This window comes from Myotis lucifugus, unplaced genomic scaffold (assembly GCF_000147115.1).
Source record: "Myotis lucifugus unplaced genomic scaffold, Myoluc2.0 scaffold_31, whole genome shotgun sequence".
NCBI classification, from domain to species: Eukaryota; Metazoa; Chordata; class Mammalia; order Chiroptera; family Vespertilionidae; genus Myotis; species Myotis lucifugus.
The window spans coordinates 9,492,108-9,558,604 of record NW_005871079.1 but is presented as its reverse complement, the minus strand read 5'-3'; the positions used below and the strand labels follow the sequence as shown (position 1 = coordinate 9,558,604).

At 41.4% G+C, this 66,497-nt stretch overlaps 1 protein-coding gene across 4 annotated transcripts; it reads left to right on the top strand.

Annotated features, from left to right (window-relative positions):
• The first annotated feature begins 7,042 nt into the window (after positions 1-7,042).
• RASEF (RAS and EF-hand domain containing) lies at positions 7,043-62,237 on the top strand. Of its 4 annotated transcripts, none has more exons than XM_023752411.1 (17): positions 7,046-7,748; positions 30,171-30,317; positions 33,530-33,620; positions 34,142-34,237; positions 35,361-35,438; positions 37,754-37,869; positions 39,658-39,726; positions 41,328-41,412; positions 42,331-42,419; positions 47,046-47,280; positions 47,578-47,709; positions 47,809-47,953; positions 49,184-49,265; positions 50,467-50,581; positions 54,291-54,410; positions 56,826-56,902; positions 57,517-57,610. In XM_023752411.1, the coding sequence occupies exons 1-17, from the start codon at positions 7,312-7,314 to the stop codon at positions 57,539-57,541; spliced, it is 2,139 nt and encodes a 712-aa protein (XP_023608179.1). In that variant the 5' UTR covers positions 7,046-7,311; the 3' UTR covers positions 57,542-57,610. The 4 variants fall into 4 exon arrangements, with proteins under 4 accessions (XP_023608180.1, XP_023608179.1, XP_006086908.1 ...); XM_006086846.3 differs by lacking the exon at positions 57,517-57,610 and adding an exon at positions 60,489-62,237 and having other exon boundaries at positions 7,048-7,748; XM_014454139.2 differs by lacking the exons at positions 39,658-39,726; positions 57,517-57,610 and adding an exon at positions 60,489-62,237 and having other exon boundaries at positions 7,048-7,748.
• The last annotated feature ends 4,260 nt before the right edge of the window (positions 62,238-66,497 follow it).

Here is a 66,497-nt window from a genome sequence, read left to right as displayed (position 1 = left end):
GCTGGTATCTCAAAAAACTCGTTAGTCGGGACACTCGTAAGTCAAAGCCCCACTGTAGCAGCTTTATTCATAATAGCCCAAACCTGGAAATACTCCAAACGTCAATCAACCAAGTTATGGATAAACACATTGAAATATGTACAATGTAATCCTACTCATTATTAGAAAGTAATGAATTACTGAAATATACAACAATATGAATTAACTGAAAAAGCAAAAGGAGGCAGGCATGGAAAAGGACATCCTGTATGATTCTCCTTAAATGAAACTGTAAAAGAAACAATCACTTAAGTCTGTACTCTTAGGTCGTAGCCATGGGAATCACTCTCAATATGCTAGCTACTTCAGGGCCAGTAGGAGTATCTCACTCCAATCTGGTGGGGCAGAGTCTTATATAGGATAATGGCATCACAAGAGTGAATGTCCCAGCATATTCACAGGTCCTGCTCACTTGGAAAAGGGAGAGGGATCATACAGAGCATGTACACCAAGGGGCTGGAATTTGGGGGCCACTGTAAGGTCATTCAGCTAACTGGAGTTGGCTGTTTTTAATTGTCCAGAAGTTAAACTGGGATCAATCTATTTTCACTGGACTCGATTTCTGTCTCCACTTCCTGCATATGTAATAAAACTAGAGGCCCGATGCACGAAATTCATGCAAGGAGCTCCGCCCCCGCAGCTGTGGCGGCTTGTCTCGGCCTTTGCAGCCCTGGAAGGTCGTCCAGAAGGACGTCCCGAAGGGCATGCGGCTGTCCAGTCCAATTAGCATATTATGCTTTTATTATTATAGATGCATAGTTTTTTCTTAACTGAGAGGAGTAAGGTGTAAGACACAGCTTGCTAATGTGGGAAAATGATATATGAGCTTTGCTTACGTAATGGGATCAGAGGTTTGAAACAACACTTCGCACTCATTGCTAGTACTGAATGCCTCCTGTGCTCTGGTTTGCAAATTGGTGTTTGCTACTGTTTGGAGCATTATAGAGATATATAAGTTTTTACAATAAAAGATTTACCAGAGTCTGATAGCTGCCAACATGGAGACACAACAATGCTATATATTGATTACAAATGCAATATGCAATCAAAAAGGAAGTTCAACTGGGTCTATAACATTGTATTTTAAAAATAAACAGATAAAATTATGATAAAATGTTCACATTTGCTAACTCTGGGTATGGGTACACGGGTGCCATATTATTCTTTTCTCTCTTATCATAGCTACATAAAGAGTAAGTAAATCACTATGATGTAAATTTGCCAACATATTCTTCTCTGTAAAATCTTCAAGTTTTTTTCCTATAATTTCCTTAGGGGCAGTAAGCCATGAGTAGATATCATGAGTAAACTGAGACTCAAGCTGTTGTAGGGGTGCATATGTTTGAGAGAGTTCCTGAACCTACTAATTGGTCCCTCAGTGATAATGCCATTACTTGGATATATCTAGTTTCACCCTAACAGGCTTATCGGATCTTTCTGAGACAGAGTAACTAAAATGTTAAGTCAGGCTCTGAGGATGGCTGTGGTACCAAAGGAAATCCTATAGGGTAGATTACAACAGGCTTCCATTAAAAGCCTCTCCCACCGGGTGAAGAGGAGGTTAAGGGGTGGTGTTCATTCCCTGTGATAGGAAATTGGCCCAATTTATGATGTAGTAGAAAGGGATAATTTCTCATGACTCATCACTCTAGTCAGTGTCTAACATGTGGTTTCCCAAAGAATGTTCTCAAGAGCACTTACTCTGTGGAAAGCCCACAGAAGTAGAAACAAAAACAAAACTAAACTAAAAAACTAAAAGCTTCCATGTAAAAAACATTTAGGGACGGTTAGATTAAAATAGCTTTCTTTATCTCATTTAAGAAGGAATACAGTAGGATTCTTTTCCAGATGTATCTGTGTTTTGGAAATGTACTTGATCATAAAACTCTTTTCAATATTGTTTCACTATTTTGAGAAACATGCTCTAAAAAATTATCTCTGATTTTTAAAATTCTGGAGCAGCCACAGAGAAGCTGATCTTTCTAAAAGTCATGCTGATAAATGTAGGCAAGCTCTCCTTACTTACCAAATGATTGGCTCTCAAAGGCTGCTCTGTTATCTCTGATTCCTTGCTAGCTGTTTCTGGATGCTGAAATAGAAAAGAAATGCCTGTTATGTCTTTCTTCTCCTCTTTTTCTTGAAAAAATTAGAGACAGATTATATAACATTGGCCTTCCCCTGGGTATATTGGTGGGTACATTCAAAAGCTTTCCTTAGTACCTTGTGAATGGCTTTGTAGAGGCACCTCATGCTTTAGTTAAACAGGGAGTTCCTTACTCTTTCTAAAAATCAACTCCTATTTTCTCATTGATTTACATGAAAACTTCAGATGGACAGTCAATATGCATTTGTGCCTAACAAATGTCTTAAGTCTCTTCCCTACATTCCCCCAATCTTGTCTGCAATTGCTTAATGATATAGAAACAAACATTTAAAAATACAAAATGCAAACCAATATTTATAGGACTCCTTTGGGAATCTTTTTATAAGCTGAAGATCCCTTTCAAAATGTGAGTGATTCCTCAATAGAACAGACTAGAAAGTCCATAAATAAACTCAAACACATACAGGAATTTAGTACATGCTAAATGGTATTAAAATCCACGAGGAGGACAGTGTTGAATAAATGGTGTTGACACAAACTAGGTAGAAATTCAGAAACAAAGTGAAGTTGAATCTACAATTCACACCTGACTCAAAATAAATTCTAGGTGGATCAGAGTTTTAACTGGAAAAATAAAACCATGGAAAAAACTTGAAAAATAAAAACATTCCTTTGGCCTGTTATTGAGCTGACATACACACTAAGTAACATTCTTGTAAGTGATAAGTCACAATGAAATAGTAGAAACTTTGATAGGAAAAGCAGTATCCAACTCTTCTACTGAGGCTGGGAAATGATTTAGGTAGAAGAGAGAAAAGCTAAGAGATGTTTTATATTTATATTTTGTCATGACAGTAAGGAGCTATAAAGTGAATTAGGTGATCAATTATGTCATCCTTGGGGGACAGTAGCAGCTCTGATGGAGACTAAAGGGAGAGATGTTTGATATATAAGGTGGGATTAGGTTGTAGAGGACTTTGATGAAGAGCTTACCCTTGGTTCTCTTTTAGTGGGACACCTCTGGGGGCTTATGAGAAGCGGATCTTTCTAAAAATCACACTAATAAATGTAGGCGATCTCTCCTTACTTACCAAATGATTGGTAAGGTTCTCAATCTCCACACTACTTACATTTTTGGCTGGATAGTTCTCTGTTATGACAGGCTGGCCCTGTGCACCATAGGATGTTTAGCAGCATCCCTAGCCTCTGCCTACTAGATGCTTGTACCATCTCCCTCCTTTCAACTTGTGATAACCAAACTGTTCCCAGATGTTGCCAAATGTATCATGGGGAACAGGATGACCACAGAACGAGAACCATTGATCTCTAGAATGACAGAATAATCAGTATTTAAGAAGGACTGTCTAGCTGTGGTTGTGTAGAATGAATAGGAAGTCAGCAGGACAGAAACCTGAGAGAATGTATTAGAGGCTGATCCATACCCTAGGTGTGGTATATTGTTATAGTAAGGGCCTCCAATAAAGTACACCTCCCTGTATCCATGACCTTGTAGTCAGTCCCTTCCCACTTTGATGTAGGAACTGGCATGTGACTTGCTTTGATCAGTGGAATATCAGCAAACAGGACACAGGCTGAGGCTTGAAAAGCATCTGTGCATTCGGACTTTATCAGCACACTGCTGCCACATGACAAGACCCGTGCTAGCCTTGTGAAGACCTGTTCTCGTGGAGACCCTATCAGGTAGTGTTGCCATAGACATCGTTGCCTTAAACATCATTGCCAAAATAATTTCTGCTACAAACTCTTTCACTGCAGAAATAATTGTCAGTGAGGCAATTTCATCATTAGCGAGAAAGTAAGTGGTTCACAGTTTGGTTTCATTTCTCCATTGACAAATTCTCAGAGTGCTCCCAATTTTATGTTATATAAATCTTAGCCAGATTGCATACTGTACTGGAAAATAATAACATATCAGTTTTTGCAAGCCCTTTGGTGAACACAGTCATCTCTCCCACCCATAAAAACAGAAAGTTTACCAAGCAATGGCAAATATAAAAGAGAGACCTGCTCATTTACAACAGACTTAGCATTACTGATTCTTTAGTTGGAAACTGATACCTCTCTTAATGAGGAAAGACATTTTAGGGAAAAAGAGAAAAAGTTTGATGCCTGACAAGGAGACAAATCAACAAGCACCCCACACCCCCAAAGAAAGTGTAATACTATGAACAAAAGACTTCAATGATAATGTATTTTCACTTTTGCAATAGTCTTATGAATTTTGTTAATTTTTCATGCTTCATTATGTCTTTTTTAATGTCTCTCTTTTGTTTCTGTTCTTTTATCTTTTTTATAGCCAAATTGCTTTAGAGCCACTTAATTATGTGGCTAAAATGCTTACAGCAAAGATGATACTACCTAGAACCCCTGAAGACACATGGTCCAGCTAACAATGAGCACCAACTTCTAGACCAGCCTGGGCAAACTACGGCCCGCGGGCCGGATCCGGCCAGTTTGAAATGAATAAAACTAAAAAAAAAAAAAGACCATACCCTTTTATGTAATGATGTTTACTTTGAATTTATATTAGTTCACACAAACACTCCATCCATGCTTTTGTTCTGGCCCTCCGGTCCAGTTTAAGAACCCATTGTGGCCCTCGAGTCAAAAAGTTTGCCCACCCCTGTTCTAGACACATGATCCGGGTCCTCTAAGACCATGCAGCCACAATTAAGCCACCATGGCTACATGATCCCAGGCAAGCCAGCAGAAAAGCCACCTCCCTGAGCCCTGCCCCAGTTCATGACAATGAAATGATGAACAAATGTGGTGGTGGTTGTTTTAAATCACTGTTTGTTATGCAGTGATAGATAACTGTTACATTAGGTTTGGAGTAGATTATTATCTGTGGAAATGAGATGTGTACACAAGATGTTTGGAATAATCCATGTTTATTGATGACTCTTCAATGAAGGGGCTTGGGGAAAGGGCAAAACGGGTCAAAGAATATAATAATTTAGAAATTAGTGCAAATTCAAAGTGAGTTCAGGAATGGAGTTGCATGAACAGTCACTAAGAAAGCACTTCTGCCTCAGCACTTAAAATATTAACTTGTTTATTTTGAAAAGCATATATTTATTCATTGCTAACAGTATAATGATAGTAATATTTCAAAGATTCAGTTTAATAAGTATATTTGTAAAGCTTTAAAGGCATTACAAGCTATCCACTTTTTACTTTATATGGAAAATCAATCTTTAGAATAAACAGGAAAGCACATACACTCAAAATCAATAACAATTTATATTGCACTAATGGTGAAATTCATTTCAATGTATTAAGCTGTCCACTTGTATAGAACTATATCCACTTAGCGATTAGATTGCTAAGACCGGGGCTTCTCATAATGGACCAGTTAAATTTACAGATGGAGATTACCAGTGGTATTTACAACTTGACAGGTGCTTGCGAGTGTTGACTGTGTTTATTGTATTGTTCAAGAAGAAACAGTTCCTCAGATGTTTAGCACTTAGCTCTATGTTTAAGAACACTAGCCTGCAGAAATGTGTCAGTCAAATCCCCTACTTTATTTTATTATATTTTTAAAAATCAAAGTAATCAGCAATAAAGAGAATCCAGAATGAGGTAAAATGAAAATACAGCCATAATTAAAAGAAATGATAGTAAAGAAAGTCTAAAAAGTGGAGGGAACATATAATGTGAACAAAGTGAAAACCCAAATGCATTTTCTCAGACTGTAGGAATCACGGAAAGGAACATATGCTACAGAAGTCATATGACAGAGTGAATGTATCTTGTAAATGGAAAGACAAGATTTATTTGTATTTTTTTGTTAATCCTCACCCAAGGCTATATTTTTCATTGATTTTTAGATAGAGTGGAAGGGAGGGGGAGAGACAGAGAAACCTAGATATGAGAGAGACACATCAATTGGTTGCCTCCCGCACAGGCCCCACTGGGAAGCCTGGCTCAAGCCTGCAACGGAGGCACATGCCCTTGACCGGAATCGAACCCACGGCCCTTCAGGCTATGGGCCAGCAAAACTGACTAGGGCAAGAAGAACAAGATTTTTAAAAAGGGTCAAAATGAAGTAGGGGATTTGTACCTATAAAAACCTTGTACCTATAAAACAGTATAAAGAAACAATAGCCTTGTTGAAATAAGTGTTTCAGATCAAAGGGGAACATACATTTGGATATATCATTTCCATAGATTTTTTTTTTTAAAAGCTACCCCAGTCTGGTAAACATTGCTGCCTACCAAGGAGTTAGGCTATTAATTTTCACTCAGGTTGAGACAAGGAGTGAGAAAAATTATTTGGATGTGGGAACCTGGAAGATCTATATGATTTCTATTGCGTATTAACTAGTTGGACTTTAATGTTGGACGGACATACGTTAAGGAGAGCCAGGAAAATCAGAGAATGGGGTCTTCTGGTCAATCTCACACCTTGGTTGTAAGAAAATATGCATATACAGAATTTTACCAATTTTCCAGAATTAGAAGAGAAGAAAATACACATAACAACCATCTGGAACCCTAACCCTACCTTCCTTTTCCCCTTCTGTCCAGTTAGTTCGCTTCCCAAGGTCATGCCAGCAACATATCTGTGGGGGAGCTTAGTTTTTGGTTTTACTCCAGCAAGAGTTTACCTCGAAGGGCCTGGCAACGCTCCTGCCACACCCCCAGTTCCAGCGGGGTCCCCAATTCCAAGAGCCCCAAATCCATGCTCTTGCCAGATCCGCACACGGAAAGCACCGCCAGGATCCCGGAGGCATGGGAACCAGCGCCCGGCGCTCCTCCTCTCGGGCTGGGCTGGGCGGGGCCGGTCCCGCCAGGAAAGTGGCAGGTGCCTCGCGCCTGGATCTCAGTCTCTGGCGGGCTCCCCGCGCGGTGCGCGCAGCCAGGAGCGCACTTGCCGGGCTCCCGGGCCGGCAGCGGGCCAGCAGGGCTCCGTGCGCGAGACCTGGGCCCGTGTGGGAGTGCGCCGACATCTCCCGCCTAGCGCCTCGCGCCGCCCGGACGTTCCGCAGGTGGCAGAACCCGCCGGACCAGCCCAGCTCGGCACGACTCCCGGCGGCGGCGGGTGGCCCCGGACTTCCCGCTTTCGCCGCAACCAGGGCGCGCAGGACGCCCGTCGCGTCCCGTCCCGTCCCGGAGCTCCCGAGGCCGCCCCGTCGGGCGGGATGGAGGCGGAAGGGGACCCGGAGGAGCTGGCCCGCCTGCGCGCAATCTTCGCTGCCTGCGACGCGAACCGCTCGGGGCGCCTGGAGCGCGACGAGTTCAGCGCGCTGTGCGCGGAGCTGCGCGTGCGGCCGGCCGACGCCGAGGCCGTGTTCCAGCGGCTGGACTCGGACCGCGACGGCGCCATCACATTCCAGGAGTTCGCGCGCGGCTTCCGCGGGGCCCGCCGCGGGGGCCGGCGCCGGGGCTGCGGGCTGCTGGCGGGGCCCGATCCGCCCGAGTCCCAGGCTGGGTCCGACGCCGGGGACAGTGAGGAGGACGAGGACCACCAGGACACGGCCGCGGAGGTGCTGGCGGCCCTAAGGGGCTCGGCTGGCCCTGGCCCCGCCTGGCGGGACTTCCAGGCGCGACTCGGGGAGGAGGCCAAGTTCATCCCCAGGTGCGTGTCTGGGTTGGAAGGCGGGCGTTACAAATAGTGTTTACTGTGCAGACTCACTGAACCCTCTCTTCTTGGTGAGTTGCTTTTCTCCATTCACTAACTTTTCCGAGACCGCGGTCCCCTGAGAGTTCAGGAAAGGGCATGCATTCAGAATAAGGGCGTGGAGGAGCAAGTTTCAAATGCCCACTTCTGAGCCCTGCAAAAGGTGCTTGGTTAGTTACAGGGGCCATGGTGAACTCCTGTGTCCAGAGATTCTTCCAGGACATGGGCGAGGAGCGCAGGCTCCTCGGTGCCACCTGGTTATGTCATCTGCTGGAGGACTTCCGGGAGCTGGGGCGGTGGTGACCCGGGCCTGTGGCCAATTTGGTCTTCGCTATAGCAGTTTTTGCCTGTGTTGTTTTCCTACTACTAAATAGAAAAAGAGACCTTATTGGGCATCTATATTGCTGGACACATATAGGTATTTTATAGAGTTCCTCTGTTTAAATTTCAGAATAACCTTGGGGACGGGGCAGACTTTCTTTTTTCCCACGGATGAAGAAACTTAGACCCAGAAATGTATGCCTATAAAATGTCAGGGGACTTGCACAGTTAATAAAAGAGCAGGGATTTGATCCCAAATGCTGTGAATTGAAAAACTGTCTTTATATACAACAGAATAAAATGATAAGATTATATAATAAATTCTCTACTCCTATGACTGATTCCAACAGAAATAACATAATATAGAGTTACTAACTTAATTCTTAGCAGGAAAGGGGATGCCTGCTGGTTCAGGGCAGGGAGGGAACGCCGTAGGTGTTTTTTGGTTTGGGATTCATTTGCTCTGGCAGCTGCTATCCTATCACGTCTTCCTCAGGCACTACAAACATGTGAATGTTGTAACACGGTTTTTTGCTTTCTGCTTAGATTTCAGTTGAAATTTTATGGAGCTCCGGCTACCATTATTAAGAAAATCTGAAATACCTCGTGTTGATTGGCGGTTCACATATCTGAGACATAAGACTCAGAAAGGGAAAGTTCCCTGAGAGACAGGCAGCAGTGAGATGGGCTCACCTGTTCATAGATTAGACTTTTGGGGCAAGGAGTCCTCACTTCCGCCTTCTCCCAAATTCTCTCTGCAGTTTGGAAAGTACAGGGAACACGGGATGGAGAGTGACTCACTGCAGGATAAGAGGGATTGTGTGGAGAAAGAGGGTGTGATACTCATCTTTTCTAGTATTTACAAATGAATTAAAATGCAGTGTCTCCACCAGGGAAGTAGAAAATTTAAACATTGCTATACACTCTGGTCTTTGAATCATCTTTCACTTTGTCACTTGGTTTGGGACCAGCAAATTAAAACGGTAACAATTTTAGGAATAAGGAAGAGTGAGTTCACATCATATTATTTTAATGTATATATGTACACGCACATATGAATCTACTTTTCACAGTTGTCAGGTCTCAGCAGCAGATGTTTGACACTTCACCCTTAAGTAATTAAAACGAGTTTCCTAGGATCAGTGTACAAACTGGAACTTATTATTATTGATGATACTATTATTATGATATGTTTCAAACTCTTCAAAGGTTATTAAATTTAATGGCTACCAGCGTCACCTGGTAGACTCGTGTCCTAAGCCCCACCCCCTTCTATGGGAGATAAACAAGTACAATATTTACCTTCCTGTACTTGTTTAAGTGGAAAAGAACTGAACAGAGCTGCTTCATCTGATTGTTACCATGGCAGCCATAACTGTTTTGGTAAATTGGATTGCTTCTATTCCACTTCCTCATACAGCTGTTCTCCTTCCCTTCCTCTCATCCAAATGTGATAAAAATCTTTTGTTATTGATAATGCCATTACCATTATTTCAGCCAAATAAATTCTGCAAACATTAATGAGTGTCTGTTTTGGGCTACTCTCTTAGGTCCTGTCCTAGGTCCCCGCAGACAAAGAGAAGGACAAGATGTAGTTCATACCCTCAAGAAGTTCATAGTGTGGGTGAAACATTTTTCAAAAATTTTCTCAAAGACCATTTAAAGGCAAGATAATTATTTGCAGGAAACTCCATCTATTGTAGACATAGCTTGACAGACTTCTGCAAGCAGGAACTTTCTTTGAAGTCTTGAGTTCTCTTTTTTAAAAAATTATGTATTTGGTCATTTTACTCCATAATGTAGTAGAGCTGCTTTTAGTATAAAACATTATGTTTTCTTCTAAGGGCAAATTGTTTTTCTGGAAGGGTGCGCTAGTTCATCTGGGGGCTTTGTTTCCCTCCTGGTACTCTCATCTTCCCCTTGGTACGCTGTTCCATGCCTGTGGGGTGGTAGAGGATGTATTCATATACAGTTTGAGGAGAACAATACCAGATATAAGAATGGTTGGGTAGGCCAGTGTGGCTCAATGGTTGAGCGTCAAACTATGAACCAGGAGGTCACGGTTTGATTCCTGGTCTGGGCACATGCCAGGGTTTTGGGTTCTATCCCCAGTGGGGGGTATGCAGGAGGCAGCCAGTCGATGGTTCTCTCATCTTTGATGTTTCTAACTCTCCCTCTCCCTTCCTATCTGAAATAAATAAAAATATATTCAAAAAGAAAAAGCATGTTTGGTTCCTATAGAGGCAAAACATGGCAATGATTTCCATTTCAAAGTTTATTGAAGCTCTTAGATCAAAATATTAAGCAAATTTGGGTTAAACTCTCCAGTCATCAGTTACTATGATATTAGAGAGAAAATAATACTGCATTTTGAAAGGATGAAAATGGTGTCTGGGATGTGTCAACACATTCTTAAGTTCTTTTCCTCTTAGAAAACTGAGGAATGGGGAGGGAGGTTTCCAAGCAGTCACATGGCCTGGCTATGTATACATGGTGGACAGGGTCAGGACGGATCGTTACCACTTCATAGTAAGCTGGAACTAGGTCAGCCAGCAGATGAAACCGGAATGGGCAAGGTGATGTGGTTATGTAAGAGAATTCTGGAAGGAAGATTGTTCCAGGTCAAGAGAAGCCCTCGAAGTGGGCAGAGAACTTCTGGGGAGAGACAGAGAGCAGACTTGTAACTAACAGCCTAGTTGACTTCCAGTGCCAGGGCCATTATCTTGGTGAAAGGGCCATTATCTTGGTGAAAGGGAGATTTGTACTCAGTAGATACTCAATAAATAGACTTAATTAATATTTGCTGGATGGATTGGATAAGACTTTGTCTTCAGTTCCTTGGTTTATATACTGAGAAAGCAGTTAGTTCATTCTGGATGCCTTTTTTTTCAGTTCTCGATTTTTATCAAGTTCTCAGTAAGAGCTGGTCATGGGGTTCAGAGATTGGCAGGGAGAGAAGGAAATTGTTTGTGTGTGTGTTCATTGAGCATTTGCCCTGGGGCAGGGGGATGGCGGAAGTCATCTCTCAGAGCTGAAACTTTCAGAGTTTTCTCATTTCCATTTGAAGCAATTTTGATAGTCATTTGTGAAATGGTTCAGCTTGATAAATTATCTTAGAACCCCACATTCTCAGAACAGAACCATGAGGGTCTAGCTGACACTGGGACCACCATGCTTTTATGAATTGGCACAGGTTCTGCCACAATAGCCAGATCAGGGATAGACCCAGGGCTGGTGCCTGGAGTGTAACAGGAGGTAGCGTGATTGGCGACCTGCCAGACAGGGCTCGGGTGGGATTTGGTCAGTCACCAAAAGTGGTTCTGTGTAGTGAGATGGTCCCTTCTGGTTCTGATATTTGAATTTCATCTCAAGCTAATACTTTCTTTTTGGCTTCCTAGCCCCAGATATGTATTCTGGCCTCCCCAATCTTATAGAACTGCCAGTTTTGGATGCACACACAGTGGGCAGCTTTTCTCTCAGGTTTTGGTGAGAGATTATTTATTCTGCCCTGATGGGTGGGCAAAAAGAAAATGGCTTAAATGGGATGTCATTGGAAGACTACGCTCCAAGAACCACAGACTCTTCTTTAGCTTGTCTTTTAACATGCAATGTTGATTTACTACTCATCCAAATCACTGTTCAAAATCAGGGTCCTACTGCTCCTGTCACTTCGAGTGTGTGACAACCTTGACCTCTTTCTTGATTTCTTTGTGGTTGCATAGTCTTATTTCATTTGTGAAGTGGAAATAGCTACTACATGTTAAACTGCCTTGAATGGAGGTGTGGAAGCTGACAGCTGAACCTTTAGATGATGGAAGAAGTCAGAATTCCATAGTGATTCAAATGTCTGTTGTTTCTTTTCCTCCTAAGATGGTATATACAATATACATTCTTGCTATATCTATATCTTGCCAGGGCTTAGGGAGCCCTTGACTGCAGTATGTAGTTGGAAGGAAGAAGTGGGAAATGGTTATCATGGGTATTCAGGCTGTTTCTGTCTGACTATATTAATCTCATGTCAGGTTGTAAAATGCAAAGTAAACACTAATTCTCAGAGAGAAGCTTTAAAGGTGGAATGAATGTATGACACATATGGTTTCCTTGGAATTATACCTCCCACCCTCCCCCCCAAAAAACAAACAAACAAAATTTCATTGCTTCAATTTGTAAATATTTGGGGTCTTCCAAATTATAATTATGAATTTTAACCCTTGAGGCCTTAGCCTGTGCATCTTATAAAAACAAGATATACAGCCCAGAGTTGTGTGGCTCAGTAGTTTGATTGTAGTTCCATGCACCAAAAGGTAACCAGTTTGGTTCCTGGTCAGGGCACATATCCAGGTTTCGGGTTCGATCCCTGGTCAGGATGTGTGTGTGAGGCACCTGTTCAATGTTCTCTCTCACATTGATGTTTCTCTCACTTTCTTTCTCCCTCTCCCTTCCTCTCTCGCGAATAAATTTAAAAAACATTAAAAACACACACCAAGATACACAGACTCTAACTTTTTAATTCTTTCTCTGGTTCACTCAGTATTGATGTGCCTGCCAGTGTTCTAGGAACTAGTGAGACTTTGTAAACCTGACTCTCACTTTCAAGGAGCTTATTGTCTCACCTTCTTAATTATCTAGAAGTTTTTGATGCCTGAAGGACCTGGGATGCAGTACGGTGAATGGAAAAACACTTTCTGGCACATACCCCGGACTATGGACATTTCATGTCAAGGGTGTTTCTCAAATCAGGGCTATAAACCCTCTGGGGTCTTTACATGTATGCTTGGGAGTCTTAGGAGACTAAACATTTTGGTTTTCATTTAATGAAAGATAAAACAGTTAATTTGAGCACATTTGGAGTTGCCTGGATGACTCATCCATTATAAATTTGGCTACACAACTTCATAACCTGCCTTGTGATTAAGATTGTACAGAATCCCACAGCACTACAGTCATTGCTGGGGGTGGAAGAGGAAGGCAGAGCAGTGAGCTTACTGTATGAATGATGTGTTCATGTGGAATGGAGTGACCGAGAACACAGCATTGGGTCATCTGTAGTCTCAATAGAAAGTGATGGGAGAATGGGGTTTGTTCATGTAACCCTGCTCAAAAGAGCCCCATGCCAGCTCCTGGTACCGTATGGACATCGGCTTTGGTGATTTAGTTTCTGTTCAAGTGCACCCTCCTGTCAGATCAGGTGAATGTTGCTGATTCTGATTTCAATGACTTAGTAAATGTGTGTTGGTCTTATAAATTTTTGGAGGTGTAAGTATAAGGAGCTTATATCTGGTTTATATTTGTTCATAGTTAGATATGATATAAACAATATTTATGTCAACTCTGGAATCCATAGGAAGTATCTTCTTTACTAAGGTTGCATATTTATCAAGTGTGAGAAATATTCTAAAAGGCCTTGAAATCCTCAAGAACTACATAGGATCGAGAACATTTGTTTCTCTATTTTTCATTGCGAATCTACATTGTCTGTCATTTAAATTGAGGGCATAATGCTGTGGAGAAAAATTCATCTTAAATTGTTCTCAGTCTTGTCATTTTTCCACAGAAGAAACTCTTTTCTTGCCTTTTTCTCTCTCCCTCCTGCACTTCCAAATGTTTTCTTTTTTTGTAGCCACATGTGCCCAGGACTGCACTGGGCACTAGCTTTCAAATAGTATCCTATCAAAAATCAAAGTTTCTTGGCCAGTTTCTCTCTATCCAGAGGTGATAGCATCAGTGAGGGTACAGAGTGGAAGAATCATGAGGGGGATGGTCTGGATTCAGCTCTCACCAGTGGCCGGAAATCAAGCAGACCAATTAAATTCAGGGAGTTTCCTCCTGTCTTCAGTAGAGAAGTTATCTTCAGTCATCTACTGTGGGGGTGTCACAGCTCCAGCAAGAGAGACTCTAGGCCCCTGTCAGATGATCTCTGGGTTCCCTTTTCTTACCTGTGGGTGACTGATGTGATGGATGGGCTCACACTCAGAGGCCTCCGGGGCCAGGCGGGTAACATTGATTCAGTGGACTGGAGTGGAGTCTGGACCAGGAGGAGGCTCTGCTTCTTCTGTTAGGGGGATGGACAGTTGCTGCCATGCTGGATGTAGGCCCAGTCTTGCCAGGGATGCCAACTTATAAAGATGGTGAAAAATGCAGATGTTAAATGAAAATTTCCAATTTTGCATAATCTGTGAAGGTCAAAACATGGAGATGAAAACAATACTGTGTCCAGTTTGCAACCTCTATTTCCTACCTGTGAATGGTAAATTCACCTGTCAGGTGTGATCTTGCTTTGAAGATCTGTGCTGATGCTAGTGCAGGGGTGGGCAAACTTTTTGACTTGAGGGCCACAATGGGTTCTTAAACTGGACCGGAGGGCCGGAACAAAAGCATGGATGGAGTGTTTGTGTGAACTAATATAAATTCAAAGTAAACATCATTACATAAAAGGGTACGGTCTTTTTTTTTTTTTTAGTTTTATTCATTTCAAACGGGCGGATCCGGCCCGCGGGCCGTAGTTTGCCCATGGCTGTGCTAGGGTGTGGTTCCATGGCATTCTAATTCAGAACTGTTATTGTGCTTCTTCTTCCCCTTTCAAGTTGGTGGAATAGTATCTTGACCCAGAAATACTCTGTTTTTATTCTCGCTCTTGGACAAGAATAATTGGCTTTACTCAAACTCTACTGTGTTGTTAGTTATCTCATGCACAAAATGTCTTCACAGCAGCCTCCAGACATGCATGACCAAATGTTTGAGTACTGCCCCCTAGCCAAGTTGACAAGTAAAATTAACCATCACAGTCACGAAGGAACTTTCTCAGAGTCTCAGTTTTTGAGATTTCCTATGTTAGGGGAATCAGTTTCGAAAAGATCAGAGAGCATTTTTTAATGCCTTCAGCTTATAAAATATGTACTAGAAAACTTTCAAATATTTATTCGAATCTGGAAAAAAATCCCTGTACATATGTTATATTCCTCCTGTACCCCTTCCAAATGCCTCAACACTTCAAAACAACGTACTGAATTTCTAGGGCAACTTTAGAGTTATTAACATTTTTCTATCTGCCAAGAAAAGCTTTGCCCTACATGTCCTTATGGCTCTCAGATGCTCCCTGGGAGAAGAGGGCTTATTATTCACACTTGTCTCTACCCTTCCATTCTCACCCTTCAGTCTCATTCTTCATCTAAATATCTGTAACTCCAGACTGAGCACGTCCGATGAGACAGCTTGGATGTAAGCAGCCTTAGCCGTCTGGCAAGCCAACCCAACCTTTACATGGCTGCACTTTCCCAGGCAAACGAAGTGCTTGCTTGCTCACTTCCTTTCTTCCTTCCCTTCCTTCTCCCTCCTTCGCTCTCTCCCTCCCTTCTGCAAATGCGTTCTGGAAAGGCATTAAGCTAAGAAATCCAAAGGCTGAAGATTTAATGAGAGACAGTAACAAATTCCTTTCAGTTGGAACAAGTTCTTATTCTGCTGTCCCCAACTGCTAGTTTTTGTCCCTGAGTTGGTTGTTGCTAACAGGGATGCAATTTGAGAGGCATAGGGAAGGCCAGATACAAAAGCTCAGCCATCAGAAAGAGGCTAGTTCCAGGCTCCTATTTCCAGGATGAGGCATCATTCAGTTCCCAGGAACTCAGCAGACACTAGTTTTAAATCTTTTTCTCAGGCTTTGATCCTCAAGGGCCTCAGATCAGCAGCATTGGCCATACCTGAGAGCTCTTCTAGAAGTGGGTAAATAAATTATAGTATTTGTAGATCTGTTATCTTCATTGCTGTGGAGTATTCCACTGTGCAGAGTATCACAATTTATCCATTTTACCTTTAATGAATGTTTGGGTAATTTCTACTTTGTGGCTATTACATGTAGTACTGCAGTGAGCAGTTTTATCATGTGTCATTTGGTAAGCATGTGGACACATACAATGCATTGCTTTTAATAACTGCAAAATAATTTAAGCTTTCCTTGCTAACTCAGGTAGTCTAGCCTTACCCTCGGCAGTAGTGGAGTGATATTCCTAGGATTTGTGGAAATGGTAGTTCAGCTTGACTTTTTCAGTTCCTATAGACGTTTTCTGTTCTTGCTGTCAGTTACAATTTACTATTGTCAGTACTTCCTTCTTTCTTGGGGACCTTTATTTTCTGAAGATTCAGAAAGTAAATGATCAGATGTATTAGAATTGTGTTTTAAAACCACTGTTGGAGTGCAGGCTATTCCTGAACTAAGCAGGGGTGTCTCAGAGACTGTTCTTCATTCTTTCCTGACTCTCACCCTTCTGGATGGACTCTTCATGGTGCCAAGTTACCTGAGTTTCAGATGGCTGGAGTGCCATAATGTTGAGATTTTTTTTTTTGCAGTTTTATTTTCCATTTGTATCCAAATTTTAACTCCTTTTCCTATTTTGTTCATATTGAAAGTTCTCCAAAGTCGACATTGTAGTTCTAAATGATCTTTTTAAAAATAATGCCATTAAGAAAGGTAAGCACAAAACATGGATGTATAATATATATATATAGAATAGGCACCAAGCCAAGAATGGCTGTGGGTTTATGCTGAAATGAACCCTTGGGAGTCTGGCAAAATAGTGACTTACAGCTCTCTCTTAGGCTCCCAGTTGATCATTGAAGTTATTTTTAATACTCTCTCTCTCTCTCTCTTTTTTTTTTGAGTTAGGGAAAAGCTACAGAAACTATACATGAAGGTAAACATACTACTGCTTTGTGTTTTTTTTCTTGTCCATTCATGTGAATTTTTGTAATAACTTCATTATAGCTTCTTCTTTAGTACTTGGATTTAAAGCGACTGTTCAACATATATTTCCATTTTGTTTAGTAGCTTTTGGGCCAGTTGTACTGCCCAGAGGGCTTGTTATCCATGCAGATGAGAGAGGAGGGCAGCTTATACCACAGGGAGCCAGGGAAGAGTAAAGGTTTGGGGTGGAAACATAAACGGAGATAAATTAAATACACAGGTCACTTATCTGATGAACCAGTGCTTTGAGATGATGACTCAACTGAGAGAAGACTGGGTTTTTCTTTTCTTGGCTCTCCTGCAGGGCTGGGGTCAGATTCCTTCAGGAGATAGTGTTTGCAAATCTGAGGCTTATTTGCTCTTTTAGTGGGGCTGGGGCTCTGGGAGCTCAAAGAGGGCTAGTTTTCAGGACAATTGATACTTGTATAATATGAAAAAGTCAGATTTTAATAGGATTTTTAGCTACTTTCTTTTTTTAATAACATCCCAGAAAATCACCTTTCGGTTCTTCAGAAAATCAAATGAAAAAATAATTAAATTCCTGCAGGTTGCTGGGAAAGCAATGAAGTAGACAGGTGATGAGCAGTGGAGTGTATCGGGGAAGCGTCTGCCTTGTGGAAAATACCCCCCAGGCATGAGTCTCTCAAAGGGTCTGCACTGTTGAAATGTGGGATTTAAGATGTAAGGGACATTTTATTTTAAACGGGATATGTGTTCAAGAAATTTATAAGAAAATCTCTAAGAACTAATTTTGCTTCAGTTTGATATTTTTGGCCCATCCTTTTGCATAAAGGAGAGATGCTGGAAAGCATTATTGATTTATCTTTATGTCTGATGGTTAGGTAGCAAGGTAGGTAGATAAAAATCAATGATTCTTAAAATTAAAAGTAGACTTTAAAAATTCTTTCTAGGACAGGTCTTCTGTTCAGTAACTCAACTAACACTACCATGTACCCAAGCAGTTTTCATTTAAGATAGTTCAAAAATGTTGTCATTGAAAAGAAATTGTCATTTCATTACACAATCTTCCAGAGCAACTCTTGTAACCTTTGAAAGAGGCTTTTAGGAAGGCCAGGGAAGGTTGTGTACAATCTCCAACAAAGATTCTTGCCAGTATCATCTGTACTCTGGCATAAGGTTGATATTTACCTGTTGAAAAAAATGAGACTATAGCTACAGCACCAGTTATCCTTCCATGATATTAACAATAATTTAGTCATTCAATAATTAGTAGTAAGTGTTTAACATGTATTAAATACAAATTTAAGAAGTACACTTGCTGCTAAGCGAACAAGAATGCAATTATATCCCTAATATACTAATTTTAGGAGAGCAAATGTGCTTTTTACTGGTAGTCATGATTCTGTAGTATATTCAGAAAATATCCTCCGTACAAAGTTCTGAGGAGCACATTGAGAGCAAATTCTGAGATAAGCTTAGAGCAAGTTTGATTAATGGAGGATATTCTCAATTCCTCTTTTTTGTATTGACGTGTAAATATTGACATATCTAAATGTGTCAGCTCATGATTGTCACAAATTCTCTGTTTTTTCTCCCTTTAAAGGACTTTGAACGTTTCTTAACTTTTATGATTAGACTTGGCAAATACATTGTCTTCATTTATGACTCTTTTAAATGTTTTCCTATATTTAGATGCTACAAATTGTAGGCCTTTTCCATTTTATCCTATTCTGGTACATAATGTAAGTTTAATCAAGTAAAAATAGGAGGTCCATCAAAAGATTTTCCCCATAAGGTACGATGTTCCAAATCATAATTACAGAATTTTGGAGTAAATTTGTACAACATTTGAGCTCTCATCATTTAATCTATTTAGTCTGTCTGCCTTCCTGGTATCAGGCTTAGTTTTCAATTGATTCCACACTGTTCACAGTTTCAAAGGCAGAAGGAAGGTAGTTTTTCTAGTTCCCATGTTGATTAATTTCATTAAAGTTTTCTCATAGATTTTAAACCAAATGTAATGAAAACATATAGGATTAGTTTGCAAAAAGCATAGAATGATTAGCTAAGTAGTTCTTCAAATGTTCAAACATTTCAAAAACCAGAATGATGATAGACTGTAAAGAGAGAAAATAACCACCATAAACACCAATAAAAATGTTTAGATACTGTAACTATGTGTATAAATATATTTGAATTTTTGAGATTTACAGCTTCTATTTCAATTTATAGAATATTGGAGCCTATTTGGGTGCAATTTTATGCACTACCACCAATTTTAGGTGCATTTCTACTTGACAAATTTCTTAATTTAGTAAAAATTTGTATACCAAAATGATTTACTGGTGTTTTTCGCTGAATTTACAATAGCATCTATAATAATCTATAATAATAAAAGCATAATATGCTAATTAGACCAGACATCCTTCCGGATGACCTTCTGGATGAAGCCGGGCCTGCAAGGGAAGCCTGGGTCCCGGGTGCCAGAGGGAAGCCAGTGCTGGCGGCCGGAGGAAGGAAGGCCTACTCTTGCACGAATTTCGTGCATTAGGCCTCTAGTTCATAATAAGGTTGGATGTATTACCATCAACACAATGAACTTCCAAAGGTTTCATTTTGATTCCATGCAGTGGATGGAGGGGGAAATGTCCAACTCATTGGAATTAAATGCAACTGATTTTTTTTAGAAGCATCTGATCAGGCTGATAATAAAACTAGCCTCATTTACCTATGTGAGCTCTTTTTCTGATAATGGAGACAACATAACAGCCATCACCTCACTATTTGCATTTGTATAAGAAAAATTGGAATTAAAATGCACAGTGTCAATTTAGAAAGACAGCCATTTGATCTAAGGGAAGAGTCATGCTTTGCAGGCGGTGTGCAAATGAACCTTCTGGAGCTGCGTGAGTGAAACCGCAGGCTCTGAACATTGCTTTCTTCCTCAGGAGATTTATGCCTTCTGGTTTTCATGGGGTTAGTGATATCACTCTAGTCCACTATGGTAAATGATAAATGTTGGCAAAAATAATAATAAGCTTATTATTTTGAAATGTTTTTAGAGTTACAGAAAAATTGTGAAGATAATGCAGAAAGTGCCGTATAATTACCCACTCTCCCCCATTATTAACATCTTGCATTGGTGTAGTGCGTTTGCTACAATTAATGAGCTGATACTGACACTACCCTTAACTAAAGTCCATACTTTATTCAGACTTCCTCAGTTTTCCCCTTATGTCCTCTTTTATTTTTATTTTTTTTATTGCATTTATTGGGGTGACATTGGTTAATAAAATTATGCAGGTCTCAGGTATACAATTCTATAATAAATCATCTGTATATTGTATTGTGTGTTTACCATCCCAAGTCCAGTCTCCTTCCATCACCATTTATTCCCCTTTACCCAATCTACCCTCCTTTCCCTCTGGTAATCACCATACTTTTGTTTATGTATATAAGTTTTTTGTGTTTTTATTTTCTTGCTTAATCCTTAATGTCTTTTATTTTTTGTTTTTTTTTGTTCTAGCATCCCATCCAGGACCCCACATTACATTTAGTTGTCATGATTCCTTAGGTTCCCCTTCGCTGTGATAGTTAAACATTTCAAATGTGTCACAATTGATCACCATCCTTCTTGAGCAAAGGAAATTTGGTACCTAACATTTTATTAAGCATGCACCTTTGATTTTTGAGGTCTACAAGAATTTATTTTATTGCAAAATGTTAAAGCACTGCCATCCAATAAAATAACTAGTTATATACTTTAAACCAGTGGTCGGCAAACTGCGGCTCGCGAGCCACATGTGGCTCTTTGGCCCCTTGAGTGTGGCCACGAAGTTTCAATCGCACTATATGTGCGCGCCCGCACATGGTATTTTGTGGAAGAACCACACTCACGGGGACGCAGTTTGCCGACCACTGCTTTAAACCATACTAAAAATGGTTAAATCAAAGTAGAAGGGCACTCCAGTTTCTCTCTGTTGCTCTGTGGCAGGATTGCACAACGTCTTTTTTCTGTACCTATTTCATGTACATTGTGCCTAGAATTTCCCAATTTCCCATTGATTGGGCCGAGCAGCATTGCAAATCTTGCAGGTAACCGCACTGCTGGTTCTCCAGGTGGCCAGCCAGCAGCCACCTCCGGTCTTTCTCCACCACTGTCTGAGACACGAAGGAGTTACCCATCTCCTGCTTCTCTCCTCCCAGCTTAACTTGTTTTATCAGTGACTGTTCTGTTTCCTGCTCCTGAAAGGCAAGGCTTAGTTACATTGTGCCTGGAAAGGGTCAGGAAAGGCGAGATGGGTTTATCACTGATTGTCTTCCGATTGAGGGGCACATTAGTGAGAAGTCTTTTCACTGCACGTGTTTTCAACACTACCAGGTGAAAGACGGAGATAAAAAGTGCAGATCCACCAGCTTGCCCTGGTTTATTTTAATGTGACTCTTAATACCTTTAATGAAGCATTAGTACACAGTTTAGTAAGTTACTGTTAATGTCACTTTTTGATTAAAACAGAAGATTCTGGATGAATGTTAAAGCAGACAGGATACAGGACATTAAGCATAAGTTGTGATTGCTCCCAGCAAACCTGAGAAGATGACAGATATTTAAAAGGAAATTTTGCATAGAAACCGATATGGCACTCTAGATTTTCCTCTCCAAGCCTTATCTTTCTTGCCAAAATAGAAAAACATTTCAGTGACAAAACAACTGTAATACACCTACTCACACTAACCTTACTAGATTATTCCTGCATTTAGCTTGACTCAAAGTAAGTTGAGAGAAATGCTGGGGAAGTGAGTGTGCATTATAAGATAAGTACTCTTAAGTCAGTGGTTCTCAACCTTGGCTGCACATTAGAATCACCTGGGAATCTTTTTAAAATCCTGATTTCTGGGCCTCATCCTCCGGAAATTCTGTTTCTTTGTTATGGGGTGGGGCCACAACATTAGTAATAAAGAAACAGAATTTCCGGAGGATAAGGCCCAGAAATCAGAATTTTAAAAAGATTCCCAGGTGATTCTAATGTGCAGCCAAGGGTGAGAACTACTGTCTTAAGAGGTGCATGTTCTCACATGTACATGTATATCTGTATGGCACTGATAATGTGATATTCATACATGAAAAACTTGATATGGACCTAGGGACAAGACATGAATGAGGCCTGTTTCCAGGGTATAGGAGGGTTAGGTCTGCATTACCTCACCCCCATTCCTATGCTCAGGGTCTATGTCAATAGACAGGGATCACATTTGGCCCTCTGCCTGTTTGTATAAATATAGCCTTATTGATGCACAGCCAAGCTCATTCATTTATGTGTCATGGATGGCTGTTTTCATGCTGCAATGGCAAAGCTGAGTAGTTGCAACAGACAGTGTTACTGTTTTCTATCTGGTGCTTTACAGAAGAGATTCACTGACGCTTGGTCTTTAACCTTGCAGACTGACCTCAGGCATGACCCAGTTCTCATTTTTCAGGTTCCCTTGCACTGGCACACATCACACATGAGATAACATGTCTGTCCAATGGCTTCCACACCACATCACACCACTGGCTTCCTTCTAGATCTTTCCCAAGACACAGCGCAGAACCCAACAGGAGAGAACCATCCGCTTCTCTCTAACTCATTTGGGTAACAATGGGTGACGTTTATCCATTACCCTTACTGTTCCTTGTACGGTTGTATGTACTTCAGTAGGGTTAATCCTTACAACATTGTGTGGCAGATTCCACTGCTACACTCACATGGTGACTGAGAAAACTGAAGCCCAGGGGGTTAAGGGTTTCCTCTGGGTCACAGAGCCAGGATGTGGTGGGGAAGCACTTGAACTTAGCCAAGCGGTTACACTTACCCTGTGCGCTTGTCGTTCATGACTTAAGAAGCCCTCAGCTGTTTTGAGCGCACCTTCCCTCAACCTTCAGCACAATGCTCCTTGCTGTTTCTGTCTCCCCCCCTCGCCCCCGCTCCCCTGGCAAACTCCCAGAAAGTGCCTAAATGTCAGTGATCTTAAGCAGAAAGCAGTTTTCTATTTGAAATCCATCTAGGCTTTGAATAAATCTAGGTAACATATCCATGTTCCAGGGAATTTTCATTGCAAAACTCTTTGGGGAATATTATGTGAGCAAGTACTTAGTAAAATATTGTTCAGGGTGATGTGGATCTGGAAGGAGTTTCACCTGCAGGAGATGTCTCTGGGCTGAGGGCCCTGGGTGAGGCACTGAATACCTGGATGCCTGAACACTGGACTAGATCAGCCTTTGATGGAGCAGCAGCAAAACTAGCTGGGAAAAGCCCGGGGCACTGGGCTGGCTTGTCTTTCCCAGTCTGAAGGATGGTGGGACCAAGTTCAAAAACCATTCTGTGTTTTCTGTAGAAGGGAGAGCCAATACCTATTCTATAACTGAATTAAGAGCTGGACCTATTGTGAGAACACAAACTAGACTAGTTTCCGGTGATATGCAGCCGGGTCCAGGTGGTTAGTGGGTAGAAGCCCATCCTGTCTGGAGCGAAGGACTTGAATTTCAGAAAGAGAACTGATGTCACCCTTGTCTAGCAGTACATATAGCTAGATTCAGCTGTTGTCTGCACTATCAGATTTTATTTGTCTGCATTTTACACATCCTGTATAATAAAAGCCTGATATGCAAATTGTCCCCTCGATTGGGAGTTAGCCTGCTCGCTATGACATGCGCTGACCACCAGGGGGTGGTGCAGCACTGGCAGCAGGCGGCAGTGGAGGCACTGCCAGCCCTGATGGGCTCCAATGAGAGCGGGACTGCAGCAGGATGGTGGAGCAGGTGAGCCGGCGATGCCAGGCCAAGGCGAGTGTGAGCAGGGGCCCGATTGCACTGCCATTTGCCCCACAGACGGCAACCAGTGCTGAGGGAGCCAGGTGGGGGGGCCCAGCCCCGATCGATTGCCTCACAGGTGGGATGGTGGAGCACGTGACGGGGTGGCTTCAGGCCAAGGCAGGGGGCCAGAGGGGCTGTGGAGCTGTGAGACTGGGGGCGCGAGCTAGGGCCCGATCCCCACAGGCTACCCTGAGTCAGGCCACCCTGAGGGCCCCCACCCATGCACGAATTCATGCACTGGGCCTCTAGTTCTGTAATAAAGGAAAATAGAAGCTAGTGAAAACTCCTAAAGTCCCACATTTCTGGATTAAATGACAGTGAACTTAGATTTACCTTTGTATCTGAAATTTTTTCTCCAAAATCCTTCGCTTAATTCCTTGCTACCACCAACATTTTGTGAAGATGGGAATAGTTATGATGCACACTTGATCATGTCATCTTTCTTTAAGCCTTCTGGTGGCTTTCTGCCCTCTCAAAGTAAGTGCCCCCTCCCATGTCCTTACTGTGCAGACCTCTGGTTCCTGCTAATTTCTCCTCCCATATCCACACCTGCTGCTTCTTCCCTATACTGAGCTGTCCAGCCTCACCAGCTTCTTCCAATTACAGGAATTGCTGGCTCCTTCCCTGCCCCCACACCCTTCAGCCTATGGTTATTGGTGTCTGGGACAGGCTGCTTCCTCTTCCCCCCTGCCTTCTGCCTAGTTGGCATCTACTCATCCGTGTTCACCTGCCCTATGAGCATCTTGCACATCATCTTCATGGTGAGCCTTAAGAGGGAAGGAACTCGGCCAGTTTCTTAGCATTGAGTATCCAGGCTCTAACATGGTGTCCCTTGGATGGCATGGATGTTTAATTTCAGTTTTCTTGTGGCAGCCTCTAGTGTAGATGATGTAGGCATTGGCACTTAACACTGTTTGCTTTCATTTACAGAAAACTGCTTTGGGCTTTAGAGCTATATAACTTATAATTTGAATAAATAACTAGCCCCCTATCTTAATGCTTAAAGCAGCAAGACTTTGAATCTAAGGGGCAATTTTCCTAGCACCCTTACTGGGTCTCTGTGCTCCTTAGCATGGAGTGATGCTGTCTGTACTTGACTACTTCCCAGACGTGTCCTGGCATTCTAAGTACCAGCATCACTACAGGACAAATACATGAACACACACACACACACATGCATACATACACATGTATATACTTTTCTAAGTAAAATGTTAATCTTATGTGTGACTTTTAAAATTTTTACACAGTGTAAATGTACCTGTTTTTTTTTATAAGTTCGTGTGATATCCCTTTCAGCTTCAATAGGACTATTTGCAATTTAAAATGCTTATTTCCTGGGATCATTTAAAAATTTTAAGTTGTGAATTTTTCATCAGTAATTAGCCTTAACTACAATCTTTCTCACAAACCATATTGTAGTTTACCAAGAAAGAAGATGAATAGGCTCAGATTTTAAACATCTAAAATGGGTTGGTAATTCAGAGTGCAGTTTCCTCTGAATGCCTTTCATTTGATCCCTTTTCATTAGACATAAACTAGATTATTTTTAGCTAGTGGCTTTCTCTGCACAGAAGTAGACTGTTGTTTGCCTTGGCTGACTAACACATATGACTTGAACCTTGATCGTTACCTGGTATTTGTCAAGTACACCTGTAAACAGGTCTACTTGGTATTTGTGAATCCAGTGTAATTGCTTTAGATGAGGCCCTGAAATGAAATTAAAAGTGCTTTGAGCCTTGTCACTGGTGGGCACCCTTCTCAGAACTCACGTGTGCCCTGCTGGGACAGGCCCTGGAGAAAGCAGGCTGTGTGTGCAGCATTGTGCAGTCTCTGCTTGTTTAACCTGTGACGTCTGGAGCTGGACATGGGGGAGGCCTGTGACTACACTCTCAGGAGTGGAACAAAAGATTGTCTTGGCACCAAGTAATGGCACCACGGCTGTTGAGCTGAAGAATCTGCAAGTGTTTAGCGGCTTGTACAGGGCACATCATTTAAATCTTACATTGAGGGGCCAGGTATTATCTCTCTCTCTTTTTTAAATTTCTTTAGTGGTTAAGGTATTACAAATGTGTCCTCATCCCCCCATTAACCCCCAACCTCCCCCACCCCACTCATGCTCTCATCCCCCTGTTGTCCGTGTCCATTGGTTTGGCTTATAGGTATTATCTCTTGCTCTGAAGAAGTACTTTTTGTTTGTTTTTCCCTCCATCAGGTGTGAAAATCACCAAGTGCCTTATGTTGCAGTCTGTTGGCATAATCCAGATGGTTCTCTCCTTTCACAGGTGCAGAAATGAAAGCACACAGGCAGATGAGGGGTGGAGGTTGTGCCTCATTGTTTGCAATAGTGCTTTTCCCAAATAGCTGTAGGTAAGACAAGTTTTGTAAGATTACCTCATTTTAATCTTAGTTGTGCCTTATTTTCTAAAGGAGTCCCTTTGCAAGGTGGACAGAGTTTGTAGCAGTAATACATATCCTCCTCCAAAATAATTTTAAAAATCTTGGTACAACACATTTTCTTAAATGGAGCCGTCCACTTGGGACCCCTGAAACCAGTTCAGCCTGAAGAGCTAGTTCCTCCCTGGAGAGCCAGATTCTGGAGCCAGATGTGCTGAGTTGGAATTCCTGGCTCTGCTACCTGATGATACTTACCTCTCTCTGCCTCAGTTTCCTCCATGGGAAATAGGAAACTAGTGATAATTTCTTCGTAGGGTTGTCATGAGGATTAAATAAATAGTACATGGAAAAGCTGAAATCACTGCCAGGAATGCATGTCAGGTGCTAAATGAATGTCTGAGTCAGTATATGAAGGCTTCAGAATGGTCTTTTGTTCCCTTGAAAGAGAGTGGGTGGTGGTGGGAAAGACTTACTGTGGTCAGAGGAGTTTTATGACTTAGTTCATATGAAGCTATCAAGGAAGTAACCTAATCTGGAAGAGCATGGTAAAAAAAAATTAGGAAACTGTAGCACCAACTTTCTAAGTTCAAGGTGACCATAACAGCCAAGTCTTAGTGGCTTTATAAAGTACAGGCTTATGTATTGCTTATGTGTCAGGCAGACCAGAGTGGTCAGGTAATTCCCTTCAGTGTGGGGATTCAGGGATCCAAGCACATGCCATCCCTTGGCTTTGCTGTATTGGAGTCCTTCACTTCAGCTGTAAGGATGATGGAGAGAGAAAGAGGGAGGCAGAGAAGGAGAGGGGAGAGAGGGAGAGAGAGAAGGAAAAGGGGTGGAGGAAGGGAGAGGGAGGGAGGGGGAGAAGGGAGACAGGAGAGAGGTGGGGAGAGAGAGAGAGAGAGAGAGAGAGAGAGAGAGAGAGAATATGAGGAGTAAATGAATGAGATAGAATCTGAGCCAAGGATCTTACAAAGGATTGTAAGGGCCAAGCAAGGAAGTGGCAACACACCATTTCTCCTCCTATTCCATTGGCCAGAACTAGTCACATGGCTCCAATATACCTGGGGGGTTCTGGGAAGTCAATTCTCCCCATGTGCCCTGTAATAAGAAGCAGGAAAGAGGAGTATCCAGGTCATTTCTGGAACAGCTGTTAACCATATGACACATTTTATGCTAGTGGCAGATATTTTCTATTATTAATCTATTTGTACACTTCACTGTAAACTATTTCTGAAATTCTGTATAATGCCAGGAGCCAGGTAGGACTCAAGGGAATTTACAATCATTAAGTTTCTTTCTTATTTTAGAAATTTTCAGGAAGTCAGGAAATCTCCTGAGACATCTACTTCTGAACATTTTATTGCTGGGCAGTTAGCCAGTAAACAAGGACTTTCGGTGAAGTTCCTGACAGGCAGGTTTCTGGTAATGAGTAAGTTTTTGTGCTTTGTTTCCTGCTGGTGGTCAGTAAATGACAAAAAAGCAAAGAAGTTAATGATCCTGTTGTGATTGAAATTACAAGGGACAATCTAAGAGTAGAAATTTTTAAGAAACTGCTCTTTAATAAATATGGCTCATTATTGCAACTAGTATTTGTACTCAGCTGTGATGAGAGGGATGATGTCTTATATCATCAAATAAAGTGACTTGCTCCTGTAGGTTTATTAATAATATTTCACTTAAGCAGTTATTTTGAATCATAACTGACCTCTGCACAGATCGAACAGTTTATTTATGAGCAAACCTGGGAGAGTTTATAGCTATAGGGACACACCTTGTGCCCCCATAGCATTAAAACAGGCTGCCTTCAGCATGCTTAACTACGCTTCCAGGTAATATATACATCATGTTTTGTAATGTTTCATAGTTCTGTGAATTGATTTCCAATCCCATTTCTTCAACCAGGGTTCAGACGTTTAACACAATTCGGAAGTAATATAATGTAAAGGTTGATCATTTGGTGTCTCCAGCATCAGATTGAGTTTAGATCCCAATTCTGTCACCCAGTCACTATGTGACCTTGGGCACTTTCACTGTCTGCTATGGTTGTCTAGGTGTTTCTGGTAACAAATAGCAGACTGGATGGCTTAAACCACAAGCGTTCATTTTCTCACAATTGAAGTCTGAGATCAAGTTTTGGCTGGGTTGTTTCTTCTGAGGCCTCTCTCCTTGGCTTGTACATAGCTGTCATCCTGTGTCTTCATGTGGTCTTACCTCTGTGCTTGTCTGGGTCCAAATTACCTCCTCTTATAGGACACTAGTCATATTGGATTAGGGACCTTCCAAATGTTCTCTCCAAATACAGTCACATGCTGAGGCACTGGTGTTGGGACTTCAACATAGAAATTTGGGGTGATACATTTCAGCCCATAACAGGCACTTACTTAGTTCTGCCCAGTCTGAAAAATGGGTTTATAAAAGTACTTTATATCGCTGTTGTATTCAAAGATATGATGCATGCCAATTGCTTAGAGTAATACATGGCATATAGTGAGCACTCACTAAATAGAAGTATTTTTATTATAATCATAAACCTTATTATATGTACCTGTGTCATCTATCCCAATTGGGAGATGGTTGTATGCCCAGCCTTTCAGTTATTGAGGCCCCAGGTTAGTATAGTCTTTCTTGTGCCCCAATAGCATTAGAACAGGCTGCCTTCAACAGAGCAACCGGGCAGAAGCCCAGATGTTGTGATCACGGGTATGGATATTGTGCTAAGGGTTTCTGAGTGGTCTTCTTTGGTGTTAGGCACCAGAGATGGCTGTGAAATGCTCTCAGATGTCCTAATTCCTGTAATGGCCCACCCAAAAGTTTTCCCAGATCTAGATAAGCTCCTGGGGAAGAACAATCTGTCTATGTATGACAAGGGCAAGAGACAGAGGACTTTTCACATTGTCAGGGGAGTAACTATAAAATTACAGCAGTAGATCGCTGAATGAGAGAATTATCCAAGCACTGGAGATGATTTTTAAAGAATGCAGTGTGTGAATGAGGTTAGCATGCCTGTGGCTGTACCTGTCCCACACAGGTCTAGACGGATGAGAATAGGTGAAATTCTATAATGTTGATATTATGGTAAGTTATCATCTTGGGTCCAAATAAGTGCCAGTTATCTAAATTCCTGACTATTTTTTTCCAACTGACATAAATGTTCCTTCTTTTAAAAAAGTGCTGCTACTGTCAGTCACAACACAGTCACAGCTTGTGTTACCCATTAGCAAGCACGGTTCTCCACCAGGATCAGAGAAAGCAGGTCCCATGGGCTCTCATGGAGTCTGCTGTCCCAGAGGGACAACACGCCGTCAGTCCAGAGAACCTTTGGATGTGCTCGGGAGTCTCAGCAAATGTGAGGGCAGTTCATTGCTGCAGGCACGTCATGCATGGTCCAAACTGGACCACTTAGCTCATCAGCTCCTAGACTTGAGTCAAGGGCACGCTAACCAGCTGCCCTGCCTTACAATTTCTCTTTTGAAATGACTGAGAAATAGTTGACTTTTAATAAGTTATTAAGCAACGAGTAGGATGATTTTCACTTCTAAATATATACATAAGTGTGAATTTATATGAAGTAATTTTTAACTGACCATATAATAATAGGTATATGTACTCTTATGATCATGAAATCTGAAATACATCCTTACGAGGGACTGGTGGAACATGGAATTAAGTAATTGTTTTAGTGTTACCTAACTTTTTCTCTATAAACCTATTTACCTTTCTATTAAAGAAAACCCAACATTGACTGAAAAAAAAATCCTTCCCTATCAACACCTTCATATGCATTTCCACTACCCCACAGTTCTCCACCTTCTACTACTAAATCATTACATTCTGCATCTTAAAAATCACATTGTGCAACCTAACTGTGTACAATTTTATATGTTAGTCATATCTCAGAAATGCTGGAAAAACTATAAAGTTGCTGTTCCATTGTAAAAAAAACTGTGGAGAATAACTAACAACGTCTCTGACTATGCCCCTCCCACGAGGTCATTCTGTTATTGGTGCCTTTTTCTTCATTGGTTCTTTACTTACGTGTCTCTCTTGTAAAAGTGTTCTGAAAATTTGCCTTTTTATTTTTCACCTGGTTTAATGTCACTCTTTTTTTTTTAAGGAAAGAGCAAGTTAGTACCTTGTATCAGAACATCAACCTTGTGGAGCCGAGACTGATTCAGCCGTATGAACACGTTATCAAGAACTTCATCCGTGAGATCAGACTTCAAAGCACAGAAATGGAAAGCCTGGCCATTGCAGTGAAGAGGTATTGAAGTCCTTCCTTCCTAAGTGGCATGTGGTGTCCTGGAACTGGCTTCCTGACCCAGGGGCCACGTGGACTGAACTGCATTGTCACACTGGGGCATGGGAGGACTTCCTGATCCTCGGGAATCTGGGGCCTTCTGAACTGAGCAGCATGAGGGAAGTTGAGGCAAGCAGTACCGCCCAGGGTCAGTCAGCAATCTGTCAGCAGGTCACTGTGATCCTGTCATTTAAACTCTTCAGGGTCATGATTCCATACAGAGCACTTCAGAGAGCTGTGTTATCTTCTGTCCAGCCACTTGAAACATAGGGGAAACTTTTCATCCGGAGAGGCAGGCAGGGCTGTGTTTGAAGCCTGGCCCTGTCACTGACTGGTGTGTGCCTGGACGGGTTCCTTACTCTCCCTGAGTCTCAGCTTCTGCATTTGCAAAACGAGGCTGTAAATATTCCCCTCCTCACGGGGTAGAGACTTAATGGAGGCCATCATGGGGGATGCCCCTCGCACCGGGCCTACGTAGGGTGGATGCTCAGCGATGCTGCTTTCCCCTGTCTGGCCCTCCTCACCCAGCCCCAACCGAAAGGCTAAGCACAGCTAAGCCCTTAGTCATACAGCTGGTTTGTGGAAGGCATGGCTGCTTACACAGGATATCTTACTGCTTTTAACAGCAACCCGGTAAGGTAAGAGAACATAAAGAATGCCATACAGTGAAAAGCAGAATTCTATGTGTTGCAATCCAAACATCGGCCGCTTTGCTTCCTGGAAGGGCCACACTGCTTTGGCATATGTTGGGAAAGAGGACATTTCGTTTGTCACATTCCTGGTTCACCCCACAGAGGCTTCTTGCTGCAGTGCGTTCCTCCAGCAGCTCCGAGCCCCTTGGATAGGATGCCCCACTTCCATGGCGCAGGCCAGGGCTGCTCCTCTGTCTGTTCTTTCCTTCAACACGATGATCAAACTATCCAGTTGACCCTTTGAAGTAACCGGAGTGAATGAAAATGTAGAAGAGAACATGTTGTAGGACACGGATGTTAAGTAGGATTATTTTCAGAGTCCCAGAGTCATGCAGAAGTTGAACTGTTCTCAGGGGGTTGCTCATGAACATGATCACTTTCTGGCTCTGATCCTCTCCCTCGGGTCTGCTGGGGCCTTGCAGTAGATGCTCTCAGAACTCTAGATTCTCTGGAGCATGTGGAGTGATGGTCAGAGCCCCAGGTTGGCCTCCTTTGAGAGGTGACTAGCAGACACACATAGTGAGTTTTCAGAACGTCCAGTGAGTACCTGTTAAAATAGACAAACTCTCATGTATACACACAGGTACACATATACAGACTCAAAGAAAGATATGCAGGACACCCCCCCCCCACACACACACACAAGCTCAAGCACACATGGCCTCTAAGGCAGTACCAGGTAAACACATTAGGGAAAAAAGGAATGGCATTCTTTATGTTCTCATACTGGTGCTGCTCTCAGCTGTGGAGTATGTCACATGATGTTGAGCTGTCTTGATGCTTTTCTCCACCCCCGTCCTGTGCTCTCTGGGTAAGTTCCAAAGTCAGGCTCTGCCCTGAGCTCTGGGCCTCCTAAAGGCCCCTCTTTTGCTGTAAGACACCTCACTGATGCATTTATATGACCACTGTGGATATTTCCTTACAGTCCTCACTAAGGTCCCTTTATCCTCACCTCTACTTATTAATTGGGGGAGAGTCTGGGTCTGTATTTACACCTGAAGAATGGGTACCCAGTGTTCTGGTAGGGGCCCTGGACTGGGGTAAAGTAGACATTCCCAATACCCTTGACATTTTACTAGGAATTGCTGGGGCAAACACTGTTGTTATAGCCTGAACAATAATAAAGAAGAGTAAAAGTTGCTCAGAAGTGAGAAAAGATGAAGGGACACATTCAGAAGCAGCCCAGGTACCCAGATGTTTGAGACGGGATGTCTAGAAGGAAGGGCTAGAAAAACTGGTCCTAAGAAAGGGAGAAATGGATATGTGGCATCGCTCTTTACAGTTTCAGGGTTCAAAAAACAAGCAAACCCCAACACCCACATTGCTATGGAGAAACATAATTCCTAGGGTTCAAATAGCAGGTATTTATAAACAAACTAGAACTAGCCGGCTTTCCGTACCAGGTTAACGTAACCTTGGGCAGGCTGTAAGGTGACGAGGGAGTAAACAGGAACAGGAAACAGTAGTAAGTCATTCAGAATTTTACTTTGAGGTCCTCCCCCCACTCTTCAATGTTTGTTTGAGACTTTAAGTAGAAATTAAACTAATGCACCAACAAATTGCCTCGCAAGGAAGTAAGAGCAGGTATAGCAGAAGCCAGCAGACTGGAGGATGGGAGGTCTTCTACTCAGGTCCTGTTCCCTACTGTTTATTAACTGCATGTCACTGGTCCAATGAACCAACTCTAAATCCCCTGGTGGCTGCTTTCATGTCACTTAAAATCTAGTTGAGTAGGAAAGATATATGAGTGTGAAATGTAGATACTTGGACATGTAGCTGAGAGAGAATGAAAAATAATTGTGTTAGGGCTCACTTAGAAGCTTCAGTGGCAGATGTCTCCATACTGGGCAATTGCTACGTAAAACTTTCCTGAAACTCTTCTCAACAGATTTCTCCCATTTCTAACTTTTTTGGCAAATCAGCATGTTCTGCCTCCATAAAATATGATTAATTGATTACATTAATAAAAGAAAATTTCTAACGGGTAACTATCTACATTTATAACTTTAAGGAATTGGTTAGTAACAATTGAGAGTTTGTCTATTTTCCCCCCTTCCAACTGTATATATAACAGATTTTAAATTTCAAACCATCTCTTTGCCTTGGAGCGCTTTTTTTTTTTTTTTTTTTTTTTTTTTTTTGTCTAGGGTTCTAGCTCATCAGGACAGCAAAAAGGATTTTCAGAATTTATTGGCAGCTTCCCAGTTGTTTAGTATCTTTATCAGTTCTTTGCCACAGTTTAGTTGAATGCCATTTTATCTAATCTATTCCATTTATTTAATATCTAGTTTTAATGTTCTCTTACATTCAAATGGTCACCTTGCTAACCTCATTTTATTATGTGGAAGGCACAGCAATTATTATTTTGAATGCCGTATTTCTCCTCATTTATAAAATAAAAGGCTTGAGATAGATTAGTGGAAGTTTTCCTGTTACAAGTTTAAGAGGAGAATGAAAAGGTGTGCATCACCCCTTGACTTTCAGAGCCCAGGACAAGGCAGCCATGCAGCTGAGTGAGTTGGAGGAGGAAATGGATCAGAGGATTCAGGCTGCAGAACACAAGACTCGGAAAGACGTGAGTGTGTGGGGTTCATTCATTCAGTGAGTTCTTACGGACAGGGCACCGGGCCACCTCTGGGTGTAGCATGTACAGGAATTGAACTGCAACCTTTCAGTGCATGGGCCGATGCTCTCACCACTGAGCACCACCAGCCAGGGCTAGGCATATTTCTTTCAGTAGCTAGTGTTAGGTTTTATTTTTTTTTTAGAAAAACATGTCATCTTTTTCCTACTCATTTGTCCTGTTAACTCTCAGAGGCAGCAAGTAGAGTGAAAGGGCCTGAGTGCTGGTGTTCATAGACCTTAGTATGCTTTCTGGCTCTGTCCTGTGTAGGCTATAGATGGTGCTGGGAAAATAGCCTGACCTGAGCCTTTGTTGTCCCAATTCTGGAAATGGCCATGTATCTACAGTCATGTGGTTACTTCCCCCCTCCCTGTGTAGGAGACTTGGGATCATTTTTAGTTTGACACAAGACATTTATCACCCGTGATTTTGAAGAGCCTATTTAAATCAAATTAACTTTTTTTTCCTTCTAGGAAAAACGCAAAGCTGAGGAAGCCCTCAGTGACCTCAGGCGTCAGTATGAAACAGAAGTAGGGGATCTACAGGTGACAATAAAGAAACTGAAAAAGGTAGGTATGTGGAAGCAAGACTTTTAGGAATAGCTCCAAGATAGCAGTGTGTCTGAGTTATAGGTGACTAAAAACATTTGGAATCACTTTGAAGCAGCAGGTGGAATCAGATCTCAGAATCAAATTGGACTCTGTGGCAAGACTTTTATGTTTCCAAAGGCATCCTTGTCTTTTTGCATAGATCTATGTGGGAGCACATTAAAGGCTGTAAAGAACTGTAGAGAAGTTTACACACTTGTTGTAATCGCCATTACCTAAGCCATTGATGCTGAGAAACTCATTTTGCCAACTCAGTTTTTCTTCTCTGAAGTTGGCGTGCGTTTTAAAGTCAAGGGCTCATCTCACAGTCAGCTGTGTGCAGTCATGACATAGCGCGTGAAACCTTCAGCTTAAAGGTGAAGAAAGCCCAGTGTCAGAGTACTTAGACTTAATGGCATAAGGCATTCATTTTGATCAATGCATAAATACTCAATTAATGGACACCCACAAATCCTCACATTTCCCACGGCTGTAAGCTGTTTGTAGCGAAATCATTTTTGTTGCCCATGTCATAGATGCTCTTGAGCTAGTTTAGTCAACCAGCAATTAGTTGACTCACAACTAATGAGTCAACCAGCAAGCAGAGCTCATGGACGTACTTATATAATTTTTAGTGTGCACATGTCTCTACTTTCATATCATACATAAATTTTACTGATTTCAATCATTTGATAAGAATTTCCTGAAATCACTGTGAAGAAAACATAGGTGAAAACGACACTCACTTTGTTCTTAAAACCCCTGCTCTAGCGGGACAGGTAGAACACTCACAAATAATTATCATGCAGAATAGAAAGTGTTAAGTGCAGATAAAGCTATAGGTGAATATAGAGGTCCAGACACGTGCAATGTAACTGAAAAAGCAAGGATTGGGTTGTTTAAGAGTTGAATGGTTTCCAGGAAGGGTTTTCTAATTGTTTCAAAGAAAATTAATTAAACAATCAAACTCCTTTTTCAAATGTTTAAATTCTTATGGAAAATTGACTTCTAGAATTCCCATTTCTATATGTAGGGATATTCCCAAAGTTAACTGAATCAATTCAGAGTAAGTCTGTAAACACACAACCTTTATTTGCTCTTTCAGCTAGAAGAACAATCAAAACATGTAAGTCAAAAAGAAGATGTGGCTGCATTAAAAAGACAAATTTATGATTTATCAATGGTAAGAATCACCTTTTCACTTACAGAAATACATTTCCTGTTAGACTGCTGTTCCCTAAACATAATCATGCTATTATTTCAGTGTTCCAGGAATAGAAGCTTAAAGAGAAATTAATACCAGAGTTAGAAAAAGTCTTTGGAATAACTTCAACCAAAGATATTATTTATGCAGGCTTTTCCCTCAGTGATACCCCACCTGTTGAGAATGCTTAATTTATTTATTTTTTATTCCAAGTAATAATGGCATGGCCTTAAACTTTCAATTGTAACACTGCATTCTTACAGCATCAACTCTGTTCTGTATCCAGGCTTCCTCTTTCTGTCCCTTTTCCATCTTCTGACCATATCTTTTGTCTTTCTATTGCCAATAGTGATAACATTTACATCTGTTTTTATTATCATTAATAAGTTTTCTTTATTTTGTTTTTAGGTTAACTCTAAAAGTTAAAAGCCAGTAATGAGCATTTCTTTTATTCTCACTGCAGACTCAAGACATGATATGGCATGAGCTGAAATTGTATTCCTTTCTCTCTAGCCATTAGCCCTTTGCCACTCAAAAGAGAAGGTTCCCAACCTCATGGTCAAATGAAGCCCCCTAATACCACCTGTTCCATGTTTTGCCACATCTTCATTGGCTTTGCATTTAGATCATGAATTTCTTAGAAAGTTGCTTGTTTTTCTTGGATATTCTGGTTGAGTTTTTGGTTTCTTTAATCATTGATACCTTATAACTTCCTATTTCTTCTTCCCAATGCATAGAATTTGTTTTTGCTCCTTAAAAGTATTAATTAGGGAGTCCATGAACTTTCAGTTCTTGTTGGACTGATTGCTTTTTAAAAAATATGTTTTATTGATTTTTTTACAAAGAGGAAGGGAGTGGGATAGAGAGTTAGAAACATTGATGAGAGAGAAACATCAATCAGCTCCCTCCTGCACACCCCCTACTGGGGATGTGCTGGCAACAAAGGTACATGCCCTTGACTGGAATCGAACCTGGGACCCTTTAGTCCGCAGGCTGATGCTCTATCCGCTGAGCCAAACCGGTTACGGCAGACTGCTTTTTAAACCTGCTATCCACATATCATCTTGGAATTTCTGATCACTTTAGGTAGTGGGCATAGGATTCCTGTGCAGCTAGGTAATTAGGTCTGTTTACCACAAGGCCTCTGCCCTGAAATGGGTTTTCCTAGGAGCTCTGTGTGTGAAGCTGGCTGTGAGACTGGGGGACCCCAATTACCAGAATAAGTGGGCATGGATATTCAGATAGATGCTTTAGCTTTCCTTATAGATGTCATACAGTTTTTTGATAAAAAGACAAGCCCTGTCTTGTTGCCTCTGGAATTAACTCTGGCTATATTCTATTCTTTCCTAAGGTAAGAGGGACCTGGGCTTGAGGGATTGGGTGACTTAGGATATACATTTAATATCTGTTTTCAGCTCTACTCTCACTCCCTGGGCTTCTGCCTGGCCAATGGCCTCTTCTTTGTTCTATAGAAGAACCTTCCACCCCTCCTTTTCCCCTACTTTCTCTCTTCCTTCCATCGCACATTTCTGTCCAGTTCCCATTTTTCAGAAATGTTTACGTCACCTGAGTGTAGATGGGCCTCTTTTCCATTCTTTTAACTTTTATTGGTTTATTTCCTTTGGTATTTCATGTCAATGAGTTCTCAAAAGGGAAGGAAGACAAATTCATATACTTAATTCACCATCTTGAGCTGGTAGCCTCCAGTGAGTTTTTTTTTAATTCTTAAATTTTTAAAGTTTAAAAAATTATTTTCAAAAAACCTAAGGAAATTCTAATTCCTTTAGAATTTCCAAAAATTCCAAAAGAACATTTTAGAAAATTTCTAACCACACTCATTTATTTTTTAAGTGCAAAATTTAAACATGTTAGGTGATAGGATTTAGTGTAAAAAGGAGCCAGTGTACATGGTAATAGGTATATTAATTTCACAGAATTTTTATCAGTAGTTATGAAGCTGTCATTAGTAAGACAGATATTTAAATGTTTAGTCTCTGTTACTTTGCCAGTAACATGTCAAAGTACATAATGACAAACTTTTGAGTGTTGGAGTCTGGCACCAAATGTCATGTATTAAAAAAACCAAACAACTTTGAGGATTTAGATTTTTGACACTTTACTACTTTATCATAATTTCAAGTTACATTGAATGATAACTAGTTCTTGGACTACCAAAATTCGAAGACTTGTGGATGGGTGAGAGTGGTGTGTGGGAAAGTTACACTACCCATTATTTCATTTCTCCCACGTGGAAGAAACTGAGTCTAATGACCTACAATGTTCCTTTTCTCTAGGAAAATCAGAAAGTTAAGAAAGATCTGTTGGAAGCACAGACAAACATAGCCTTTCTTCAGAGTGAATTAGATGCTTTGAAAAGTGATTATGCTGATCAGAGTCTGAATTCTGAAAGGTATGAATCTTCACATTTGATTTTTTTTAGTTTGAGTGGAATGTTTATTTAGGTAACCATCCATGGGCATGAAGCTTAGTTATGTAATAATAAAGGCTTAATTATTAACTTCACTGATATATTCTTTGCTTTCTAAAGATTTTACTTTCAGTATCAGCTTTCCTAGTGATTTTTGTGTTTTTAATTTTTTATACAAACAGATTAATTAGTTTAAATATTGGCTGGGTTGGACAGTGCAGGGCTTAATAAATGATTGAAATAATTGGGAGCAGAAGAATGTACCTAATGTGTCAAGAGTTAGTGCTAATTAAAGGGCTTTGAAGGTAGGAGTATTGGCCCTTCAATATAAGATAAGGAAAAGTAAACATCTTAGACAAGTAATTTTATTTTGCTGTGCTTTAGTTTTGCAGTATGATATATAATAACACACACAGAGAAATGTATTTATACATATATATATGTATACATATAGAAAGAGATATATAAAATTGCATATATCTACAAATATAAAGTACATATATATGCATATGCACATTTGCATATAAATGCATCTATATACATATATGCATATGAAATGTAAAAGTTGTGGTCTCTGCTCTTTGACAACTTGAAATTTAATTGAGGAAGGTAATAAGCGAAGAGACACTTGAAGTGACCTTGGGAGGGGGAATAGGTTTGTGTTGGTCAAGGGGAGCAGAGGCAACATCAGCAAGTAACACAGGCGCCTTGTATTTTACTAGTACTAACTAGTACTTAGTACTAACACATTCAGTCCATATAATGCCCAATGAGACAGGGACTTCCCTTATCCCCATTTCACAGATGGGAAGAGAAAGTTAAGAGATGTTCTAGGTGAGGCAGTACCCATCACAGGGTCAAGAATATAAGGACAGATAAGCCTGGTTTGGGGGAAGTGGTTATACCACTGGACAGGAAAAAGACATTTTGAAATGAAAGGTAAAAGTTAAAAAAAATTAAAATGTTTAAAACCTTGTTTAAAACTAAAATGTAAGGGTTTAGATTTTCTGGTGAACAAACTTAAATTTCTAATGACAATTGGAAAAGTTTTAGCCTTATTAAGAGAGCAAATGGGCAGGTTATTGTAGACAAATTTTGATACCTTGAGAGCTTTGGAAGCTAGTGAGGGGGTTTATCTGCTTAGAAATGGGGCTGAGATAGAATATGGGCTGGCTATGAATGGCTGGTGTTCAGAGTGGACTTCTTGAGGATGAGGGTATGAGCGTTTGTAGCGAATGGAGAAAGCCTGGTCCTGTGGATTCTCTGTGATTCAGGAAGAGGAGAGGAGGAAGAGCAGGAGTAGGGGCAGGGAAGGAAAAGAAGGAATCATAAAAAAGGAGAAAATAGCTGGGGGAATCATAAAAAAGGAGAAAATAGCTGGGGTTGGGATTGTATAAGGCTTGGAATGAGCAGAGAAGGGTTAGAACTGACAGTGAATTGAGGAGAAGGGACTTAGCAGGAGGTTCATTCCCAGTGAGGACAGCGCCAGGTCAGTGGAGTGGGGAGGAAGGGCTGGTGGGTGCAGAGTGGGCGATGAGGTGGAACAGCACCTTGCACCAGGAAGCTGGGGATGTGGTGTGTTTGTGGAGTCCCAAGAGGAGAGGAGGCTACTGACAGCTCAGAGGAACCAAGTGGGAGCCCAGGTGAGATAGAAACCGTGGTCAAGGACACACGTCTTTGCAAAGGTGAAAAAGAGTTTGAAAGGGCAGGTTTGGGTAAGGCAGGGCTGATCACCTAATTCTCATTCAAACATAAAATATAATTTTACAGGGATCTGGAAATAATCCGAGAGTACACGGAAGATCGAAATAGTCTTGAGAGGCAAATTGAAATACTCCAGTAAGTTCTCATATAAAATGCTCATTGCATTTACATTTTACTTATTTTTTGTTAACACATGTGCCACATGTAACACAGGTGCTGTATTCTAAGGGCTGGGCTCTCATGCCCACTCGTGGATCTTCTAGCTGTGCCGCATTTAGCACAACCTCTTAGCTGTCTGACGCTTCTAATCCTAAATAATCTAATAAAATCCAGGCACTAGAGTGTAATTCTCTCTGTCCTTGCGAGTCAGGTGGTGTGTCCAGCGTTTCTGTATTACACCTCTGTAATAATAATGGCCCTGACCTTAGCGGCTTTCTCTGCAGCTCACCTGAGAGGTGGTCAGGCATCCCACGGTAGTGCATGTCGCAGCAGCAGGCATACATGGTCCTTCTTTCACAATTTATAGTGCCTAGTTATAATGGGGTATGTTTTCCCGAGGTTTAAAAAAACCCTATTGGAAATATACCTGCTGTCAACTTCACAGCTGAGTTGTAGTAATTCCAGCTTCTGAGGCCCTTCCCCACAAAACCTCCCCCTCTCGCTCCCTGTCTCTGTTTTCTACCCATGCAGTCTTTTCTGCTGGGTTCACTTACCCCCAGTGAAGTAAGGTCAGGCTTGACAAATTCTTTTCACCACCTTTGAATGGTTTTCAAGTCTCACCTGTGGCAATTACAGAGTTGATGTACTACCATAATCCTATTCATTCATTCAGCATATTTTCACTCACCACCTTTTATGGGTCAAGTGCCGGGGACTGAGAATAGAGTGGCAAGTAGGAGGAAAAATGAATCTCTCTCCTAATGGGGCTAGTCTAGGGAAGAAGACAGAAACTGATCAATAATAATAGAAATGTGAAATGCCGAATGAGAGAGGCGGGACAAAGGGAAGGGATGTGTATACTGTAGAGAACTTTGGCCTAATCAGGAAGGCCCAGGAAGTGTTCCCAGTGGAAGCATCAAGTGAACTGAGGTCTGAAGCATGAATAAGACTTCAGTGGGGAAAGATTAGCCACTCTCCAAGACAGAGGTTCTGGATTATCCTCATTTCATAGAAGAGGTTGCTGAGGCTCTGGCAGGTTAAATAACTCCTGTCAGTCATGTGAAAAGGACCCGCTTGAGTTGGGATTTGAAACCAGAGTTAATGTCGGAGCCGTTAACAGGTACACGGCAGTGCCCAGTGGTACAGCACCAGGCCAGGAATGGGATGCACAAGTAGCCAGAAAAGAGTGTAGCATCACACACCATGTCCATAGCCTGGCTGTGCGCAGGGGGATAGAGTGGCTCCTGGTGTCAGCCGGGGCCAGGCATTTAGTGAGCAGAGACCTGCATGAAACCTATTCAAACAACAGAGCTCCCCGAGGGAAGAGCACTTCCACAGAACAGCGAATGCCTTCCTAACATGCCTTGAGATCTTTAAAGAGAGGTGATGCGTGCATTCAGTTGTACTTCTAGTAATGAATTGTGATCTCAGTTTGTGAGGTGTGAAGGGAAGAGGTAGGAAGTTACAGGAGATGGTAATTCCACCTTCTGAACATCACAGCCTGGAAAATAAGTGGTGACATTTCCCCCTACTGATACTTTCCACGTTGATTTACGTTTTATTTACTTACTCTGCAGAACAGCTAACCGGAAGCTGCACGACAGCAACGACGGCCTAAGGAGTGCCCTGGAAAACACTTACAGCAAGTTCAACAGGTCCTTGGTATGCAGCAGAATTTTCTAACGCATGGTGTTCTGTCTCGTGGTAGACTATTTCGATGGAAATCTCGTATTTTATTCGGGGAGAACTTACAGTCATGAGAAACTATTCCATATAATAAAAGGGGGCATTTTCCAAAATTAAAAAACTGTGCTATCCCTCTGAGGAAACAAATGCCCAGAGGTTAACCAGCTCTTGTTAGGTAGCCTAGGAAACCAGAGAATGTTGTGCAGGTGTGACCTGGGCCCTGGCAGGTTCATAGTGTAGCAGGTAGGTAAGACGTGCACAGGTAGCAGTAACATAAGAGAGAGTGGGCAGTCCATGGAGGTACAAATGAAACATTGCCCAGGCGAGGGGAGGGAGAGGGTGCTTCTGGCTGAGGAGTGTGCTCACACACACTGAGCATGCTTTACGGGAGTGAGATCATCAGATGGAGGCCTTGGATTTTAAACCCTCCTGCAGAAACTAGCTAAGCCCCTTTTGGAGTTTGGAATTTTGAGGACCTTCCCCAGACTCTCTGTGGGAGAAAGCCTCTTCTCCCTCTTTTGGGGGTCAACTTCAAGTTTGCGGTCCCATAGGCGTAGCTTCGGGTATGGAAGGGTCACTCACTAAACCAGATTATGGTTCGAGAAGAAACAAATAAAAAGAAGTTGGTATTGCACGGTCCTGGCAGATTTAGGGCACTGGGAGCCCCTTTATGGCTTACGTGGTAGGGATTAGACTTATGACACAACGAGGAGAAAATACCATATGTGGTTGTTGCATCCCCCCTTCCCCCTTGATTTTGGTGCTCACGTTTGCTCATGTAAGACAACAAACTTTTAATTGCATTGGAAGTTAACTAGTGTGCTACAGGTTAAAAACCGTATATATAAATAAAATGCTTACATTGAGTAACGAAACAATAATTATGCATTTCAGCGCGTAAATAATACATCGCCAGGGAATACAAGTTCTAGGAGCAGTCCAAAATTTAATGGTCATTCTCCTCAACCTCCAGGCTATGACAGGTATGTTATTTTCATTTTGTTTGAATTCTGGATCAAAGTTGAAAGGAGAGTAAATTTCCTTAGAGGTAAATTAAAATAATAGAATATAATTTGGGCACTAATTTGTATTTCTACACTTACTTTAAATTTTGGAACATGAAATATGTATAAAGATTAAAGTAAAAATGTTGAAGATAGGGCAAAGTAATTTCCTTAAGATGTCATGACTTGGTTTTATGTAAGCTCACCTTGACCTCATTCCTAATTGTGTCTTGTTTCTTAGAAGTGGACTTGGTAAAGGGAGTTTCAGGGAAACCAGTCGAACTCCGGTATATGTTGTGTTATTCAGCAGTTCTCAACCTGTGGGTCGCAACCCCTTTGGGAGTCGAACGACCCTTTCAGAGGGGTTGCCTAAGACCATCGGAAAACACCTATATAATTACATATTGTTTTTGTGATTAATCACTATGCTTTAATTATGTTCAATTTGTAACAATGAAATTGGGGATCACCACAACATGAGGAACTGTATTAAAGGGTCACGGCATTAGGAAGGTTGAGAACCACTGTGTTATATAATGTTGAGATTCTTGGTAAATGTTTAATAGCTCAGCATAATATGTAAGCTATATTTAAGGAAAAGGACACTTTCAAAACAAAAGCAATATGGCTAGTGTTTCCAAGCTCTACTGTATTAAAGGAGTCACAGAGGCTACCAGAAGTGAAAATTTAGCTCTATTTTTTAAAAATTCATCTTATTGTTGAGAATAATACAGATGTTCCCTCTTTCTCCCATTGATCCCTTCCAACCCCCGACCCCCCGTGCTTTCACCGCACTATTATCTGTCCATGGATTATACTTGTATGCATTTAAGTTCTTTGGTTAATCTCTTCCTGCCCTTCCCACCCCCTGCCTTCCCACCGAGATTTGTCAGTCTGTTCCATGTTTCCATGTCTCTGGATCTATTTTATATGTCAGTTTATTAAATTCATTAGATTTCACATATGAGTGAGATCATGTGATACTTGTCTTGCTCTGACTGGCTTCTTTCACTTAGCATAGTACACTCCAGGTACCTACATGCTCTCTCAAAAGGTAAGAGATCCTTCTTTCTTTATAGCTGCATAGTATTCCAGTGTGTACATGTACCACATCCTTTTTATCCACTCATCTACTGATGGGCACTTGGGCTGTTTCCAGATCTTAGCTATTATAAATAGCACTGCTATGAACATAGGGGTGCATATATTCTTTCTGATCGGTGTTTCAGGATTCTTAGGGTATATTCCTAGAAGTGGGATCACTGGGTCAGGTGGCATGAAAATATTTGCCAATGATGCATCTGATAAGGGATTACTTTCCAAAATATATAAAGCTCATACAACTTAACAAAAGGAAGACAAAAAATCCAATTAAAAAATTGGCAAAGTACCTAACTAGATACTTCTCCAAAGAGGACATATAGATGGCCAAGAGGCATATGAAAAATGCTCAAAGTCACTAATTATCAGAGAGATAAAATTAAAACAACAATGAGGTGTCACCCCATCCCTGTCAGGATGGCTACCATAAAAAAATCAACAAATGACAAGTATTGGTGAGGATGTCGAGAAAAGGGAACCCTAGTATCCTGCTGGTGGGAATGCAGACTGGTGCAGCCATTATGGAAAACAACATGGAATTTTTTTCAAAAAATTAAAAATGGAACTGCCATTAGCTTTATTTTTAATTAAATAAAGTGAAATATTGGCCCTATTGTAACTTTAGATCTAGCACTAAAAATGGAAAGATAATATGTGTGTGCACACACATGAACACATACATACATCCGGCTACTTAAATGGTTACTTTTGGAGTATGTTAGGGTTCGAAAGTAGAAGTGAATGGGCAAACTACAGGTTTCCATCTCTCTATCTCTGATGCAGCTTTCTGATTCATGCTCATTTCCTTTTCACCTGGGGACCTTTAGTCTAAAGAATAATGTACTTAATATGCTGGTGATAGCAAAATGGGCCAGTCCCCTTTCAGGAAGGTCAGTGGTCACTTTTAAGAAAATTCTATCCATGTAACAGATGTTTTGTCCACTGATTTGTGAAATAAAAAATTGTAATGGTTTGTTGATTTATAGGCAGCTGACTGCTCTGTTATTGGGAAATACAGATTACTTTTAAGAATGTGTTGGTGTGATGGCATTTTTCTGGCCTGATATCTAAGGTCAGTTTTAAGCACACAGGGGAAAAGATGCCTAACTGAAAATTATTCCAGAAATTCCATCATGATTTATTTTTGAAGACAGTAAATACCATGAACAAGGCTCATAAATACTGGACTAAGAGCCCTTGGACAATAGCTTCTGAGGGACAAGTCGTCACACCCCAGAGGCTCAGAGCGACAGGACCCTGTCACCTGTGTGCTCACCACCTTGAATAGAGGGATGCCATTGTCCCACTGATGTTCCTTTTTGGGCAGTCACTAGTTTGATAGAAGAAGTTAATATTTTCTTTTCTTTTTGATGCTAGCATAAACAGTTAAAAGCATATTATAAATTTAATTTTATTACTTCTGTGGCCTTATTGAATTTCAACTTGTCTATTTGTTTTAGCTTTGTGTTTTTCTAAGAATGCCAATGACAATATGACTTGTTTTAGATTTTTACATATTTCATTGTAATGAAAATATTCTCTGGGTGGGTAAGAATAGTTTACTTTTAAAATAGTATGTATATAAGTTGAGTTTGAAAAAGTCTGATCTGTACCTGTATTTTTAATTTAAAGTTTAGACATTCATGGAGATGATGTCTCAATTCAGGATTTTACTTCTCCTTTATTCCTTATCAAAGATACAAGTAGGTTAAAAAGATAAAGTTCTGGCCAATAATGACATGGAGCTGAAGTAGGTTGTACTATATTATAATGAGAATGGTTTTCTTAAGTTCCTTACAGATTAACCTAAAATCAATTTCAGAAGGAGAGTGTCATAAATGAGGAAATAGTAAAAGAATGTATACACACCTAGCTAGCTAGGTAGATTGAGATTTGGTATGAAATTCCTGTTCCAAGAAAAATACCTCATAAGTGAGCAACATATTCAGACAAAGCATATTGGTTAAATCACCTTTTTAGTTCATTTTAAACATTTGCTAAAGGCACCAAAACATTTTGATTTCTAAGATTTATATAGCTTATACTTCTATTAAGTCCACCCTGTCTTTTCTAAGCATATCCATCTCTTGTTAGTGCTCATATCTGGAGACCCATGTACCCACCCATTGCCCCTTTCTGATGAAATCATGTGTGCCAAGTAGCTAGGATTGTGTCCGATGTGTAGCAGGGACTAAAGAAATTATAGCCAGCCCTAACCTGTTTGGCTCAGTGGAAACATTTTGATTTCTAAGATTTATATAGCTTATACTTCTATTAAGTCCACCCTGTCTTTTCTAAGCATATGGGTGTGCAGGAGGCAGCTGATTGATGTTTCTCTCTCATCGATGTTTCTAGCTCTCTATCCCTCTCCCTTCCTCTCTGTAAAAAAATCAAAAAAATATATTTAAAAAAGAGAAATTATAGCCATTGTTTTTATTTTAATATAAAACTAGATTCTTATGAAAATAAATAGAAAAGCAGATGTTTGAGTTTCATGAGAGGAAAGATCCACAGAAGTCAGAAGTTCTAACCTTTCTGCATGAAACCTCTCCTGTAGGGGTTTTTCCAGACTGTGTGTCGACATTTCATGGCAGAAAACTCATCTCACCTTCCAAACTGTTTCATTGTCATTTTTCACCATGTTGTTAGAAATATGACTCTCAGAAAAGTCTACCAGTTGGCCCTTATTTTGTCTTGGGAAACCTGAGGGAATATATTCTTCTTCTTGTGTCAGCCCTTCGCTTATTCGAAGAGCGAAACCATTAAGATTTAAGCTGAGTGCACTGAACCATTTCTCATATTGGAGGGTTTTGAGTCTCACGTCATCACTGTTGCCCTCCCCCCAGCCCCCCACTCCCCAGGTTATCAGCATCCCTTTTAAGTAGAGATGTTATTCAGAAATGGATGCATTGTTCAGAATGTGGTCTGACCACACGAGAGGGAAAAGGTTCACGTGTTCTACATTTATTTTTCTTTTTTAAAAAGTATATTTTATTGATTTTTTACAGAGAGGAAGGGAAAGAGATAGAGAGTTAGAAACATCGACGAGAGAGAAACATTGGTCAGCTGCCTCCCGCACACCTCCCACTGGGGATGTGCCCGCAACCAAGGTACATGCCCTTGACCGGAATAGAACCTGGGACCTTTCAGTCCGCAGGCCAACACTCTATCCACTGAGCCAAACCGGTTAGAGCCATTTATTTTTCTTAATGCAACTTTAGATTGCATTTAGATTCTGGGAACCTTTTTTTTTCAATCAGGAAATACTAGTAAAGGTGATTAGAAAAATACTTTCATTTATGAAATGCTTGAATGTCTTTATTTTAATTGACTGTTGCATGAAATGAACTGATATGGCTTTGAATGTTTTATTTCTCCCGATGCTTAATCATGGAATACACTGTGATTCTTGGCAAACATGCGAGTGTCGGTCTTGAGTCCACTCTTGCCCCTGTGGTCTCGAGCATTGAAGCCCTCAGGTACCAGTCTTCTCCTCCACCCCAGGTCCTCCCGCTCTTCCTACGTGGATGAGGACTGTGACTCGCTGGCCCTCTGTGATCCCATGCAGAGGGTGAATTGTGAAGTTGACAGCCTGCCTGAGAGCTGCTTCGACAGTGGCCTGTCCACCCTGAGAGATTCCAATGAGTACGACTCAGAGGTGGAATACAAACACCCGAGAGCATTTCCGAGGTCGCACGGCATGCGGGAGAGCTCTGCTGGCGATGCTTCAGACACAGACGTAAGCCCTGGGAATCACTGCTCTCCTAGGGCCTAGGCTCGTCCTCCATAGAGATCTGGCACCCTGTTTGACTTTGATCTGTCATGGGAATCCATTTTAAAGGTTATAACTATGAAACATAGGTAGAATGGTTTTTTTCTCCACTAATTTAAGGAGAAATACTCATCGATTGACTTGTGGGGCACTCTGATCCATAGCAGCATGGACTACACATTCAGCTCTATCTTTTTCTTTTCTTGAACCTATGATGCATATGTGTAATGAGAGGCGTTAACAGCTAACTTTTTTAAAAAACAGGTTCCTGATATAAGGGATGAAGAGACGTATGGTTCAGATGGTGTGGCTTCGGTCTTAGACTGGAAGCCCCCTGTTAGTGAAGACAGCGTTGCTAGTTATCCAAGAAAGCCCATCTTGGCACTTTCACCCCAGGTAGGTGGTTCATGAACACAAATAATTTTCTGTGTCTTGTAACTTGTTAGGAAGGAAACTGGCACTCCCTTTGTCACTCACCGTGTCTTTTCCCCCTAGACAGACATGGCAGATGAGAACAGGTCTTCCAGCTCACAGAAGGCTTACAAGATCGTGCTCGCGGGGGATGCCGCAGTGGGGAAGTCTAGTTTCCTCATGAGACTTTGCAAGAATGAATTTCGAGGAAATACAAGTGCCACACTGGGTATGGTTCCTTTTTCAGATTTTAATGGGGAAATGACTTCTTTAGCTTGGTTTTATTTTCTTTAGGGGTTATGTACACAGATACACAGGTCAATCTCTTTCCCCACACATATAGATAGATGTGTGTGTGTCCTTGTCTATAGAATGGTCCTCTCCTGTTTTGGCGAAGGCCCAGCTTTAGGAAAGGGAGACTGACAAAGAGCAGAGGTATCTACTTAGCAGTTGATGACAGGTTAGAGCTTAGAGCCTGAGAGGACAAGTTCATTTATTCAGCAAACATTTCCCGAGTCCTACTGTGAGCCAATTGCTGTTACAGGTGCTAAGGATACACAATGAACAGAGTTGACTACATCCCAGCCCGCAAGGAGTTTACATCTCAAAGGAGGGAAATGGACGAAAAACAAATAATAATTAAAAAAAAGAGGTTTAGGGAGAGGTGTACTTTTATGCAGGGTGGCCAGGGAAAGCTTTTCTCATAAGATGTCATTTGATATTGGTAAAGGGACATTATTGATGGCTAGTTTGTCACTGTAGTCAAAATCATAGAAGTTTTCTACCTCCCTCCTTTACAATGGAATGTATTACCTCTCAGAATAAGGCAGAAATTATGTCCTAATTTCCCAAATTTGCATAATAATCAGTAGAAGGAGTTGAAGATATGCAAATTACCATTTCTTTTTCTTGTTTATCTAAAATGTTCTTATTTGGATAACCAGAAATGTTAGAAAAGATTGGTTACCCTCTTTACCATGGGCATCTTTGTAAATTTATGGTTCTTTATTTAGACCACTCAAAATAACAAAGCCGAAAGTTCACTTCAATTTGATTCATAAAAAGACTCCAGTATGAGTTTCAGTTGCTATATATGTATATATGGCATATATACATAATCATATACATATATACACATACACATATTTATGTACATGCGCACACAGATATAACAGTTCCCTAATTACATGACAAATCAAACATAGATTTTTTTCCTTTGTCCATAGACTAGATTCTTCACCAAGTCAGCCAGCCTGCAGATAGTGCATCCCGTGCAGTTGTGGGGTCTGACTGATAATTAGTATGTGAAGTCACTCTCTATGAGGCCATGCTCATTTCTCTCTATCTCCCTGGGCTCTTTGCTTTATTGACTCCTGTCTCATCTAAAGAGAACTTGAAAGTAAAAACCAGTGGAATGATTTACATCCTGTTCTCCGTGTTCTCTTCTATTCCTTTGCAGGAGTTGACTTTCAGATGAAGACCCTCATTGTGGATGGAGAGCGCACAGTCCTGCAGCTCTGGGACACGGCCGGTCAGGAGAGGCAAGTGCTTTCCGGAGAGCTTGGGCCCTGCTTAGGCTTACACAGACAAGCTTCGCAGCCCACTCGGTGTTTTCTGTGCTTATCACGATGTAATTATAAGGCACCATACAATTAGATGATACCTTAGAATTTCAAGAATGCTCACTTTCTTACCTCTTTCACTCATCTATCAGCTGTGTGAGAAAAAGGATCTTAGGCTTCCATGAAGCTTATGTTCAGTTGGGAAGAGAGAGGCCCTTTCCTAACAAGAGAATTTAGTGAGATGACAACTCTGAATGCAGTGACAGCATGAGGAGCTGCTCAGTGGGGCACAATAGAATACAGCTTCCCTTGGTTCCAGGGCAGAGGCACAAACTAAATAGCAGAGTCGCACCTGGTGATGGTACCTTATCTTGCATTTATTGCCCTTGACCAGAAGGATTTCCTGTAGGTTTTAGTATTGTCTAACTCTTTGGGAGCAGAATCTATCCAGCTGTTCAACAAGTAAGTATGGGGTGCCTACCTACCTCTGCACCAGGCACCATTTAGGCTGCTAAGATTCATTAGTGAATCTTTGCAATAGGACACAAATACCTGCCCATGTGGAGCTCCTGTTCTGCAGCAGACTGAGCATTCCAACGTTTAAAAAATACTTGTGGCTGACATGGCCCTAACTAAGACAATATAAAATATTGCACTTGGTTTAGAGAAAGACATGTAGGTTGCAGTATGCTCTCACCTTAGTGAGTCCCTCACCTCCATGTATGTAATGTGCCTGGTGCATGGTGGCATCCACATTGTTCTTCCACCCTCCTCAAGCCTGGAAGACCATTTTCTCTAATGTGCATCTCCTTCCACTCTTCTCTGTGTCCTACTCATGGGATTTGGTAGGTTTTAGCTGAGGCTGGAACTTTCAGAAATTACAGTGTCATCCTTGTCCTGGTTATGTTTTGGGTTTTGTAGACATTCTTGGGGTTGTTTGGTGGAACAGATGATTGGCTTTTTAAAATCAGTAGCCCAGATTCTCGTCCTGTTACCTGTCACTGGGTCAGTCTGGGCCTTGAAGATGACTTTTACAGTGATACATTGCCCTCAAATTTTTTCACTTGGGGCTTATTAGAGAAGATGAGAAAAAGGTGAGTGAGCGCAGAAGAGACGAAGAATGGAGCAGCAGCAAACAGACTGATTAGATCCGTGCTGTAAATGCTTCTCTCTTACCCAGATTCAGAAGTATTGCCAAGTCCTACTTCAGAAGAGCAGATGGAGTCTTGCTGTTGTATGATGTCACGTGTGAGAAAAGCTTTCTTAACGTACGAGAATGGGTGGATATGATTGAGGTAAGAAATCAAAACAGAGAGACAGGAAATTGCCTGGGGAGCTATAGACTATGCTGGAAAATGCTGGTTCTCTTCCTCGTTGAAAGGAATGTGATGAGAACCCATTGATCCAAGCTGTGACAGAGAAGGGGATGTTGGAGGCAGAGTTCCCAGGGGCACTCAGCAGGATTGCTCTCTCTCAGTAGCTGGGCAAGTTCCTGCAAGGCCAAGGACACAACTAAAGGACCTTCTGGGAATAAAACTTCTGGGTTTTCTTACAGATAAAATCAGAAGCAAATGGAAATGCAGGTCACCTGGGAAGCAGCAGCTCTTACAAACGAAGCTGCTGGGGCTGGGTGTGTAGCATGGTTGGATATTACAGGGCTGGGTGTGTAGCATGGTTGGATATTGCAGGGCTGGGTGTGTAGCATGGTTGGATGTGTACAGAGCTGGGTAGGTAGCATGTTAGGTGTGTACAGGGGCTGGGTGTGTAGCATGGTTGGATGTGTACAAAGCTGGGTGGGTAGCATGTTAGGTGTGTACAGGGGCTGGGTGTGTAGCATGACTGGGTGTGAACAGGGTCTGGGTATGTAGCATGGTTGGATGAGTACAGGTGCTTCCGTGTGCACTAGACACACAGGTGAGACAGCACCTGGTATGAGCGGGTACGAGGCCCTCATTCTATCGCAACTGTGTTTTTTCCCTTACTCCGGTAGTGATTTGGGTCTTTACACATCCCAAGGTACCATTGAAAAACCAGTTGGTATTTTTAACATGTGTGGTACTATTTGTGCTTTCTTTTGAACTGAGGAGCTTTCATTTCCTTTGGTTTCATGGTAAATAATTTTTAAAAGTGGGAAATTATTTGGCCATAGTTAGAGTGCTGCCAACAGTTATTAATCAACATAAAACAATAGTTTAAGCTTTGGTTCAGCATACTTACTTGAGAAACATACCTGAAACTAATGGCTAATACAATTTTTCAAGTAGGTCTATTATCTATAATTTTTAACAGGCATTAAGTGCAGAGGTAGCTAAACAGAGAACTTATTCTTGTCTGATCTCCAGTTTGTTTCTGAATTCTTCATTTGGGTCTATTTCATACCCTGTACAAAAAAAGTGATATGAGAAGTGACATTGTAATTGGCAGTAAAACTTAGTGATAAATAAATGTGCATATTGTCCTACTGAAATATCATGACTTAAAATTTTAAATACAGTGAAATGTGTAGGCATTTATATAATATTTTTATTTCATAAAAATTTTCCATGTTATATTCATCTCAGTAACATATCTGAGAAAGGAGGAAACATAGTATTATTTGCACTTACTATGAGAAACCTGAGGCATAGGAAGTATATGGCTGGTAGTTCTATAGTGGGTAGGGTTGGAATGGGGGCTTGAATGGGACCTTCTGATTCAATATGGTTGCTCCCTTAATAAAGCATCAGGGTGAGAAGAAGTTTTTGAAGTCCAGAAAGGAATCTGAAGTGTAGTCAGCTCATGAAGGAGAGGCATGTACTCAAGTGGACCTCCCTGGGACAGAGCAGTGAGCCCAGAGAATAATGGAAAATTCCAACTAACTCATACACGTGGGTAGTTAAAATTACAGCAAAACTTGTTGAAATTGTTGGAACTAGTTTTCATTTTAAATCTTTGGATTACGCTCAAGAAAAGGAAGTATAAAAGGCAGGGCCAGCCACGGCCCTGAAGGAGCCCTTAGTGACCAGCTGTAGTGTGTGCCAGGAGCCCGCTGCCCTAATTTGCTGAGCAACCCGCACAGGGTAAGTGACCTCTTCAGCTGCTGGTAGCACCTTTCACAGGGTCCGAAGAGTAAGAAAACTGTATTCAAGATGAATTATTGAATTTGTTATAGAGAAAAAATTGGAGTCCACTTGGCATTTAACTTTCATCTTAGAAAAATAATGGGCGCGACGAACCTTAGCCATGGCTCACCCTTTCCAATTTGAGGAAATTCTGCAGGGACAATTTATATGGCCACTGTATAAATAACTAATTGTGTGATAGAGCAGAGGATTGAGAGGAAGTAGAATGTCAGTGGTGAGTAGACCCTCTGAATTAATAATTAATACACTAATTGAAAAGCACTAGGTTACAAACTGTTATAAAATCATGGGTAAAATAAAATTATGCCCATTTTACTTATCTGTCATGAATAATTTATTGATTGAATGTTTGGGTAAAAGTTGAATGGAGACAGTTGAGACATGAGGTTTCATCCTGACTTTTACACATTCAAAAATATTTTGGGGTTACCTCCTCTGTTGGGATATATCTGTTAATAAAGAGCCCTATCCTTATGGAGCTTGTACTTTAGGAAGAGAGACATAACAAGAAACAAACATAAGTGAATAAAATAAGTAGAATGATGGAAAGTGATAAATGTTATAGTAGAAAAGAAGGCAGGGTGAAGGGCCTCCTGGTGAGGTAGCGGGATGCAGTTTTCATTAGTGTGGTCCTGGCCTCCCGAGAAGGTGTTATTTGAGTCAAGACTTGAAGGAGATGTTTACCTGTGTGATTTGGGGAAGTCATTTAGACGCTGGATTCTTAGCTAACTTAAGAGAATATTTGCTTAATGGCTTCCCAATGACATCCCTTAGGTCCCTAGAAGAGTGTCAAAGAACACAATTAATTAACACACTAGTGGATGGGTGGGGTAGGTTTAGAGAGGGCCTTTGACTCCCTCTCTCCTCTGCCCTTACGACCCCCAGGTGGTGCCTTCAGTTAGAGGCAAGGAGTGTGAAGAGAAGGGAAGTCAAAGATACCTTCATTATGTTTAAGGCTTATTTCTTGATCCTGTGTCGGGTACGGCACCAAACGGAATGAGCACCTGAGTGTCCTTAGGGACTGCAAAGAGTAATGTCTTAGCCAGGGCTGCCGCTTCTCCTGTTTAGGAACCAGAAACCCATTTTTCAGTGCGATACAGGTTATATTCTCTTACTCTCATTATAGGCTAATGAGATGGGATGTGCCTTTAATTAACCTCTTCATTGTACACATAGGGATATTGAGGCAAAAACATGAAAAGACTGGCCTGATTTCACACAGCCACTGAGTGGCCAGGAGGTGGGAGGGGAGGGGTCTCAAACTCAGCTCTGCCTCTCACATCTGCCCTTCCACCCCAGCTCCACTGAGAATGTGGGGCAGTGTGACAGTTGGCATGGGCTGTTTTGGAAGCAGCAACCTGAGAAGCTATTACTTTGAGTAGAGTGGTAACTGACTCCTCATAGGAAAAATGTTGACTTCTAGGACCTTCTTACTTTGCTTTTGTTGTAAACCAGATAGCAGCGAGTACAGAACTTTCAAATTCCATTTTGGTCCCGTAGTAGCTGAGGGATTTACTTACATGTTTTGTATCTGGGATAATGAAGTTGATGTGTAATCACTGTTGTGCAGAGTGGAAGTTGTAGGAAATGATGAGGTCATGCTTCTTGAGTTTTTATTGGTTTGTATAGCAGGAAGGGGGATACAGTCAATTTAGACCCTGGCCCGGGCCCTTACAAGTTCCTGTTTAAAAACTTTGAATGTCAGTGTCCTCACCTGGCAACGGGAAAGTGCTTAGCTCTTTTTAGAGATATGGGGGTTTAAAGATAGTGTTGATCCATCATGTGGCGCACAGGGGCTTTGGACACGGCGGCTGCTGTCGTCATTGTCCTCACTTGTCCAGTGTTTGATGTGTGCACACTTTTTTCCTTTTCTTTGTGGTAGGATGCAGCCACCGAGAGTATCCCTATCATGTTGGTGGGAAACAAGGCTGATCTTCGTGAGTCTGCTGCTGCAGAGGGAGAGAAGTGCGTCCCAGCGTACTTTGGAGAAAAGCTGGCCATGGTAAGAGTGAGAGCGGGTCCGGGTTGGAAGGGGCTTTTTGCTTTTGTCCACCTTTGCTTAAGCGGTTCTTTGATGAGCCTGCACCCTGTTTGATGGGGCTCCTGTCCATATACAGGAAGAACTCTCAATGTCCCCCCCACATTATGAATTCACGTAATTGCCCCAAGGATTAAATCCCTCATAGATGTAAATCGATCACTCGATCCTTTCCTCCCATTGCCTATCATTGATAAAGCGGAGCCAGAATGATCACGTCTTCCTCCTCACTCGCACCCAGTTCTTGGAATCCTTCTCTAGTCCTTGTCTCCAGCTAAAGGAAAAAGAACGGGTGTCCTATTTTGAAAAGATGGGCTTGGTTCCAGAGGGTTACTATGCCAAGGGGCAGAAGATGGTGCAGTGCGTCACCTGGTGGGAAGAGAATAGGAAGACTTTTGTGCTGTGTATGTTTCCCCCTATAAGGTTTGTGTTTAGTTGGAATAGTCTAGAATTATTTTTGGTTTTACATTTGTGTAGAGGATGGAGCTTACTCCTGTCCAAATGACTGCTGTGGGCAGTGTTTACCATCCCATTATTATCACTGTGTCAGAATGCTTCGTGGCCCCCTTATGACTTGTCCTACCCTACAAGGAATCAGATGTGGAGTTCACAACCATTGCAGTCTCATGTGACACTGCTATCATCGTTGTCTGTCGTCAGCACCATGAAAGGCTTCTTGGTAGCAAATCCATGTGCACTTTAAAAAGAAGTTTGAATTTCACTATTCTGAGTTGGGAGATCATACTGGTTTTAAATTTTGGAACTGTGAACCAAATATGATAAGCATCAGAACTAGGCAACGAATACAGAAGAGATTCATTCAAAACGTATTTAATTGTGTCTACCATGTGGCAAGCACTTCATTGTGTGCTGAGCAAAGAACAGAGAACAAAAAAGTCGGTCCTTGTCCTCCTGTAGTTTATTGTCTGGGGGAGACAGGCATTAAACGCATGTAATCCCATGTCAGACTCTAGAGATCTCACATGCCACTTTAGAGATCCCATCATTTCTGTCCACTAACCAGTGTTATTTCCGCCCCATGCTTTCTCAGTTCCCAAGGTTTGCTTACTTATGATCTGGTCACGTATACCCTCCTGTTTCCTGAAAGGCATTCTCTGCCTCACCCCATATCATCATAACCATAGAACCCAGCAGCAGCACTACCCATTTCTACTAGGAATCCATTCATTTTGTGATTTTTAAATAGATTTTTCTATGGATCTGGGGGCTTGTGGGCAAAGGTCCCACAGTGGGGTTTCCCCACTGTTTGAGCCCCTTCTCTCTCCCTGCTCCAGAGCAGCCTTCACACCCTCCCTTTACCCCCCACAGGACTGTGTGACCCACACCCAGGCCCACAGCACATGATATTCTCCTTTCCTAAGGGAAACTATCTCCTGCTTATTAGATAAAGACACACAAAAGTAACTTTATCAGTTACAATTGTGATCAGTGCTATGCAGGAAGAATACAGATGGCTCTGAGGTTTTATAGCGGGAAGACCCAACAGGGCCTTTTCAGGGTTAGGAAACAATCTTAACTTCAAGGGAGGATTACCTAAGATCCAAAGGTAGGTGGGAGTCAGTCTGGGGAAGAGGGTGGGTGGGTGTAGGGGTAACCTAGGCAATGGGAACGGCAGGTGCTAAGGCCCTGAGATGGGGGGGGGGCCTTTGGGGCGTTGGGGAAATAAGGGAGGGCCAGGGTAACTGGAGCATCATGAGTGAGAGAGAATGGTGGCAGGTGAGGCTGGGAGGCTGGCTGAGGCCACATACGAGCTAGGTCCTGTCGGCCGTTGTAAAGCATTTGAACATGACTTGACTGGAAGGGAAGCATTGAGGGGTTGGAAGCAGGAGAGTGATAGGATCAGTGATCACACACGTACCCTCTGGAAGATTGAATAATAGAGGACTAGAAAGTGTCCATTGTTTTAGCCACATGCAGGCTGCTGAATCTTGATAGGAAAGGATAGTGTGAAAGGGGACAGGCATTAGCTGCTGGCCAAAAGCAGACATACTTTTGATGGACTTTCCATTCCTGAGTGTAAGTGATCATTTTTCATCTCTCTCAAATGATTTGATAGCGAACATTGGGTAGCATGTGTGCAACTATTGGAAATAAGTATCTTAAAACATGAAATTTTGTATTGTGGTTTTTTAAAATGCAAACTGAAAACTACCATGTCTAGGAACTATTTCTAGAATAATGAGGTTTAGACTAGTCATTTCTTTTTAATTATTGAAACTCTGAATCAAACTTCTTAGCTACTACTCACTCAGTGTACTCAACAGGAAAATATTTTTATCTTGTTTATTAATTATAAGCTAAACTTTCAGGAAACCTAAACAAAGGCTTTGTTTAATAGTGTCTGTTTCTTTTCCACAGAACTATGGGGCATTATTCTGTGAAACAAGTGCCAAAGATGGTTCAAATATAGTGGAAGCTGTTCTCCATCTTGCCCGGTAAAGTTTTGTCTCTTATTTGGAAAACTGGATGTAGACTTGAGTTTTCATTTAGTTGGTTCTCATGACAAACCTCTTGACCATGACGTGACTCTACATTGGAAAACACTGTCTTGTCTTTCAGTAGGGGTTAGAGAAACAATTAGATGTAGATATTATAAAAAGTGGTAATGCTGCACAATCACTGTGAACATTGGCAAGCATACCTTTACTGCCAAACAAAGCAGGTGCATCTGAGGTGTCATTGATGTTTTTGCATAATGTCACCACAAAGCTAATAGCTGACTTGTACGAATTATTTATAGGAACCAGATTTTAAACACTATTATAAATATAATAGTGTTTAAAATAAACTATTATGAATATAAGTATTATGACATTTTCCAGGGTAAAGGAAAGAAAACCTCAGTAAAACAAATTGTGTATATGCCAGTAGGAAGCACTTTATTTATTACACAGGTAATTATTTAGCTAAGGCAATGGTGTTAATAACATTTTGGAATGTAGGTTAGATTATTTCATTATTGAGGAACTTGGATATAAATGTGTTTTAATCCTTAGAGTATTCTTAGGAAATAACAACATGGTATGTTATGTTTATCTCTTCTGCCTAGTTTTCTGCCACAAATGAAAAGATGATTCTTTACTGGCCTAAAGGGATTAAATATTAAAAAGAAAAACAAAGAAAGAAAAAAATCGCAGTATGTGTTAACAAAATCCAGGCCAATGATCTTTAATTGCTGACACAGCAAAAACGTAATTTTAGGTATACAGTGCTTTTACTGATCACTTGTGAGGTTTTACAAGAATCTTAACTTTAGTACGATAATTGGCCTCTTCTGCTAGTATATATTGGCAGTTAAAATACCTTGCAGTGTTTTAAATTCTGCTTTTGTACTAGTGACTTGATGTGTATAGTGCTTCTTAGAATAGAATTCTATTAATAGAAGGCTTGGCCTGGGGCCCTAGGGAGACTGTGGCCTGGGAAAATCAGGAAAGGGCCCCCAGGACCTTGAATGGCCTACTTAGAATTGGTTTGTGGCAGGGCCTGAAAGATGCCTCTGAGCTTCAACTCAGAGTCTTTGAACATTATCTCCTTTGACATCAATCCAGGAGAGAGCCACCTGCCCCAGCACACTGGAAATCTGGAAATCATTTTTATTTAGAGCAAAAACAGTGCTAACTTTGAATATGACCTAGATCAGGTAGGAAAAACAAAGCAAACAAATATTTAAACATATAAAGTCAAGTGAGTTATATATATATTTTTCCCTTTGCTTAGTAGGAGAATCATGGGCTAATATCACATTTGTTGAGAGCCAAAATGAAACCTTCAGAAATTAGGTGAAATAATGGATTCCATGCACCTTTGGGTGCACAGCTATTTTGGTCAAACAGGATATAGTTAGTCAATGAGGAAGGGGGAAGAATTAATGAAATGAACTAAAGATGGAATACTTGTTGAGTTGGTGGGTGTTTCCTTTTCTTTTTCTCAGATGGTTGTATTGGTGTTTCATTAAAATGTACATGAGAATTCCTGGATGCAGGTGATGGTGTGTGCCCAGGGAGGCAGATGGGTGTAGGAAGGGCCTGTAGGTCTTTAGAGCAGTGGTTGCCAACCGGTGGTCTGTGAGGTCCAAAAGGTTGGCGACTGCTGCTTTAGAGCACGATTGGGCCCAAAGCTAGGCAGGGGCTCAGTGCTATCTTAGCCTTAGGCAGTGTGGTGCTTAATTGCTACTCTGTCTGAGCAGGAAAGGGGCCTGCTGAGCAGGCCCTGTACATGGCTGTGGGCTGCTGCCCAGCATGTTGGAGGATTGTGGTGTCAGGAGGCTCAAAGTCGAGCCTTATATTTACCCCTGAATAGCTGTAAAGTCTTGAACAGTTCCCTATCGTCCTGTAGGCTTCTCTAATCTGTAAAATGAGGGTGGGGCTGAAGGAAATGATCTCTCAGGCCCCATATAGATCCAACAGTCTGGTTGTATATACAACCGTCTATACTCCCCTGAATAGTATAATCGCTATGTAACGCTGAATTGTCTCATAGGGTCATATTAAAGTTAAATTGCTTCAAATTGCCGTGGTCACACCCAGAGTGCTGGATCGATTTTCTTTATTATATCATAAAGATGGGAGAGGCTGTAACCGGCCTTCCCCGTTTGCTTCTGCAGCTGTTTATGGTGTAGCTTCCACGCAGGCTTGGGTTTATGTAAAACACCTGTGTGCACAGCATTTCAATAACGAGGGCACTTGTGAATTGCTTATCATTGAGTTTCTTATTGTTCGTATTGCATATGGCCTGGTTTAAGGTCTCTAAAATTTAGTTATTAGCAGTGTGTTAAGTATGAACATTATAAAGAAAGAAAATGTGTAAAGACTATAATTTGCTTTATAATCCATCTTCAAAGTTGTTTGTCAAAGTGCCTAAGTCTTAAATGGAAATGGTATAGTCTCCCCAGGTTAAATGAATATTTAAAAAGTTTTACAGCCTTTAGAATGTTGTGTAAAATGCAAAACATATACGTCCTCGATTTACATCTCATAAGATAACTCCCAGCGTGGTGCCTTCCACACCGCATCATGTCATGAAATTGAAGGAGATGGGTTTCTGGATGTGCACCATCTGAAGGATTCCTTTTGGGAGGGAGGCCAGAAATGTGACACCCTGAGCTACTTTGCTTGTTCTTAGAAAAACTCTCAATCCCAGGAAAAGTTTCTCTTAGAAATGCAATTTCTCAATTTTTCTATTGAGATGCTAGTACACCCACACTGTCTGTTAATTCTAAAAGAAATTTAGGAAGCTATAAAAGGAAGATTTTTTTCCTGGATTTTAACCATCCATTGTTACTTCCATGATCATGTATAATTAAAGAATGGTTACAAAGTCATCATTGCTTCTTGTTAATGTCCACAAGTACCAGCCAGAGATGGGAGCCTGGTCTAGGGTAGTAAGTAGTAGGCTGTGCGTGTGGCAGACTAAAGCATGTGAAACCACAGAAGAGAGCGAGAGAAGTCTGTGTGTGCACACATATGTATGTACCTGTGCATGTGGGTCTGTGCATGTATGTGTGACTGTGCATGTATGTGTACACACGTGCATGCACCTGTGCATACTTGTGTGAATGTGCGTGTGTGTGTGTACATGTGTGGTCTGTGCATGCATGTGTGAGTGTGCATGTGCGGCCTGTATGCATATGTGAGCGTGCATGTGTGTACACATGTGTATGCACCTATATATGCATGAGTGTGTGCATGTGTGAGTCTGCAGCCTGGTGCTCAGAATGCTGAGTTGGAGCCAGCCTGCATGCTGTGAATCCCAGCCGAACCACCTCTCCTGCTGTGTGACCTCAGGGAGCTCCTCATATATCCAATGTAACATGGGGCACAAGAAATCCATATGGTTCTTGTGATGATTAAATAAGTCAACACCTAGAAAGCATTTACACCAGTGTCGGGATGGCAATGCTCAGCAGTGCTGCTTTTATTTCCACAGAGCCATCTGTGGTTGAGGTTTGTGTCTCAGTAATCCCCCCTCTATCTCCTCTACTTTTACCTCTGCCTCTACCTCTCTCTCTCTCTTTCTCTCCAGGGAAGTGAAAAAAAGAACTGATGAGGATGACAGCAAGTCCATTACCAACCTGAGTGGGAGCAGTTCCAAACAGTCATCCCACATGAAGAATTGTTGCAAGGGTTAAAACCCAAACACCTTGCCTTGTGAAGTCTTCATTTCCGGAGTACAGAATGTGTGTGACTTACTTGCTTCTCACATGGCGTGGTGCAGCCTACAGACACTGTCATATGGGGAGTTACATGTGGGAGATCTGGACCTTGCTGTGGGTTCCTCCAGAACTTCGGCTCTTCTTCGCTATGTTCCCATGAACAATTTGGGCTCCCTGGTTAAATATACTTGTCTTGTCCTTACAGGGTCTTAAACGATAAGGTGTAAATGTTTTTTAAGTGATAAAAAAATTACATGCTCAGATCAAAACTGCAGAAGAAACTCATGGGCATAATTAGATTCATGCGGGAGCTGACAAAACCTATGACAGCATTTCCTTCAGATATTTAATACAAGAGTACTGATAAAGGGGGTAAGGTACTGGCTTTGCTGTTAACTAGGCTTGTCGTTGTGGACATGTCACCAGCCCATGTTAGTTCTGTGTCTTCATCTGTAGAACAGGCAGCGTGGCCTTGGCCCTCTCACATTCTGTAGCACTTTTTTTTTTAGAAGTGAGAAGGAGAGTGTGATAGCCCATGGTTAATAAAGACTGGTTGTTTGTACTTTTAAAATATTGGAGTATTGATTTTTCTCACTTCTGAAATAAGAGCGGAATTTAATTGAGGGAAAAAAGGCAATTTTCAGTCTTTGGTGGAGACAGAAAAATCTATTTTTCTATGTGTAAAACAAAACATTTTTGTGACAAAAATAGTTCTATATAAAAGAGAGTATTTTATAATCTCAGAATACTTACAAAGTCCTTGGTTTAAATTTGATGTTAAAAATTTCAATACACACATAGAAAGCCACATATGACTGAGAGTACAATGCCCAGGAAGGTTGTCGCTCCTCACTCAAACAGCTCACCAGTGAGTGGCTGCCAGGGCTGGGGACAGCAAGGAACCAAGAGTGAGAAACTGCTAATGGGTGTGTGACATCTTTCTGGGATGATGAGAATGTTTTGGAATTAATGGTTGCATAACTTTTGGAATATACTAAAAGTCACTGAATTGTATACTTTCAAAGGGTGAATGTAATGGTATGTGAATTATATCTCATTAAAAAATACATTAGTTCTTAGAACCATTTAACATTTTGCCAAGGGAAAAGATGCGTGCTTATTTCAAATCTTGCCATGATTTAAAAGCATGATCTCCAATACAATGCAAATCCCTCCACTCCCTCCCTGCCAGGATCCACTTCCTTAAATAATGGGCAAGGGAAGAAGTGCTGTGCGTGGTCTTGGAAAAGCATCTCTCTAAGAGAGGAGGTGTGGTTAGGAAAGGAGTGGGGATCCTTGGTTCAATGTGCCTAGTGATTCTTCCTCCCCCAAGAGCTGGTTGGTCTTGCTCTCCTAGAACCTGCGGTACCTCCCACACTTTCCCATTGGAAGGTCTCTAAGAGCCAAAGGGGTCAACACCCGACCCTGAGGTGGGTCAGCGGAGCCTGGTTTTTGGTTTTCAGTGGCCTGAACCAATTAAGTTATTCCCAACTGGAGATCTGAGCTTACCTTGGTTCATGCAGGTCCAGGCCCCAAGTAGTTTGCTGAAAAACTTAAATAATAGCTGTTATATGTAAGCTGAAACATCCCTTTTTGTTGAATTAAAATAATTTATTGTAGCTATTTTTCTCCTATTTATGATTTTTATGATCAAACCTTAAATCCCCCAACCTTCATATTTATTTGAATGAAAACTGACCTGGTACGTAGAACACACAGATTATAAGTGGCTACAGCATCGTTTAGCTTTTGAAAGCACACTTCTTCTCTGTTGATGACCTCTTGTTTTTTTCCTGTAAAGTTAGTTGGTCTACTTATAGCAACTCCACCATGGATTCCTGTTTCCTCTTTCATGTTTTTGTTGCCCTCCCCCCCCCAAAAAAGGGTTTATGTTTCTGACCGAAAAGAGTGCCTTGCTTGTGGGGAACTGTAAAACTGCACATGGAAGAAGTGGTGCTTATTTTGGGGACACAGTGAGAGGAAGGGTATGCATTGCCTGCCTGGGTGCCGTCTGTGGAGACCAGTTTAGCACGGACCTGACATGTATGTCAGTCACGTGGAACTCACGTCTAGGTGTTTGGTGCAGCTGCACACAACTGTGTTAGTTCACGTTACCGTGTGGCCATTATTTTTCACCACAGTGTCTCTCTGTTTGTCTTACCATCTGTACATGCGAATACCCCTTTGATACAGAAGTATTACCTGGGTCTTTATTCTTGAGTGCATGGCCAGTGCACCCAAATTGCCTAGATTACACAGGCACCTTTGATAGACAAATTAGTCATATTTAACCGTTCCAACACGGATAAATGTTTTGATAAGGGTTTGTGTATTTAGACACATCTAAAGATAAAAGGTACAGTAAAAATATGTTACAAAAGATAAAGTGTGTGTGCCCAGGTGCATGGGTGGGGAACTGAGTCGGGGAGGGCTGTGGAGGGAGAATAGACATCAGGAGGAGGGAAGGTTAGGAAGGCAGAGAGGGAAGGAAAGAAGGGGAGAGAAAGGGAGAGTAGAGGTCGAAAGAGACCCTGAGAGATAAAGCTTGAGAGGAGAAATAGTAAAAGGGAGAGGAGAGAGGAGAGAGAGAGACACACACACACACACACACACACACACACACACACACACACACACGCCGCGGGGGTGGGCGGGGGGAGGGAGACGTGCAACTGGACTACTAGACTAGGAGGGAAGAAAAAGAGAAATGGGAGGGAAGTTGAGTTTGTGCACAAGAGTGTGTGAGTGTGAGTGTGAATGTGTGAGTGTGTGCGTGTGTGTGTGTGTGTGTGTGTGTGTGTGTGTGTGTGTTGTGCGCGCATGCGTCGGTAAATGGACAGCATGCTGAGCCTCCCCACCTATTTAAACCACCCAAAGCTAGCAGTAAAATCAACATCCAAGTGGGTCCAGCCTTTTCTTTCAACATTGCAAACAAACTTCTTTGCTTATAATCCCTTATGATCTTATGGGACTACAGTCGTATTTTTGGTCTGTTCTTGCGTGTGGCACAAGACTGTATTTCATGTTTTTTACTTAGACTTAATTAGATACATTTGCATAGTTCTATGCAAGTAACTCATCTTGTATGAATTTTGCCTTTGAGAGTTTTAAAAATCACTATTATACTATGTTCCTTTTTTATGTATTCTGACACATGGGCTAATATTTTAATTTCATTATAGAAAAGAATGTTTGATAAGGAGACATTTTTTACTGTTCACTTTTAGCCTCATGCATTTTCATAATTTATTTTTTCCACTTGTTGCTTTGTATGACATCTGTGACACTTGATTATTTAATACAAAATGATGTGATTTGCATAAACTCCGGTCTCAAAGCCCTCTCACTGAAGATAAAATTGAGGTTAAAGATAAAGATTTATTTTCATATTTGTACAGTGATCAGTTTACAAGTGATCTTTTGTTTGTGGGCTTTTATTGTATGTGTGTGAAAGAAATTTCATATGTATATATTAAGTAGGCCTCTGAGTATTGAATAATTGTTTTATGATTTTGGTTTATATGGTTTACATTTTCATGGTATCAGCCATACTTGGTTTATACTGTTTTATTTCTCTTCAAGCCATTAATAATTATACCATAAAGTGTAATTTTTATAGCCATGCAAATGTCTAAGGAACTACAAATATTTTCTGCATTGTAAATTGAATAAAGCAGGCTTCCTTTGGTCTTTGGGGTGTTTCCTTTAACTATGCTGCAGGCATCCCTGAAGTAATTTTAATTCTAGGCGATGCCTACATGAAACAGTGCCTCTGACACATTGGTCTTGTTGGCCTGGGCAGCTGGCTTGTGGAAGAAAAGAATGAACACATAGTGGTTGGTGCTGTGGCACAGGCAGGTCATCCTGGCCAGTGGGGCAGCAGGTCACCCAGTCTGGGGTGTGGTGGCCAGGCTTTTGTAGATCAATTTCAGGCCCTCCGCATGACCTCAGGGTTTGTCTCTTTCTCTGATACCCATTTCCTCCCTCTGCACTCCCGTGCTGCCTAGCTAACTCCTGCTCATTTAGCTTAAACATCTCTTCCTTCAGGAAGTTTTGCCCTCTGAATGCCCACTCTAAGATGAGGCTGCCTGCTCTCACTTGTATAGCAGCCTTTTTAACTGATCAGCATCAAGATTATTGCCCTTATACTTGTTTAACTGGACATAGTGCACCAAGCCCTTAGCCCTATTGTCTGTGAGGACTAAATTAATGTACATAAAGGGTTTGGGATAATAGTTGGCACTCTGATCACCCTCCATTAAAAAAAAGTTATGCGCCAGGCCAGTATGGCTCAGTGGTTGAGCATCTACCCTTGCACCAAGAAATCCCTGGTTTGGTTTCTGGTCAGGGCACATACACAGGTTGCAGGCTTGATCCCCAGTAGGGGGTGCTCATGAGGCAGCTGATTTATGTTGATGTTTCTCTCTCAGCGATATTTCTAATATCAGTAAAAACATATTAGCCTGGCTGGTTTTGCTCAGTGGTTAGAGTATTGGCCCATGGACCAAAGGGTTCTGGGTTTGATTTCCGGTTAAGTGCACATACCTCAGTTGCGAGTTCAATCCCTGCCCTGGTCCAGAGGGTAGGGGAGGCAACCAATGGATGGGCTTATCTCACATAGATGTTTCTTTCTCTCTCTTTCCCTTGCTCCCGTCTTCCCTTCCTCACCTCCTCTCTCTCCCTTCTACACTTTCTAGGAAACTCAATGGTAAAAATATCCTCGGGTGAGAATTAAAAAATACATATTTTTTAAAAAGTTGTGAACAGTGTTGATTGTATTAGTCTTGTTTAGGACCCTGGGGTCTGCCATCAATGAACAACAGAACTCCTGAAATCAAGCATAATTTGGGACATGGGGCACTGTAGAGGAGTCCCTTGACAGAAGTTCATTGACTACTTCCCACATATCTTGATATTTTGACGGACACAAAGCTGGGGTATCATAGAAGACAGGATATTGTGTAGGAGGGATTTAAAGAGAAGGAATCACTGAGAGAGAAATGAGGGCCTGGAAATTAGCATAGAAAGTTGTGAGTGGCATCCTTATAGGTGTAGGATCTCCCATTTATTAAGGGCTGATTGAATCAAGAGGTTGAAGGGATGAAAAAGATACCAGAACTCTGACTGGGATGTTGAGTCTAAATGAGAGAAGAGGTGGTGGGATCATGGGGTTCTCTAATGAGATGGAAGCTGGCTTTATGACCATATTATGACAAGTAGGCTACTGAGAAGGATCTCCAGGGGGTGTGTCCAAAAGTCCACAAGATGAGAATGAATCCCCAGGAAAGCATACTGTTTTACAAGCTTTAAAATAAAAATATTTTCTTTCCATATCCAGACGTTATGTTTTTATAGCTGAAAATGTAAAATAGGCCAAAACGCTTCAACTTAAAATTATAGGGTAAGATAAATTGTTAAGTGCATAGTTCTAGGAATAATTACCGAGTTTTCTTTATTTTGTCTGCATCAGTGTGTCAGGTTCACTTGTGAATTTATATTTCCTAACTATCCATAGAATGGGAATTTGGTTGCAAGGCCCTTGCACCTGTGACGTCTCAGGCTGTATTTGAATTTAGCTTCTGTAGTGTTCCTCATGGACCTCCTTAGGGCGTTGACTTCCTGAAAAATTTTCCATCTAGGTTTTCTGGCACATCTTCCCAAAGCTGTGAGTGGGGTAGAACTCGAGAGCTGGATAAGGATCCCATCAAGGGGGCGTTTGGTGAGTAGGTCTTGTGTGGTTTTAGGGGTAAAATGAATGTTCTCTAGCTCACCACACATCTCTTCTTGATCAGCATTCCAGGAACTGGTATTTTACCTTTTAGATACAATCCTACAACTTCTTAACGTGATCTCTAAGGCCCCCTGTGATCTGGTTGCTG

Coding starts and splice junctions, on each gene's coding strand:
- RASEF (XM_006086846.3), top strand. CDS start 7,312: ATGGAGGCGGAAGGGGACCCGGAGGAGCTGGCCCGCCTGCGCGCAATC. Junction 37,870..39,657: donor CAGAGTCTGAATTCTGAAAG/GTATGAATCTTC, acceptor ATAATTTTACAG/GGATCTGGAAATAATCCGAG. Junction 47,710..47,808: donor TCTTGGCACTTTCACCCCAG/GTAGGTGGTTCA, acceptor TTTTCCCCCTAG/ACAGACATGGCAGATGAGAA.